This window comes from Cupressus sempervirens, chromosome 10 (genome assembly GCF_028749045.1).
Source record: "Cupressus sempervirens isolate cs-2001-9-10 chromosome 10, ASM2874904v1, whole genome shotgun sequence".
Classification (NCBI taxonomy): domain Eukaryota; kingdom Viridiplantae; phylum Streptophyta; class Pinopsida; order Cupressales; family Cupressaceae; genus Cupressus; species Cupressus sempervirens.
In genome coordinates, this window is record NC_143127.1 from 160,350,970 (window position 1) to 160,423,058 (window position 72,089).

A 72,089-nucleotide genomic window follows, 5' to 3' on the forward strand; every position below is an offset into this window, starting at 1 on the left:
CTAGGTCCACTAAGCCTCAAGTGTGGATATTTAACTATTAAGTTTTAGTTTCCAATGTTGATCAAGATTATGTTGAGATTCCCAGCATCAAGTGACAATACTCGTATGAACTCAACCAACAATTTTGAGAACCAATAGATTGGCAACTTTGCTATAGAGAGTTGCTCATAATTTAGATTGTAAAGTTTCCCAGGAATTTCAGTTTTGTAGACTAGAGAAAGAATTTTTGTGTTCTGGAGGGAAGAACCCAGAAGACCTAGTAAATATTCTTCAAAAAAGAGGTGGTGACTCTACTCATGATTTATGAATATGTGTGTTCATGAATAATTAGTTATTTATAGTTGAGAAGGAGAAATTTAATATACATTTATCTCTAAAATTTATGTGGAGAAGAATGTCATTACATTCTTGAAAAGAATATCTCAAATACACTCCTAACAAGAGGAACAAAAAAGGGAAATCAATATGTTGATATGTCATTCACTAGGTACAAGAAGTTTTCAAACAAATAAAGAGATATATACTTGATGATCAAGTGAATAATGGTGAGCAAGGGGATGAAAATCTATTTCATAATATGGGCTTGTTCCTTAATCAAGAAAAACATGAAGCTCATTAAGTGGACAATGAGACTAATGAGGAAGGATATGATAATGATGATAAGATTAATGAGAACTCACAAAAACTCACAGAAGATCTTCAAATATTATTATGCCCAAGAAAAGCACTAAAATCCTTGAGAAAGGTTCCAAGCAAGTTACTGAAAAGAGAAGGCCTCAAAAAAGGATGAAATCTCTACTTCAAAAAGGTCTAGGGAAAAGGAAAGAAAAGAAAAAGGTGAGTCATCTAATTACACTCACAAAAATAGAAATTCTTCATTTAATACTATACATAAAAATAAATTGTATAATAAAAGTGAAGAAAAGGGTCATGAGAGAAATAATCAAAGTAATGGATCTAATTAAAATAGAAATCAGAAGGATAGGACAAAAGGTGATTGGAGAAATAACCATGCTAATAGTCAAAATAGTATGGGAAATAATCAAAGAAGATAAAAATTTCACCATATATATCAAGGAACAAGGGCCCTAATGATAATAGAAAGGTATAAGCAATTATATTTCATTGGGATAGTTGATTATACAAGCTCTATGTCAAATAAATTGAGAACAACCATACAAAATTTCTTTGGAGAAGAGGATCAATCTGCAAAAATATATGTGATAAAAATCAAAAATATTGTTAAAGAATTTGAAGAACGTAAGATGTATTTATGAAACTACTTGCCTAGTCATTGATTAATGATGTTGTAGAATGGTATAGAGGACTTCCCGATATATCTATATCAAGTTGGCAAGAATTTTTTTATTTATTTCTTGAGCAGTTTGGAAATCATACTAATACATCTTTTTCTTTACACAAATTAACTAGTGTCAAGAAAAATGTCAATGAGTCATTTTTTGATTTCAACAAAAGATTTACTAGAGTTCTAAATAAAATACCACAAGATATTAGACCTATTGATTTCTTCCTTATAGAAATTTACTTGAGTTCTTTTAAAAGTAAGACTCTCTATGAAATAATCTCATAGAATAAACACATTACAAGAAGCCTTTAAAGTTTCTATGATAATTTACAATGACATAAAGAATGTTAGTAAATTGGAAAGAGAGAAGACCCAAGACTATTTGATCCAAAATCCCCAAAGTAGAATAAAGATAAAGATAAAATTGAAAATCTTATGGGTTTGATTAAGGATCCTCATATCAAGTATAATAAGAATGATGGAGTGAGGTCAAATAAGAATGATAAACCTTACTACAAGATAGATAGATAGAGATTGTAAGACATGCCCTATAATACATCTTGGAAAGATTAAAAACCAATAAGGAACAAAAAAAACTCCTAACCCTCTAAAGAAAAGTAACCATTATGTTGAAAAAAAACCCTGGTGGGAATCTTGAAAGACATTTCATATGCCATAGAAATTTTTATTGGAAAGAATCATATTGAAAGAAGAAACTCAGTTAGGAGATGAGCAGCAACAGTGAATATATTATCATATGAACCCTTTTGGGGAGAGGATGACTCTTCTAAAGAAGAATACAATCCTCATATCCATGCAATCAAAATAAAAAAATAGTAATCTCAACCAGTTTCTTCTCATAATGATGAAAATCTTATGGTGATACTATCAACTAATGAAGAAGCAAGTGTTCTTACAATTGCAACAGTTAAATAAGCAAGGAGAAATTACAAATTTAGAAATAGAACCATAAATCTTGACATGAGAAAGATTACAAAAACACCTACCTTGCATAAGAAGGTGACACCTAATGATCAACAATAATTCAAGCCATTAGTAACATATCCTTCAGATAAACAACCAATGGGTAGGAAATTTTTAAGTAGTAGCTCATTAATTTCTAATGCATTATCACAATTGGAAGTTCCAGTACCATTTTTAGAAATTGTTAAAATTCTTGAATATTGAAGAGAGGTTTTAAATATCTCATCTGAAACTAATAAAGAAGGGTATGTTTATAAAGATTAGAATGATGAGGAAACACCAATCATTTACCTTGGAACTAAGTTTAATGAAAGTACCCCACATGTAGATCCTTTCTATCTAACTCTGTTCATTAATAACAAATTGGTCAAAAATTGTATAGTGGATTTAGGGGCAGCTATGAAGATAATGCCTGTAGATGCCATGAAAGAAATAGGATTGAAAGTGGATGTTCCTTATGGAAAGTATTATTCCATGGAGTAGTTCTCATGACTAACATAATAAAAAATGTTTATTTCATATTCCTTGTTTGTCTTGATGTATCATATAAGACAAATATAACTCTAATGGCAATTCCTTCTTGTTATAGCATGCTACTTTCAAGACAATGGTCAAATCTAGTTGGAGGCCATATACAATTGGATTTTTCTCATGAAAATATTTTGATAAATGGATAAAATATCAGAGCTAATAAGTAACCAAGATTCAATTACTTTGTTGAAATCTTTCATCCCAACATTATATCTAATTTATGTCAAATGGATATTGATAATTTCCAAATAAGTAAAAATAAACCCATTCAAATTATAGAGGATACTAATGAAGTTCATATGCAAGAAGAGAATAGTGGTATATAGCACATGTATTTTGATGGATATTATAGTAAAGAAAGTAATCGTGTAGGAGTGATCCTTACATCCTCATCAGATAAGGTGTTGAGGTACACTTTTTTGTTCAACATTGAATGCAAAAATAATATTTTTGAATATGAAGCTCTAATCCTAGGACTAAATATGGCAAGATTCCATAAAATAAAGTTTCTTTCAATATTTGGATATTGTGAATTAGTAATATATCATATTAGAGAAAAATTCATGACAAAAAGTCAAGGTTAAAAAAATACACAAATTATGTTTGGGACTTACATGAGTTTCTTGATTCATTTTCAATTAATTGGATTGATAGAACTGAAATTTTTTTAGCAGATATGATGACTAATTTAGCCATCAAAAAAATTGACATTCCATTACAAGAAGATGTTTAAATTGAGAGCCAATAGTGGCATGTTGTGATGGTTAAGTTGTTGCATTGTTATCCTTGCCATCAAGGTTCAAATCTCATGGGGATGAGATCCCCCGTTTGTGGCCTCACTGGTTCATAGCTCCAGGTCAAAGCATTTACCCCTCTTTAAAATATATATGTTCAAGTTGAGATGAAAAATAGAGCATCTGTACTTGATAATGTGCATAATTGGAAAGTTATTTAAGATGACAAAGATTTCCTACAATTCTTAACATGTGAAGAAGATTATCAAGATATTGGCATTGATTGGAATGATCTTATAGAAAATCAAGATGGTAAGGATGCTATTCTAGGACACAAGATTCTACAACTCAAGTCCAACAAAATACCAAAGGGATTAGTGGCTTTAAAGAAAATATTCAATGAACATGAAATATTCAAGACACCCACCCTTGTTACTATGTAGGAGCAAATTGAGAAGATCAATCTTGGAAATGAGGATTCTCCCAGGGAAGTTTTTATTGGCAGAAATCTATCCAATAAATTACAGTCAGAATTAATTACTTTATTAAGGAGGCATATGAATGTATTTTCCTGATTATATGATGATTTAAAAGAATAATGAGGAGACTTGTTTCAACATAAAATTCTTTTTAAATCATATGCCAAAACTTTTAGGAAGAAGCAGAGACCTATAAACCTAATGTTAGCCCCTAAAATGAAAGAAAAATTTATTAAAATGAAGGATTTTGATATAATCAAGCCTATTAGATATTTTACCTTCCTATTAGAAAAAAGAATGTGGGTATAATATTGAGTGTTGATTTTCAAAAATTTGAATGTATCATAATTAAAAGATAATTAAACTTTCCCAAACATGGAGGTTTTACTACAAAAGGTTAGAGGAAATGAGCATTTGTCTATGATGCATGGTTTTTCTAGTTATAAGAAAGTGAAAGTCAAGGAAATAGAACAACACAAAATAATATTTACTACTCAGTGGGGAACATATGTGTATGTCAAAATGTTTTTTGGATTGAAAAATGATGGAGCAAATTTTCAAAGAGTGATGGATGTTACATTTGAAGGATTTATTGATCGCATCTCGGTAGTCTATCAAGATTATCTTACTACCTATTTAAAGAAAAAAGAGGATCACTGTAATATTTTGGAAAAGATCTTTAGGAGAGCCCTTGAATATGGGATCTCTAAACTGAAAAAACATATCATTTTGGAGTGATAGAAGGGAAATTATAGGGACATATTGTATCTAAAGAGGGTGTAAAAATATATCCTAATAGAGAAGATGTTATTAATAATATAAAAGTTCCTAAAATTCTTAAAATTTATTTAGTCATTTTTTGAGAAGGCTAATGTTGTAAGGATTTTTGTATCTAATTTTTAAGAAATTGTTAAACCTATGTCGAAGATGTTAAAGAAAGGAGAAAATTTGGTTTGGAATGATGAAGTTGTATAGGATTTTGCAAATATAAAGAAAGCAATAAAAGAAGGCCCAATTTTCAAGGCACCTAATGTCCAGAAACCTTTCCAAATCTTCTCCTTTGCATCATATCATGCAATTGTTGTAGTCATGCTCTAAAAAAATAAAGAAGGACATGAAAAATCAATTGCCTTTTTCGTAGAAGTTTGCAAAGCTCAAAGTTAAATCATGATATCAATGAAAAATAAGCTTATGTTTTAGTAAAAGTAGGCCATACTTGGTAGGTGTTGATGTAATAACATATGTACCCAATGTTGCAATCAAAGATATTTTCAAACAAACATGGACTATAAGTAGGAGATGTCGATGGATTAATCAAACCTAGGAATTCAATATCAGCATTCAAATACCAAAATTAGTAAGAGGTAAAGGATTATCCAAAATCATGGTTGATTATAACTTGGAAGAAACACAAATAAATCAAGTAGAAGAAGAGTACTCTGAAGTAAGCATTGAAAAGTGACCTTGGTACACTAATATTGTATATTACTTGAGGTATATGATGAAGGGTAATCCCCTTAATACCACAACAAACAACAAAAAAATAGAATTCAAATAGAGAGAAAAATAATATGGGCTTCTTATTATTTCCACAAGTGTAGAATTACATAATTGCAATATGCAAACCCACATTGGTGCCTTCATTATAAATACCTGCAAGATAGAGATCCTAGATAACCTTCAGGCCTTCCTTATATAGGAACTTTTTAACCACCTGAGAAGGTTATAGAAACTAATCCCTAACCCTTCAGGCTAACCAACCTCATATTATATTATTCCATTGCACTTTGTTAAATATGACTCAAGACAATTCACAAATTATATTTTCAAATGGGTCGACTTCTACAAACCATAACTAGTAAACTATTGACCTGATGGGCTATTATGACCTTATTCTAAAATCCTCACCTATCGATATACATCAGATGATGGCACAATCATTCATTAATTAAGGTTTTTCCTCATTTTAGAGCCATAGGCCTTCATCACTAGACCTAAAGTTTGGATAGCCAAAATTTATACCAAAAATCTATAATAATTGCACCAATACATATGATATGATAATAAAAGTCATCCCATAGGCTGATATGTCAAAGATGAACCTCCATATATGAGACTAGAATAATTTGAGTACATAATACCAACTTTAAAGTTTGGATAGCCAAAATTCATACCAAAAATCTACAATAACTATACCAATACATATGATATGATAATAAGACTCATTTGACAAGTTGATATGTCAAAGATGAACCTCCATATATGAGATTAAAACAATTTAAGCACATAATACCAATTTACTAAAATTAGCAAGCTCCCACAAATAGAAACTTTGTATAGGAATAGCCCTTATTAAAAACACAAAAATGCAAAAACTAGAAATAGAAATATTTTTGGGTGATGAAAGATTTCCCTTGCACCCAAGATGCTCCTACATCAGACATGCGAGGTAATTTGAGAAGTGACCCTATCATCTCTCAAGTAGTTAGAGGAAAACCAAGATGGGTGACCTCTTCACATGCTAGCCATAATGAATCCTCCACTGACCTCCCTTTCCATTTGACCAAATAGTCCTCATATGTTATGTTCCTTCTACTTCTTCCCTCATTACTATCCAACATCTCCTAAATCTCATATGTAGCTAAAGTAGATGCCTCATAAGGATCTCCATAATCATGCTTTTTCACTATCTTGCATGGTCCAAACTTCTTCTTTTTTAGCTTATTTTATTACCCACTGGAAATTTCTCCTTCCTCAAATGAACCATGACTTCAACACCAATCTAAAATTTCTTATACCTCCTTTTCACATATTCCTTGGCCTTATATTATGTATTCATATTTTTAATGTGCTTCCTCACCTCCTCATGGATATTCTTCAAATGTTCAACAAAATATTCTACTTTAGCACTACTTATTTCTCTTTTATCCAACTGCCTTCATAAGCATTTCTAGGACTTCTCCCACATACAATTTGGAATGGTGATTTACCACTACTCCTATTGAAAAAAATATTTTATGAAAATCTTTCCTATGGTAAAATCAAATCCCAACCTTTTGGTTTATCTCTAACTAAGCATCTCAGCAAATTCCCTAAATTTTAGTTCATAACTTCTGTTTGACCATCACTCTTTGGATGATGGTATGAACAAAACTTAAAATCTACCTTCAATTTCTTCCATAATGTATGCAAGAAATAACCAACAAACTTGGTATCTCGATCAGAAACTATACTCTCTGATAGACCATGAGTCTCACCACTTCCATGAAAAACAACCTTTCCACATGAACAACATCACTTGTCTTCTTGAAAGGAATGAAATGTGCCACTTTTGAAAATATTTCAACCACCAAAAATATGGAATCATGCCCTCATTATGTCCTTAATAAACCAATAATAAAATACATGCTAACATCTTCTAATGGATTCTCAGGTACAAGTAATGGCTGATACAACCCCATATTTTTCTTTACCCCTATCTCCATCTTACATACTTTGAAATGTTGCATGAACTTCTTTACATCTTGGTGTAACTATGGCCAATAGTAATTCATAGAAACCAAAGAAATGATTTTATCTCTACCAAAAATTCCAACCAATCCTCTACTATGCCTCTCCTTGATGAGATTGTCATCTCTCATCAAACTTGTGGGAATGCACAACTAATTATGAAATCCATCCACTTTGTCCACTCAAGTGTAATAGGTTCTGTATAAGCTTTCCAAGCCTCACCAAAATTAGGATCCCCCAAATACAAGTTCTTGAGTTCCTTGAACCCAAACACCTCAATCTACATTTCTGTCAGCAAAACTTGTCTTCTACTAAGAAAGAGAATCTGCAACTTTATTAGACATCCCACTCCTATGTTTCAAAACAAATGTATAAATCTACAAAAACTCAACCCACTTCAAATGCCTTTGATTCAATTTTTCTTGACTATTTAAATATTGAAAATCTTGATGATTAGTATACAAAATGAACTCCTTAGGAAGAAGATAGTGTCTTTGCCTCTTCAATGCCTGAACTATAGCATAAAATTCCTTCTCATAAGCATAATACTTTATTTTGGCATCTTTCAATTTCTCACATAAATAAACAATAGGTCTACCTTCTTCACTCAAAAGAACTCCTATTGTAGTACCACTAGCATCACAGTCTAGTTGAAACATCTTATTACAAACCAGAAGTGTTAAAATGGTTTCTCTATAACTTTATATTTCAATAGATTAAAACTCTTATCTACACCTACACTCCACTTAAATTATTTCCTATCTCCCCTCATTGTTTTAGTCAAAGGTCCACAAATACTACCAAAACCTCTATTGTAGCTAGTCCATGAAAATATCTTACCTTTTTTCATACTCCTTGGAGTAGGCCATTCAAGGATAGCCTTTACATTCTCAAGGTCTATTTTCAAACCTTCTGTTGATACTGCAAATCCCATTTACACCAACTCCTTATTCACAAAACTACACTTCTTTAACTTTATCATCAAATTTTCCTTCCTAAACTTGTCAAACACCTTACAGATGTGCATCAAATGCTCCTCCAATGGCTTACTAAATATCAAAATATCATCTAGGTAAATTATGAAAAATTTAGCTAGAAACTCCTTGAGTGTCTCATTCACGAGTCTCACGAAAGTACGCAATGCATTGTTTAGCCCAAAAGATATGACTTGCCACTCATACAATCCTTCTCTTATAGTGCAGTAATTTGTCCACTCATCTCCTTCTCTAATGTGAATCTAATGGTAACCACTCTTTAGATCTATCTCTGTGACATATAAAGCTCCACTCAAATAGTCCATAAAATTAGCCATCCATAGAAGTGGAAATCTATACTTGATCATTATCTTGTTGACAACTTGAGAATCTATATACATCCTCCATTCTCTATTCTTCATAAGTTCCAAAAATGTTGGTACAACACATGGACTCAAACTCTCTTGAATCAACCCCTTCTGCAACAACTCATGCACTTGTCTATTCAACTCTTTTCTTTCTTTTGGCATTCTGTATGCTACCTTATTTGGAAAATTTTCTCCTAGAATCAAGTCCATTTGGTAACTAATCTTTCACAGTGGGGTTAATCCATCAGGTACATTATCTGACATAATATTAGGAAATTCTTCCAATAAATGTACAACTTCTCTAGGTACCTCCTCTACTTTTTCATTATCTTTTGGAATTACAAAAAGACACATATGTTCACACCTCATATCCTTGAGAAACTTTTTTCGATCAAAAAAACATATTTTGGCAGCACTGTATACCTTTTCTTCTTTGTCCTCCAATGGCTTTAGCTTGTGTTTCACTCCATCCTTTGTCAAAGTATAGGTATTTGCATGCTCATCATGTACAACATGCATGTTAAATTTTCATGACCTACCCACCAATATATGATATATGTCCATAGGTATGATATCACACAACACCTCATCTTGGTAGCCCCCAATATTGAACTTCACTAATCATTTTTCATTGACCATAGCCTCATGGTCATCTTGCACCCAAGAAATACAGTATGGACATGGGTGTTGTTGCCTCTTCAAATTTAACTTCATGACCATCTTTTCTCACACTATATTCTTAGTGCTTCCACCATAAATGATCACATCAATACACTTGTCTTCAAATTTTCACCTTGTATAAAAAACATTCCTCGTTTGATCAAGTTCATTCTCACCACTCAGAAAGATTTTTATATTAACTAGGACTTCTCCTTTTCAACATCTTTGGAATGTGATGATTTATCATCTTTATCAACATACTTTGGCCTAGCCTTCAGTTCTCATGTCATTCCTTCATTGGAACTATGAACACTCAAACACTCTATTTCTTTCTCTGCAGTGAAAGAATTTTCCATAGAAACCTCCTCTTCTAGATCCTTTCCCTCTTCCTCTTCATCTTTGATATCTATTATTTTGATCATGGAAATGATTGGAATAATTTCCCCTCTAGTTCTTATTTCTATTTCTAGCCTCATCCTTGTTCTTTTGATCATCATTATGGCCTCCATTAGACCATCTACCAGATCTTCCACTGTGACCTCTTCCACTATTTTTGTTATCAAAATTTTTTCTCAACTTCTCCTCAACTCTTAGGGAAAAATGGTATGCCTCCTCAATACTAGTCATTTGAACTAGACTTAAATCCTCCTAAATTCTTGATCTCAACCCATTAAGATAATAAGAAAATTTATCCTTATCAACTTCTATATGGCCAGTTCTGATGAGAAGTCAGTAGAACTCTTTCGCATACTCTTGAATAAATCTTCCCACTTGCTTCAACCCTTGCATTTTCTTCAACCAATCAAGCTCATAATCCAAAGGAATGAATTGTCACTTTAGTTTTGCTATCATCTGGTTCCATCTTGTAATTTTTTCTTTTCCTCTTCTATTTCACTCCAACTGGATCTCCTACCACCAAATATTTGCATGACTAACCTTTAGTTTATCCTTTACAAATTTGACCCTATCTGGATCTTTAATATATTCATACTAAAAGTGTTCCTCTAGTTAATTGATTCAATCGATCAACTCCTCAGGGTTAATATTTCTAGAAAATATGGGAATCTCAAGCTTAGGTCTTTTTTGATCTTTGAAATGGCCTTAAAAACCCTATCTTCTTCTAGATTTTAAACAATCTCTTCTTCTATATTTCCTAATTCTTCTTCTTCATGCTCACTTTCATCTCTTACAACAAGATTTATTCCTTGGCACATTTGTTTTGCCAATGCTTGCATCTATCTCTATAGGACTCTAAAACCCTTAGGTGTAACACCCATGAGTCTTCCATCATGCTCTCTTTATGAAGAATTTTTGCTCTTTTTCTAAAATCCTAGTGTAAACTACCTCACAATCTGTGATCTTTCCACACACTCAACCCAAACCATAGTCTTGGTGCAAACTACCTCCTAATTAACAATTTGTTTACACACTCAAGAACTCCCACTTTGATATGAGTTGATGAAGGATGATCCCTTTAATACCACAACAAATAACAAAAACATAGAATAACACAAATAGAGAGAGAGAGAGAGAGAGAGAGAGAGAGAGAGAGAGAGAGAGAATGGGATTCTTATCATCACCACAAATTTAGAATTATCGAATTAGAATATGCAAACCCACATGGGCACCTTCCTTACAACAATCTAAAAGACAAAGATGCAACTATCACCTAGAATTGCCCTAGATAACCTTTGGTTCTTTCTAATATAGGCATTTTAACCACCCTGGAAGGTTCTAGCTGATACAAAGCCCTAATCCTTGAGGCCAACCAACCTCGCATTGTATTATTCCATTAAAATTTATTATATATGATCAGCTCAAGAGAATTTACAAATTACATTTTTGGTGGTCCATTTCTAGAGACCATAACTAACAAACTATTGACCCGGTGGGCTATTATAACCCCATTCCAAATTCCTTAGCTAGTGATATGTACAATTGATGGTAGAAGCATTTTTTTTTCAAGATTTCACCTCATTTTGGAGCCATTTAGGCCTTCATCATTGGACTTAAAGTTTGGATAGCCAAAATTCATACCAAAAAATTGTAATAATTGTACCACTACATATGATATGACAACAAAACTCATCCAGCAAGCTAATGTGTCAAAGATGAACCTCCATGTATGAGATTAGAATAATTGAAGCATATAATATCAACTTACTAAAACTATCTATAGCTCCCACTAATAGAAATTTTATACAGGAATAACCCTTATTAAAAACACAAAAACTAGAAAATTGGAAATAGAAATATTTTTGGGTGATGCAAGATTGCCCTTACACCCAAGATGCTCCTACATCAATATATGAATTATCATGAGGGTTTGGATGAGAAACATAAAAGAATTATAAATTTGTATGCAAAAAAATATATCCTCATCTAAGGAGATCTTTATTGGAAAAATAGAGATGGTATATTATACTTTTGCCTAGATATTTATCAAGTAGCTTTAATCTTGAAAGAGTTACATGAAGGGGTCTATGGAGGAAATTTTTCTACCAAGACAACAACTCACAAGATTCCACAAGTAGGATATTAATGGTCATCTCTTTTCAATAATTGTTTTTCTTATATAATAAAATATGAGGCATGCCAAAAAAATTCAAGAAAATTGAAATATAATGGAGCTTTTCCTCTCAAAACCTTGCAAGAAAAAGAGCCATACAGATGTGGGGAGGTTACTTTATAGGGGATATCAATAATAAATCAAGCAGCAGGCATAGTTGGATCCTAGTTGCTACAGATTATTTTACTAAATGGGTAGAAGCTATACCAACTAGACATTACACTAGCATGGTTGTTACAAATTTTTTAATGAACAATGTAATGAGAAAATTTGGAGTTCCTCAAAAAATTATTGTTGATAATGGTATGTGCTTCAAATTAAAGGAGTTTTCAAAATTTTGTAGCAAATATGGTATAATGATATCTTATTCTTCTCCTTATCATCCTCTAAGAAATGGCTAGGCTGAATCCAACAATAAGAGCCTTAGATTCAAAAGGATGTTGGGTAGTAAAAAAAGAGCCTTAGATTCAAAGTTTCATTTTGCATTTTTAGTTGACAGGATTACAAGAAAGAAGGCCATTGGATTCTCACCATTTGAACTTGTCTATGGCAAAAAAGTTGGAGTTCCCAAAAAAATCTATTGCCAATTTACAGGTTCATTAAGAAAGAGCAGCTAAACATTGACTTTATGTATGAAAGGATTAATGCTTTTTTAGAATTGGATGATAACAGGAGGACAACATTAGAGAATGACTTTGAAAAACATAAAAAGATCAAATATCTTCATGACAAAAAATCAATAGACAAGATGTTCAATATTGGTCATTGGGTGCTAAACTAGAATGTAAAAGATCAAGATAAAGGAAAATATGGAGAATTTGATACTTTGTGGCTAGATCCATTTATCATATCTAAGAAAGCAAGAGAACATTTGTTTTTCTTACAGGATACTGATGGAAACATATAGGAATTTCATGTTCATGGCCAATATCTTAAACCTTTTTTCTTTTAATATGGTATTTGATTACTTTCAAATTATTAGAATAGACTAATTCTACTTATTTTTCTTGTTTTTATCCTAGAAATAACTAGATTCTCATTATATTCTTAAGAAAAATGTGTCCCCAAAAAGAGCCATTGATCGTACTCCAAACATTTCCTCATGATTGATCCATTTCACATTTGTGGTGTCCAAGATTGAGCAAATCTATGAAATGATGACATTTTTGTATTTCAAAAACATATCATTAACTTGACATCAAAGATTCAAAACATCATAATATTGAGCAAGTAATGTGAAAATGGTTCTGATTTCATGATTTTGCAATAGGCAAAATCACATCCTCCCAATTTTGCAATTTCATCAAGCATCCAAGAATAGTCGCCCAGTTTTGTGATTTTGTAGTTGATGAATTCATGCAACCCAATTTTGTGATTTCTCTACCAATGAGGTAATGTTACCTCAATTTCATGATTTTGTATATAAGAGGTCATTTCAAAGCCATAATTGCAAAAATCAATGACACGGGCAAAAATGGATGTCATATTTTCAATCACATATAGGGGAAGTGTGTGAAATGGGTAATCTTTTTTATTGGGCTTAAATTCACATTGAATTAGATGTGGCAACAATTTAATGATGACACATGCAAAATAATTGAGAAAGGTTTGAAAGTAATGCATTAAATTTAGCCATTATTAAAAAGACACCATGAAGTTTTCTTTCATGGACATTCTTAAGGAGAAAAATTTATGTTTTGTTTATAGGGTTTAGAGAAACACAACCATGGGGTTACCAGTGCAAGTTTATAATACAAAGGACAATATGAAGCCTTTTATACAACTAGACTTGACTCTAGAGAAAAAGGATCAATTGGATATTAGGAACATTATGTATGTTGTTGCTTGGGAACTATGTACAAGTTACATGAGATTTTCCAATAACTTTCATGAGTTGTAGCTCAAGGAGGATAAAATCATGGTTCAATAGATTCTTGTAGAGTTTCAGGATCTTCAATGAAAATTGGCACTTTGATGAGATTTTAGATGTGTTACGAGAATTATAATTGTCTTGGATTCTTATGTTTTTGTTATTGTAAATTTTGGTGAATGGCTAGAATTAGTTATTAGTTATTTTTTGTATAGGTCTGAAGCTTCTTGCACCCTTTCATTTTCTATAAGAAAGGGTACCAGAACCTTAGGATATATAGAGAAAAAAAGATACAACAAAAAAAATAGATATATAAAAGAAAATAGTAAATGTATTTATGAAGTAGAGGATAGATATTGCAACCAGTAACAACCCAATTGTACTCTTCTTTTGAATAAATAAAGATACTTTGTTTCTTTTCCAAAGTTTGGGAATCAATCATCAATATTGGTATCTAGGGGTTATCCTTTTGGATTATTGTTGTTTTTGATAGATTAAAATTGGGGCAAACCCTCGAATTAGAAAAAATCATATGCTTATGTATGTTTTTTTAATCGATCTTCATCATTTGAAGTTAAATTAAATTAACTAGGTTTTCTAGACTCCAATTTTTTTTTCTAGTTATTGATAGTAGCACACTCATCTCTAGGTAGTTTCATAGTCATAGTTGATATTGGAATTGACTATATTTTCCCAATGGAAAAGGGTGGTTTTCTTTTATTTCTAAGATAAGTACAATTTTGTGGAAGTTGATATTCTATAAAATATTCATCTATATCCATTATATTACATATTTCATTCCTTATACTTTATATTTAACAAATTTCATACACACTCAAAGCATTCAAGCCTTTGATTTCTACTTGAGAAGATGTTTGCCAAGTAGAGAGTATCAATCATAAAGTATGCATTAGCAAGTCTCAACTCATTTCAAGGGTTGAGATAAAGGTAGACCTACCTAAGTCCAAAAATCCTAAAGTGTGGAGATTGAACTACTAAGTTTTGGTTTTCAACATTGACCAGAATTGTGTTGAGATTCCTAGCATCAAGTGGGTAAGACTCATAGGAATTCAACCAACAATTTTGAGAACCAACAAGTTTCATGATTAATCTAAACTTTGTTCAATGTGTACAATATAGCTCCAACCACCTCTCTCTAGTACATTTGAGGTACTCCACCTTCTAACATCATAGTTATTTTTGTGTCATTAATAGTTTTTTTCCTTCTCTCTTTAATTCTATTATTCTAAGGGGTTTGGGGTGCTGACTTTTGTCTCTTTATTCCATACTCATAGTAATCAATAATCTCACCAAAAGTGTATTCTCTACCTCTATCCAATCTTAGACATTTCATCTTCAATCTTGTCTGAATTTCAACTATAACTCTAAAGATTTTGAATTTTCCAAAAGCTTCTAATTTCTCTTTCAAAAATGTAAGCCAAAATATTCTAGAATAGTCCTCAATAAAAAGAATAAAATAGTTATCTCCATAATATTGTTGTGTTGTTTTAGGACCACATAAATTTGTATGCACCCTATCTAAAACTTCATTTGGAAAATGTGCCTTTCTTTTACAAGCATATCTTGTTAGCTTTCCCAACTAGCATTTCTTACATATTGCATTAGTAGGGTTCATCAATCAAGGAAAACCTCTCACAACATTTTTACTACTTAGTTTCAAAATATTATCAAAGTTTACATGACAAAATCTATTATTCCATACCTAATTGTCATCAAACTTAGAAACCAAACATCTATTTTATGCACTATTCAAATGAAAAGTATTACTTCTGATCCAGTTTCCTAATGTAAACTCATTCCTAGTATTATCAGCGATAAAGAATATTAAATGTTCTAATTATTAGTCATAACCTTTATCAAAAAAATTTCCAATACTCAAGAGATTATGCTTTAATCCTTAAATATATAGAATTTCATTAGTGTTATTCTTACCATCAAGTGTAATAGAACCTCTTCATTGGATTAGAAAAGAGGTATTATCACAAAATTTGACAACACCGCCATCATATCTATCCAACTTCATAGATTTATTTTCTATTCCCCATTCATTCCTGTGTTCAACATGTATAATTTGGGATTATTCTTCATTATGACAAATATTTCTCTCATCTATAATAGTAATGAATATAACTTCATATGCACTCTTCTTGAATTCATCATCAATTATGCCTTCACTATAATGGTAATATTCTTTATAATATTAAAGCTAAAAATTTCTACACTTATAATTTGGTGTTCTCTCTAGACATCTAGAAGAAAAATGATCAATCTTACTACATGAAAATAACTTCAAAGGAAATTTACCTTTATACTTACTTGCATATTTAGGTAATCTCTTTGCAATCAAGACTTCAAACTCTTCCAAATTTATTTCATCTCCCTCAATCCCTTCCAAATTCTTAGCATATCTAGATCCATAATTAGAAGAAGAATAACCTTGAATTACTCTCACCATATTACTTTTTTTTATTTTCCTTAGAAAAATTGTCTTTAAATACAATATCTACTTTAGGAAAATTGTCACCAAATCTAGTTTCGAAAGTAGATAAATTAGCAACCAATGAATCTTTGTTGTAGTAACTTTGTTTTCATAAGTAGGTGGAAAGGATCTCAATATATTTTAAACAACTTCATCTTCATCCATGATTCCACCAGAACATAGGTTTTTAAAAATAATCTATGTCATGTTCTTCACATAGGTATTGATATTCTCATGTTCTCTCATCCATAAAGATTAAAGATTTTCTTTCAAAATTTTAAACTTCACTTTGTTCACAAAGGTGTCTCCTTCATCCAATAATTCTAATTCCACCCATATCTCATGTGTAATCTCCAATTACATGGCATTAGTGTACTTGGGATCTGATAGGGAACTCTATAATACTTCAATGGTTTTCATTTTATGTATAAATTTTTTCTTCTGATCCGCACTAGATTTAGATAAAATATTAGGAGGTTTTTAATCTTTCTTTGTGACTTCCCAATATTCCATTCCCATGAATATCAAATGAGTAATCATCATTCTTTTCCACAATACATAGTTAGTTTAATTAAATTTTGGATTTCCTTTCTTAAAAGTTGTCATCACAAATCTCCTCAAGCACTCAAGAATCTAGAAGAGGACCATGACGGGATACAAATGGTTAAGAATAGCAAGGAAGCTATCACAACTATGAGGGTGACTAGAATTAGTTGTGTGATAAATCTTGATCCATTAAACTGGTCACTACCAAAACATTTTAGATCTAAAAGATAATCATTAAGGCACTAAAAATAAAAATATTTAACATAACATCAATTTTTTTTTGGAAACATTATTAGCGACAAAATATTGTGCAGATCAAACCCACTAGATAATGTACTATCACAATTGCCCTATTAAAGGTACAATGGGAATGCACATGCATCTAGGATCACTTCCTAGAGCTCGCTACTCAAAGATGCAAAGTGAAACAACCTTGATATTATAAAAAAGGGAGACAACCCTAGAATGGACAATAATCCACTAATATTATTAACTAATTAATATCATATCAAATATGCCAATATAGCTCCAATAGAGTACATAAAATCTTTGTCTCAATAGATTCCACTTGTAAGGAAACTTGGCAACAAAGAAGATAATCGTTTCCACATAACCCATAATAGATCTGAAATAAACACAGAATTAAAATCCACATGCAAGAGAATAGACAACATACCCACAAAATTGTGACACAAGATATACCCTGGGAAACCCTCATTTAGGGAAAAAACCCAGCCTCCAAAAGCATCCATCACCATGTATTATTCAGCAAAAAATACCATTGCCATACAACCATGGAAGCCTTCATGGTCATAGCCACAACTGAGCAAACTATGTGAACAAGGATGAATCCACACATCCCATGCCATGCTTTCAACCTTCACAAATGCTCCCTTGGCTAACCTGTCAAGCCTTATCCCGCTTAACTCTTTCCTTTTGTCTTCTCCTTGTCACTCTTACTCTCTCTCTACAACAACTACCCTTGTGGCTGCTTATATAGTAGCAAGTCCCACAAAACCACTAAGTGGTATTACATAAACCATGTGCTAAATCCATGTGCTACCTAACCCACTAACCCCACATTTAATATTGGGCATTTAATTATTTTCCCCAATATTAAATAATTACATGAAATATTTTAACAATGTTACAATACAACTCATCAAAAATATTCCATGGGAATCTTTACATGTTGCACGTCCATCTAGGTACAACATTACATAATAAAATAAAATAATAAAATAACAATATTATGCAATGTGTGCAACACCCATTATCTCAACAATCTCCCACTTGTTGTATACATTGCATAGGGTCAATCTATAGCCACATAAATGAACAAGGGAACAATCCCTCCTAGCACATCATGGATCAAAATAAGCCAAGTACTCCATCTTGGTACCCGCAACAAAATCAAAGTATCCAGCATCTCAAACATGAATGATCTCACCTCCTATTATGCCACTCCCACTGGACATACATAGAAGCCATCCAAAGAGAAAGCCACCCAACCTGTCGCATTAGAAGATCATAAAATCCTGTACCAACTAAAATTTCAAGCACAAAAAAAACCTGATCCAAAGGTAATCACATGTATTCGTAGTTGTCAAAATATCCATAGCTGAAATAGCACCCACAGCAAGTGCCAAACCCATCCAACTATCCATACCTCAAAGGTATAACAAGTGAATCTCATATCACCGACATATCCAATCTACAACCTGCAATCACAAGTCTCAAGAGCAATACCTGCCACATATATACCAAGAAGCTCCCACTACAAAAGATAATGTCAAATCTATAACCAATCCACTCAACAACATCTCAAAGAAGTGAATCCATGTAGTATCAAGGACATCCACAATACATAAACTAATATCCTGCAAGAACAACTCTCATAACAAGTCTCCAATGCTCTCTCAAGTTCTCCACAACCAACAGAGGAAAGAGATAAAGAAATAACCATGTCATTTCTCACATGACATACATGAGCACAAACCAGTGATCACAATCTCCAACCAATCTCAAATCCAATGTAAGAAAAAAACTAAACATCCAAGAAGATAACCAAGACCAAAGAAACCATGCAAATCATAACCTGTATCATGTCCTTCTACACACACTTCTAGATGTAAACTGTGCAAGTATGATCTCCTCCATAAAACCCCAACAAGAAGCCTCAACAACACCCAAACCATACCATATAACTAATCATGGATGTAAGCCTCTCACAAGAAGATCAAACTCAATAAACTATTCGTAAACCAAGGAATAACCATTCCTAATCCAAGGAATATGCCCAATATAAAACCATCTCCCAAACTCAACCAGCATAACAGCATATGCACATGGAGATAACCAATGCTAAACCATCTGTCAAATGAACCCTCCAGAACTAACTCATGTACCATAGCTCAAGATCCATATCCATGAAAGACAAGCATAAATATAATGCAACTGAGAGAAACAATAGGCTATACCTCTCAAGTAGCAAACCGCCGAGTAGACCAAGAGTGGGGAATGAGAATGCTCATCAAGATACCCAAGTCTACAACCAAGACTCATCTAAGAACAATCTCCTCTCAAGTCCATATCAGGTGACTGCCCCTCGGACTTCCTGCCGAAACCATCAACCGTCCCAACAAATACTTCTCTAATCCAAGAGAAATCAGCGTCACCACCATCTCTAAGTATCCATGAGCACCTATAACCAATCAATCCATGCCAACTCCAAATGCAACATAGCAATATCATGAAGTATCCAGCTTATGATCAGTGTACTCAATACCAAGAAACTAAACCAAGATCAATGTCACAGTTCCAACCATGGCCTCAGGAACATAAACATGACAACATGATCTTACCATCTCAACTAAAGAGATAACATGCTCAAATAAAAGCATAAACCACACCTTTGCCAAGAACCCTGTGAGTCCTCAAGATGCAACCATCTCCACACACCATGAAGAAAAACCATCTCCATATACCAGGAAGAACCATCTCCACATACCATGAAGATAACCAAGAACTCCATGAGTCCTCAAGATCTAACCATCTTCAAACACCATGAAGATAACAAGTGCACCATGCAAATGTCAAAGACGCTTCTGCAGCAATAGGATCTAAGACAAACCTCCAACATCTGCAAACACTCAATAAATATATCAATGCTAACAAAACTCCCACTCAACCGTGGTACCAAGTCACCTATGGCATCATAAAATCCATCCTCACCAAACCAAGAAGATATAAACCAAACCAGGAACTAATCCTGCACTATCACCCCATCACTGTCACAAGCTCCCACTAAACCATGTATCCAAGCTATCCATGACATCATGATGAAAAACCCATCCTCTAACCATGAGAATCAACCAAGGCATCAAACCATCAAAGAAATCAAAGTGCACATCATGAGCTCCTTAAAAGAAACCAAATAACCAGGATCCTCAACCAAGAAGATATACCACCATGACTAAATATGAAAAATCCAAGCTAATGAACATCAAGGATGTACTTGTATAACCAATCATGTCATGCCAAAATCCATGACACCATGATCAATTCCATGAACCGAGCATCTGGCTCTCAATATGTCCAACCTATCAGCATAAAATAGTCAATCACAATCCTCCACCATGACTGTACCTGGTAACAACATCTCATACCTTCTACATGAAGATAAAATCATGTGACTTAGGGTATAGAGAACCCAAATCCAAGCCACCAATCTGAAAATGCATCAATAATGAAAGATCAATGGGCAAAGACAACCCATAACCAAGCTATAAATGCAACCTGTAAGTATAGACCGCTTACAACACTGCACAACTTGTAGATCCAACAAGTCATCATGCATATCCAAACCAAACACTGATAACCATATCATCATGAGACCAATCTGAAATATGAACTGAGTATACAATGACATCAAATCTTAAATCTTCAATGCCATAAACTCACAATCTTACCATAGTCAAAATATACCTATAAACTGTTCAGATAAATATATCAACAAATAAATCATGCCAAACCTACACCAAATCTGAACTAATTTGTAGAGCTCTCCAAGAGCTTTCCGTTGACTACTCGAAGTTCGAAATCCGACTCCGTATGCCCAAGTTATGCCCTAATCCGTGCTCAAAATAAATAACATCTGACTTTAGGGCTCTAAAAACCTAACAAAATCTCAAAATCACAGAACCAAACCTATGCTATATTGTAGTGCTCTAAATTAGCTTTCCAATGCCTATAAGAACTCTGAAATCCGATATTTTGAGAGAAAGTTATGGCCATTTTACTAAGACAGTCTTTTTACCATTTTCAGTACGATTTTTTATTTTTTATTTTTTCAGTGACGAAAATTCCGATGGGATTAAATTTGACGGCCATCATGGGCTGAAACCAAAAAACTCTTTCATTTCCTCTCAACATGGCCAAACTAGGGCATATTATATATCAAAATTTATGGAATTGTCGACCTGGATCCAATGGTGAGGTATGTTTTTACCCAGGAGGTCATTTCTGCATGCTACCCTCCAAAACCCTCATTTTAAATGAAACATCCAAAAAAAAAATTTGTCCAACAATTTCACATGCCCAAATCTTTTAACATCTCATCATAACAGCAAATCCAAAACTCTCAAATCTGCAATAAATCATTCATATATCTTGTCCTTTCTTTTATCCTCTCATGCATTCCCATGGATTCAATCTAGGGTTACAATAATAAAAACCATAGCTCTGATACCACTTGTAAGGAAACTTGGCAACAAAGAAGATAACCGTTTCCACATAACCCATAATAGATCTGAAATAAACACAGAATTAAAATCCACATGCAAGAGAATAGACAACATACCCACAAAATTGTGACACAAGATATACCCTGGGAAACCCTCATTTAGGAAAAAAACCTAGCCTCCAAAAGCATCCATCACCATGTATTATTCAGCAAAAAATACCATTGCCATACAACCATGGAAGCCTTCATGGCCATAGCCACAACCGAGCAAACTATGTGAACAAGCATGAATCCACACATCCCATGCCATGCTTTCAACCTTCACAAATGCACCCTTGGCTAACCTGTCAAGCCTTGTCCCGCTTGACTCCTGCCTTTTGTCTTCTCCTTGTCACTCTTACTCTCTCTCTACAACAACTACCCTTGTGGCTGCTTATATAGTAGCAAGTCCCACAAAACCACTAAGTGGTATTACATAAACCATGTGCTAAAACCATGTGCTACCTAACCCACTAACCCCATATTTAATATTGGGCATTTAATTCTTTTCCCCAATATTAAATAATTACATGAAATATTTTAACAATGTTACAATACAACTCATCAAGAATATTCCATGGGAATCTTTACATGTTGCACGTCCATCTAGGTACAACATTACATAATAAAATAAAATAATAAAACAACAATATTATGCAATGTGTGCAACATCCATTATCTCAACACCACTCATACCCTTATTTTACTAATCTCTTATATAACATGCTCGCACACCTTCACATCTCATACATTCATCACATTATCAATATCATTCATTTTAAAATAAATTTCTTTATATACACATCATCAACATAAACAAGGTTGGCCTTAACCATGACCTTAATCACAAAAATTAATTAAAATAATTAATTTTATCTAAGATATGTTGATTAAGACATAGCTAGACCCCCAACAAATAATCTCTGGCACATCATGATCCAATAATCATGCTCATGATCCAATGAAACATGCTAACTAACCAAGTCAAATATGAATACATTAACACACATTATAAACTATTTTTTAGTTTGATCACATAGCACAACGTTATCCTCTACCAAGAATATGACATAATTAAGAAACAAAAATATGCATTTTGAAATACTACATTGATAAAATAAAAAAACATCTATGCCTCATAAGCCACCAATAACTTACCATTGTTCATTATGAACATCAAATAGAAATCTCTGATATTAAATAAAATAGTTTGCACATCTCTAAATAATGAACCACTTCAGTTAAGGATACACATTTAGCAATAGTAAATATTGTGTAACTCATCCACATTGATCCAAACTATACAACATTTTCATCACCATAATAAATAGATAAACTAGTTTTTAATCATAAAGAATTTAACTCACTCAAATCATCATATTAAGCTATGTGATCCAACAATGATCATTTTTGTACATCCATGCAACCATCTCAAATTGTGCACCTTATGATTATCAATACAAAAAGCATACCAATCCATTCTCTCTAGTAAATGAACTGTCAAACCTATCACAAAAAGGACTATGCTAACACCAATGAAAAATATGAAGGTTATAACATATAATGTAATCTCCTACAATGATCCCAAAATATAAAATCAACAACCATGTGGGCCAAGAGCCCCTAAGCCAAAATCATGAAACTGGTGACAACCATGTGGATAAAACTAATAATAAAAATTATAAAAAGCCTCTTATCCCAAAAATAGAGTTCCTAGAACATGGTCCTCCAACTCAAAACAAGACCTTCCTCATCCAAAAATGTGTCAAGCTTATCAATGAAATAAATGCAATCTAATGATCAACTCAATATAAAAAAATCAAATCAACAATACTAAATCCACTTAAGTAATTAAACTTATTGAACATAATTTTCCAACTTCTTCACAACACCACTACCAACTCCAACTACCCCATTTGACCAAGATTGAAAATCCATGAAATGTGTTATAATTTTTTTATAAGTAGAGACTTAAAAAAACATAAACCATATAAATTTGAAGAATTATATCCCTATCACTTAAATTTTAAAAAAAAATGAAAATCTCATTTCATCCTCATTTTGAGATATTCAAGTTGCACAAATGCAAAGGAAAGGAAGATCTATAAGAGGATATGAAATAAGTTTTCATAGCATGACAAAATGTAGACATCCTTGAAGGAAAAAACACTAAAATAATACTTCACCTCCCTAAATGGTGAATTATTAGAGTTGCACACTTGTGGATAATTTTGTAAGACACTTTTCTTACAATTTAGAACATGTACTAGTTATATGGATATCTAAAATGCAAAGGAACAAAAAGAGGAAGTGTCCTCATCCTTCTGACAATTATGGTGAAGCCTAGTAAGTAGGTTTCAAAGACCCATCTAAGGAAAATTAGTTCATATATTTGTTACTAATTTTCGTCACTTGTTTTGTTCCTTTGGTGAAGATATTTTATTGATATCAAAATAAGAATAATAGAAACTAAACTATTTTAACAAGAAAAAATCATACTAACTGATGGTATTACAAACTCAATGCATGTCCAAGTTTACAAAACCCTTCAAATGTGAATATCGCATCTCAATATTTAATAAGAGTTGCAAGGAAGCGAAGTCCTTACTACAAACTAGAAATATTGCTTTAATTTTGACTAATTTACTTGAAGAAATTGGTAGTAGAATAATTCTAATATAGATATTAATTAATAAGAAAAATTGATATAAATTCCCAAGATCTCATAAACTTAAAAAATTATCAAACTAAGAAAGTACTTTTAAATATCACTATCCTAAAACCAACTATATATTTTTCAAGGTGAATATTATTCTATTTTTATTTTTTAAAATCTTTAAGACCAACTAAATTTGAACAAACATCCATCTTCTTCTTTTCCACCACCTTTGTAAACATATCCACTTGATTTTCATATGTATATATTTTTTCTAGCATTAATTTTCCATAATCCAAAACTACTAATGTATATAGACTGTTATATGAAATATTATTCTGATTATTTTCTACAAATAAGAATTTGATCTATGTTCTTTCAATATCATAATGTCACTATATTATGATCAGGACTTATAATAATAATAACCACGAACTACAAAAATATATATACATAATACAATAGAGGTATATATATAACATCATCATTGATAAGAAAGTGAAGACTGGAGTAATTGTATATGTGAAATATGGGCCTCAGATACTCACACACTTCAACATGGTCATTACCTAAGAGATCATCCCATAATGAATATGAGATTATTCATCCAAGTAATCCAATAGTTTGACATGTTGCCTTTTAACTAGAAGTATTTTGCCTTTGCTCTCAGAATGAGAAGGGGCAACCAGACCTCTAGTACGAAGGATTTTATAAAAGCTATATGAGAATGCAATTAATCTACATGAAATGCATTTTAATCTAAGAACAAAGAAAGAAAGTTACACTATATGAATGCATTTTAAGCTAATATGATATTACAATGTAAGAAATTAAGCTATAGATGTATGAAAATGAGTAACTATTCCAGCATGAATTTGATGCAAAAACCATTCAACCTCCTTTTGAAATGAGGAATTGAGAGCTTCTTAAATAGAATCTAAGAATTGATCAATGGTCAAGATCAATTTGGATGGATGGTCGAGATTAGAAATGAGATTCAGTTAGAATGGAAAGTTTCCTTATCAAAAGGAAGTTAATTGATTTATGTTGAGTGGAATAAAGAGTTAACTAATTTAATTCCTTTTCTAATTTCAATGAACTAAGAGTTTCCATTTTTGAACTGAAGAGAGAATATTGGAGAAGATATTTGATTTAAGGAAATTAAATATGACCTCATAATTGAGTATTCTAAATTGAATAATTAAATTCAACAATTAGAATGAAAATAATTGTAAATGCATTTCCACAATCCATAGTACTAATCATGTGCTTCTAGATTTTGATTGTGTGAGTCTTTTTTGAGCCAACATTTCAGGTCACACTCAGTGAACCATCATTAGGGTAGTAGAGTAGTAAGGAGTTGAGAAGTGTGACTTGAAACGTTGGCTCAAAAAAGACTCACACAATCAAAATCTAGAAGCACAGGATTAGAATGAGAATATTTAATTAAATCAAATATATTTAATTTGTCATGTATATTAGCTAAAAGGGGTGAATTTAATTTAATTAAAGTATTAGGACTTATAATTAAATTAATTCAACTAAAAGGTTAATTTAGCCAATTCAATGAATATTCAAGAATTAATTAAAGTAAGTGATTAATATAGATTAATGATTTTTTGCATTTGACACTTAGGTCAAGTAGAGATTATCAGAATTAGAATTGCCTAGTAAAATAGGGCTTAGGATTGATTGAATAGACTAGAGTTGGTTTAGCATAGCAATGTGCCAATTTTGGAGTATTACATTTTTCCCTCTTTGAATGAATGTGCAAGTAGTACATTTGATTCAAAGAAATTAGAAGTATGAAGCATAGATCAAGAAATGAGATTGGTCCTAAGATTGATGACATGGAGACCAATTGATAAGCTTTTTAAGGTTACCTCTAGAATGAAGCTTAACCTTGGGGGATCTAGATAGAACACCTAGATACTAATATGTGATGAGATTGTTTCTAAGATTGATGACACAAAAACCAATTGATAAGCTTTTTAAGGTTATCTCTAGAATGAAGCTTAACCTTAGGGGATCTAGATAGAAGACCTAGATATCGAGATTGATAGAACAAAGATTATCAAACTTCACAAAATTATTCCCAAAATGAGACTTGATTCTCAAGAGTTGGGGTTAGAATGTCCCCATACCTTTCCATTAGAAGATGACAAGATTAATCATAATTCATAGAATTATCCCCAGAATGAGGCTTAATCCTCAGAAGTTAGGGTTAGACTATCCCAATACATGTCCATTGAATAGTGATTGAAAGAAAGAGCTTAGAATTATCCCTTGAATGAAGCTTAATTCTTAGCAAAATTTAGGACTATCTCCAAAACAGATCTTAACCCTAAGCAAGAATTTGGAATTATCTCCAGAATAAATCTTAATCTTTGAGAGTCTAGATAGAACATCTAAATTCTAGTCCATAAAAGATAACAATACTTTTCATGTGTCATAGAAACATCCCCAGAATGAGGCTTGATCCTCAGGAGTTGGGGTTAGACTGTCTCGATACTTGTCCATCGAATTCTAATTAGGACTACTATAAGATGTGATCAAGTGATCAAAAGATGAGATAGATGACATATGATGTTAGATAGTAGGGGGGGAAATGCCTCGAGTGATGAGGACATAAGATTTAGATTGAGTTGAATCCAGTTTTGAAAGATTCAATGATGTAATCATTCTACCCCCTCCAAAGTGAAATTGAAAGATGACACACCAGAGTAGTGATGAAAACCAATAGTTTGGGAGATACTAAAGAAATTAGAGATCATGAAGAATATAGAAGAGATCTAAAGGATCTAATGAAAATTTGAAGTTGATTCGAAGTAATTTTGAGGTCCAAAAGACCAAGTTTGACCAAAGTTGACCAAATTTGATCAGAGTTGAGCTTTTCCAAAAGTTGTTGGAAAATTTGAAGAAAGGGTGATTTGAAAATATTCCAAGATTCACAAAGTATCAAAAAAATGGACTGCACAAGCATTCGATCACATCAGTCCCAAAATTTTAAAATGTGATTTTGAGTTGTTTAAGTGTGTCAAATTTTGAATTTGATCCTAAAAATGGTTTTAAAGCAACGAAATTATCCAAGAGGGTGATTAATTGATCATTTGTGTAGTCATGTAGAAACATGATACTTTGAAGAAGCTGACAACTCCTCATCACAAAGTCTGCAATTAAATCAATGATCAAAATATATCCTTATGCAATGTAGCCCTACACTAAATGCAACCCTAGGTCTAGTCACCAAGCTTTAAAAATTATCATCACTGAGCATATAGAGAAACTATAGATGTTGTACAATTCCCACTAACATTGCAATCATGGAAATATGAATAGGACATTTGTTCTAGTTTTTTTGGGATTAAATGTAAGCATTCAAGGCACAAGAAGCCAGAATGACCAAAACATTTCTCCCTTTTAATATAGCAAGTTAACATAAGCATTAGAGCATTAATTCTAGGATGACTAGTATGTTTCTTGCAGGAAGTCACACCAAAGACACAAGAGATCCTTCTTATTCAAAGTAATCAGTAAGTATTATGTCCACAACAACCCTTGCATTCATAACCTAAGAAAAAAGTGTGCTAGATATACTTGCAGTGACCCATATGCTCAGTTAGCGAGTATTTGTATTTACTGTAGCATGAAGAGTTCACTCCAACAAGAAAGGAGAAGAAAAAAACTCACTAATTTACCCATATAAAAGGAGTCAAGGAACACATGACCATCCAATACAAGATGGAGGCTCTTATAGTGGACACCCCTTTAATATGGGTGTTTCAAATTATGTGGAACTAAACCACAAATAGAAAGCAAAGAAAAGATCATTCCCCCAATCCTCACTTCTCTAGTCGAAAGTGACATCATTGAGTTTCTCAAAGATGATGATAAAGAAAAAGCAAAGCAAACAAAGAAAAGCTCAGCATATCAAATTCATCATTTTGAAGAAATTTTTTTTTATATATTATAGGATTGATGTCAAGTGTCAATGTTCAAAACATATGTGAAAGAAATATCTTTAGTAGGGTGACAACAGTAGATAGAGATAGTTAGGAAAACTACTAACTAAAGTCAAAGATGAATCTTCAGTAAGAAAAACCTTAGTAGGAAACTAGGTGATAGTAGATAGACATAGTTAGGACAACTAGTGACTAACACGAGAGAGATCTTCCATGAGAGGAATCTCAAAAGTGACATGAGTGATAGTAGGTAGATGCAATTAGAACAATGGGTGATTGTCATGAAAGAGATCTTCCATGAGAGGAATCTCAAAGTGACACTAGCGACCGTAGGCAAATGCAGTTACAACAACTGGTGACTGTCATGAAAGAGATCTTTTGTGAGAGGAATCTCAAAGTGACACTAGAGATAGTAGGAAGATGCAGTTAGAACAACTGGTGACTGAAGTCAAAGAGGAATCTTTAGTAAGAAGAACCATAGTAGAAAACTAAGTGATAGTAGATAGATGTAGTTAGGACAACTAGTGACTGATGTGAGAAGAGGAATCTCAAAAGTAACACTAGTGACAATAAGTAGATATAGTTAGAACAATTGGTGATTGACGTGAGAGATCTTCTGTGAGAGGAATCTCAAGCGATAGTAGGAAGACATAGTTAGAATAGCTAGTGACTGAAGCTTACGAGATCTTCTACAAGAGGAATGACACTTATTCCTATTTTTCAATTTTTTGTATTTTTGAATTTTTCCATTTTTTTGGAATTTTTCAATTTTTCAAAAAAATTGGTCTTACCAAGGTGCCTATTTATAGGTTTTGACCAGGATAATGGATTTTTTTTAGTAATTTTTAGAACATTTTTGGAAATTACAAACTCTCAAGCAGGATCATATCATTTTGTTCCAATGTCTAGAAAGGTGTAGGACAAGATGTAGTAGCAAGCTAGTGGATAAGAAAAGATGGATAGGCAAGGAGTATGAAGTGATGAAAAGGTGATCCTTAAGAACTGGCTCTCCAAGACTACCCAACCTAGGGACAATGTAAGATAGCCATATGAACTAGATTTTGGATAATCAATGAAAGTCAATGAGTGAAATAGCATGATGTCATGGAAGAAAGTAATCCAAAAGAGTGGATATGTCAAGAGGCTTCTATGAGCCATAATATTTTTTCCTTTTGATCAAGACCAAGGGATTAAATGGATAGGATAGTCATGAGAAATCATAGTAAGTTAAAAAAACTCATTATGGAGGCTATGAGTTAGTGACTTGGGATAACAAGGATCATGATAGGAATCTTGGTGGATAAGATAATCAATGCTCACAAATAACTCAATAGTGTCAAGATCAAAAAGGAAAGATGGAATAGATGGATTATAAAAGAATTATGCATGGCACTTGTTTGTTAGGTTTTTATCATGGTACTTGTCTAAGGTGCCACAAGAAGTTCTTTTCAGCATATATTTATTTATCTTTACTTTTTCTACCAAGGTGCCTATTTCCAAGTTTTCACCAAGGCACATTTTTTTCTTTTTTTGGATTTTTTTGGATTTTTAGAGTTTTTGGAAAGAATTCAAGAATTTTTCAATTTGAATAGTGCTCCTATTGGAAGGAGGAATTATGATAAGCCAATACCATAGAACGGTATGCTCAAAGATGTTGATAAGGTAATGGAAAGGAGATAGTAGAAAAGATATATGGAGGATAAGGTTTTAGGCTATGGATGAGATAAATGGGATGGAAGGATAAAAGGTGGGAGGATAGAAGGTGGAGTAGATAAGGTATTGAAATGGATGCACAAGGGTAGAAGAAAAATTGGGCAAGATCAACATTGAAACATACCTTGATGGGTAGTGGAATGATGGAGGAAATATGGATGAAATAGTTTGAGGTTTAGATGTATGAGGTGGTAGAATAATTTTGGAGGAAGATGGAGTGGAAGGCTTTAGAATCTTTTGAGGAAGATGTTTGGAAGAAGATGAAGTGAAAGCCTTCGAAAGCTGGAATGCCAAGTTGATTTTTTTTCCAATATTCAAGTCTTTCAAGAGAGACTTGGGAATCCATATGGATTCAAATTTTTCTTCACTTTTGGATGCTTTAGAGAATATTTCTTCAATGATGGATTTAGGAACCCATATTTTCTTTAATTTTGTTCTTTTGCTAATGAGCCTTTGTGGTCTCTCGAATAGTTCTATTTTTGGATTCACATGTCAATTATAGGAGACATCATGATCATTTGTAAATGGATTCTCATGTTTATTTTTAAGTTGATCATCCAAATTGCTTCCAAAAAGCTTCGAACTTTTGGATGAAGAAGGTTGATATGGAAGGTTTAGATGGAAATCTTTATGTGAAGGACTCAAGGATTTTTTCCTTTGTTGATCTTGAGGTAGGGTAGGAGAAGTAGGTAATGAGTTAATGGTGGAATTAGGAGATGGAGGAACATAAGGTCCCAAAATAGATGGAAGGTTTGAAGTCTTTATCTAAGATGGATAAGGACCAAGAATAGATTTAGAAGATACCAATGGATAGTGGATAAGGATATAAACATCCTTAGAGTGAGCAACATGACCTAGGCCATTAATAGACTCATGAATAAATTTAATAAGAGAAACACCTTTGATAGGATAAATTAAATGTTGAGTATAATTTTGAAGTGGATGTGGAGAAGTAGAACAAGATGTGATACTTTGATCTTGACAAGGATTTTTGATAGCATATGAAAAGTATTTTTCTCATGGTCTTCAATAATCTCATTAGGGATGGTGGAAGGAATATCATGATCTTTCTGGTAGAGAGGCATGATATGGGAGATGGAGGACTATGTGGCTCTTGAGATGGAGGGATGACATCTTGAGGGATATGCGAGGATTTTTTATCTTGATCTTTAGATGTTTTTAAATCCTCTTGACATGGATCCACTTTTAAGGACAAGGTAGAATGTGGAGTTTTCATAGTAGGCTCTTGAAGAGATATTGAAGGGATAGTTGAAGTGGGAATAATAGGAGTAGTAGCACATGAAGGTTTTGGATCTTTAGTTTGACTAGTATGGGAGAGGTTTGCAACTAAGTCAAGATTAGCTTAGGTTTCTTTTAGAGGTAGCCCTTAAAGGTACACAGTCAATGGAAAAATAATTAGGTACTTTGTTGGGTGGAGGTATGTTGGAAAGTACAGAAGGTGATCACATGTTGGAAGAAGTAGAAGTTGCTTTTGAATGATTACTATGCATGGTTTCATGAGGTTGATCAAGCTTGAGAGTAGCATTTTTTGATAGACAAGTTCTTAACTTTTTGAATTATGTCAACATCAAATAGATCTTGGATTTTATTTTCAAACTCCATGCAATGTGAAGTTTTATGTAGATTATGTCTATGATAGGCACAATAATTACTCATAAAGAAGACTCCAGCCAAAGTGACTTTAGGTAAAAAATGAATTTCCTTTGAAGAAGTTCTTCCAAAGTTTATTCATAAGATCTTCCCAAAGGGGTGGAATCACACTTTGGTTTAGGTTCCCAAGGTTTTTCTTCAAAGATATTTCCAAATTTCTTGAATTTTTTGGATTGTTTTGAGATGGCTTGGACTCAACGTTATATGAAATTGACCATTTTTTGTCATCAAAGAAAGGTAAATAATCTCACAAGGAGAATTTGTTCAATGATGTGTCATCTCCCTCCTTTAGTCTTTGAAGTTGAGCACTCATTGATTGGATTTGTTTCTTCATGTTTGCAATAAGTATCTTTTCTTCCTTAGTAGGAATATTGCATTTAGTACATTTTTTGTTAGCCATTGTGATGTCCTAGGTTTGTGTGAACAACTAGACTTAAAAGGTTTGATAGTTTTAGACTAAGACCACACTTAAAACATCATCTCAAAGTAGGTGTAAGTGATAGCAAAGGTGATTTTTTCCAAGGTACAAATAGTCAAAAAAATAATGGCTAGAACAACCAAATATTTGACTATCATGACAAAAATGGATAACAAAAGACTATTTCAGATGTGGGTCACAAGTGTTCAATCGAGATAGTTTAGTTTTTCAAATATTTTCAAATAGAATTGTGTATGGAGCTTTCTTAACATATACTAGTAAAGATTCATGAAGATAGTAGAGTTATCATTTTCAAGCAATTTGTCATCAGATGTTTAACTCACCATTTGAAGAGTTTTGACTTGTTTGATGTTTATGTAGATTTTAGACTTTGAATAATCAGGCATGCCAAACACATCAACAATCCTATCAAGGCTTTCAACTAGGATATACAAAGATCAACTATAGGGTGTCCTCAATATACACAAGATACATGAGGCCCGAATCTGTAGATGAAAGAAAATAATGCCACACAGCTAGGAGGAGATGGTAACCCAAATCTCCACCTTCACTTCTCAAAGGTATAAAGTTCTTTGGGGATTAGCCAAGAGTGACAATATTATACTTCCAAGAAAGGTGTCTTTTGATTCACCTCCCAATTTTTATACTCTGCCAGAAAATGGGAGTTGAGGTCATCCCAAGGGATGATGAAATCCCCAAGTAGGTCTCCTAAAAATAAAACAAGTCCACTTATTTCTTGTGCACTCAAGATCACCCAAAGGTGCAAGAGGAGTGAATACGTAAGTGGCCTTGAGGTTTAAAAGACACTCATTCTTTCCCAATGAATCTTTGAATTTTGTATTCTACTCTTGAAGACACTCGTGTTTAGCATGCAAGGTTCTTTCCAACTTATAGCATCATCAACATAATAAATTGAGAGTTCATCAACAAAAGTAAACCAAGCGTTGTCAACATAAGAAAATTGATAGGGAAAAGAGCCAATTCCTTTATGCATTCAAGATTGAATGTATTCATTTTAAGCATCAAAATCTAAATATTTCATCGCAATGGTTCTTTGATCCTTAAGTATTCAAGAGTGTGTTGACTAACATGCATTCCAATGAAAATTTGTTCTCTTTAAGGCACTCAAGATTGTGTTTTAGCATTCATTCTAATGAAAAACATGTAGATTTTAATCCATGACATTCAAGATTGAGTTTTAGTGCATTCATTCAAATGAAAGATTTATCAATTTATTAAGACACTCAAGATTGAATTTGATTGTTTTAGATTTCAAGGCATTCAAGAGTGTGTTTGAATTTTAAATTTAATTGCAACATGCATTCAAAGACAAATGATTAATCATTCAAGTTCATTATTTTCTAATTTAAAATCCTCCCACGTGCTTCCTTATTACTTTCCATAGACCTGCAATAAAAAAATTTAAAATAAAATAAAATAAAATATTAAAACTCAAAGATTTGCATCATGAAATATTTTTATCAAAAAACATAAAAAATAATTTTAAAATAATTCTTTAATCAAAAAAATCTTAAATTTTTATTGGGAGCTCTTGAAATTGTCCCAAATCTACAATAAAAATTTTAGATCCAAATTCTATGATTTGTCTCATTAATTATTTTTTTTATGGAAAACCATAAAAAAAAATTTATTAAAAATATTTTTCAAATTAGAAAGATCTAAACATTTTATTGGGATCTCCTAACATCTTCTTAAACTTTTAGTAAATTTTTTATATTTTCATTCAATGAATTGGGTAATAAATTATTTTTTTTATGGAAAATTCATTAAAACATGATTAAAAATCCCATTTTGATCTGAAAAATCTACAAAAAAAATTTGTGAGATCAAGCATCCCAAACATGCAATAAAAAATTCAAATTCAAATTCTGTAATTTGGGACACACAATAATATTTTTATGAAAAATATTTAAAATATTATTAAAAAATGGACTTTGATCAAAAATCTATTTTTTTTTTTGTTTTCTACAAGTTAGATATATCAATGCTATCTTACCATAAAATTTTCATGAACATTAATTATTTTTTTAATTAAAAAAAACCCGCACAAGAATTATTAGGAAGAAAAAAAGAGAAAAGAAGAAAAAGAAGAAGAAGAAGATTCAATTTATAGTAGTTGCAAAGTGTCTTCAAAATGTTTTTCTTATTGTTGAGTCTCTTTCCAAAGTGTTTTCAAACCTCCAATTGATCACACCTACAAAACAAGATATAAACAAAAACTAAAATGCAAAACAAGAAGAATGTTGTACAGATGATAGCGACAGAATACTAAAAGAAGAAGAAAAATAGAAATGAGGCTAGAAATTTGATTTCTCAACCCCATGGTTGGCACTAGAAATGTATATGTGAAATGTGGGCCTCAGATACTCACACACACTTCAACACAGTCATTACATAAGAGATCATCCCAGAATGAATATGAGATTATTCATCTAAGTAATCCAATGGTTCAACCCGTTGCCTTCTAACTAGAAGAATTTTGCCTTTGCTCTTAGAATAAGAAGCGAGCAACTAGAACTCTACTACAAAGTATTTTATAAAAGTTATATGAGAATGCAATTAATCTACATGAAATGCATTTTAATCTAAGAAAAAAGAAAGCAAGTTACACTATATGAATGCATTAAAAGCTAATATGAGATTACAACGTAAGAAATTAAGCTATGGATGTATGAAAATGAGTAAGTATTCCAACATGAATTTGATGCAAAAACCATTCAACCTCCTTTAGATGAGGAATTGAGAGCTTTTTAAATAGAATTCAAGAATTGATCAATGGTCAAGATCAATTTGGGTGGACGGTCAAGATTAGAAATGAGATTCAGTTAGAATGGAAAGTTTCCTTATCAAAAGGAAGTTAACTAATTTCTTTGAGTGGAATAAGGAGTTAACTGATTTAATTCCTTTTCTAATTTCAATCAACTAAGAGTTTCCATTTCTAAACTGAAGAGAGAATATTGGAGAATATATTTGATTTAAGGAAATTAAATATGACCTCATAATTGAATATTCTAAATTGAATAATTAAATTCAACAATTAGAATGAGAATATTTAAATAAATCAAATATATTTAATTCCTCATGTATATTAGCTAAAAGGGGTGAATTTAATTTAATTAAAGTATTAGGACTTATAATTAAATTATTTCAATTAAAAGGTTAATTTAGCCAATTCAATGAATATTCAAGAATTAATTAAAGTAAGTGATTGTTATAGATTAATGATTTTTTGCATTTGACACTTAGGTCAAGTAGAGATTATCAGAATCAGAATTGCCTAGTAAAATAGGACTTAGGATTGATTCAATAGACCAAAATTGGTTTAGCATGGCAATGTGCCAATTTTGGGGAATTACAATAATATTATGTGTTTGATGTGTCTTCTAATCAAAAGTAGTAGTAACATATATAGGTGCCAATATGGTGACTATGAGTCACAATTGATAGGCACAACTCATACTTGAGTCACATCTATCATGCATGACTCAGTAGTCACCACCATATGATTATTGATCTATAGGTATAACCTTTAACTAATTTGATATAGGCAGATGATTATAATAATGTTTCACTTGTATTGATTCATATATTATATCTACATTTATACACATAAGCACACACGTATGTGTTTATATATATATACTATATATATAATATATGAAATGAAACAATCAACATAAATATGAACACAAAGTAATAATAAAATATAACTTCAATATTTATGTTCAACTAATGATGGAGACATAACCAAAGACCAAAATGAACACACAGGAAAAGGGAAATATTATTATCAATTAAAAATGCCCTATGGGCTTACAATAGTATGTTTTTGGAGAAAGAAATCCTCCACATAGTACCTTCTCTCTAACTCCACTAAGAACTACCTTTACAATGCCAAAAATGTTCTTAAATAGACCCCAATTCATTTAGGGTTAGGAATACATTATAGAATATGCCAGTTGGCATCCACCACCAAAACAAAAGGTTCTAGAAGTCATGTTAGAAGTTGGTGTAAAATTAGAAGAATCCAAAAACGGTAGTCCAACTTTCGAGAGGCATAACTTTTGAACTGGGACTCCGATTGACGAACCGTTTACATTTCCAAAAAATTCTCAAAGTGCTCTACAACCCCATGGACAACTTTTCTTGTCCCCCATTTTTTGGCCCCATATGAGGCCATTTAGTGCCCCATTTCTAACTTTGAAGCACTCTTAGGAGGTCTCCGAGAAAATTAAAACTATAATAACTTTCTAACCATAAAGCCTTTTGACTTTAATCTTTTTTTTTGGAGTGTTTGAAATTACAAGTATAATCATCCCTCCAAATTATACCCTCTAACTCATCATAATTTTGGCTCTATTACAAAATAACCCATTTTCTTCATTTACACGTATCCCAAGGTGCTTAAAAACTCTAACCCAAAAAAACTAATAGTGGAACTGTGAGAGTTGGAACCTTTATTTTACCCAAATGGGTATCCAGAAATAAAAACACATTAAATAGACACTATCTCTAAGCATATTTTTGGGTGATACAGGATTTCCCTTACACCACTGGATGCTCCTACATCAACTAATCTATACTTTAACACTCCCTCTTGGATTAGTAGGAGAAACAAAAAAAATTGTATTTATTTATGTTTAACATAGAAGAAGTCTTTGATCATAAGACTGCTTTCTATAATATCATATAAGTGTTGGTTTATCAGTATATCAATGATAAGATATTCACCAACTTATATTTGACATTATGTGACATGACTATTGGCCTATTAGAATATCAATCAAATGATATTCACCAAATAATCTTGAATAATGGCCTATCAGAACATCAACTAAATGATGTTCACCAAGTACTCAGTGTGGTATTGGCTTATTAGAACATTAGGGCAAGATATTAACTAAGTACCAAAAATATATCTATAGAAATAACTTGTAGATAATTAATTTAATGATATCTAACACCTAGTTTTTAATTTATAAGATAAATCATTTTCATGAAACAATTACATAAATGAATCATGCTACAATTTATTGTAAGGTCATCACTGTACAATAACTTTTCCAAATACAAGTGAAATCATTTTAAATTCATCACTTCTTAATGATAAACACAAGTTTCATAAAATCATATAATATATATAATGTACAATAATCAATATTTTTGAGACATTTCCTTAGATTTTACAATCATACCAAGTTCTTTACGAAAGTGCTCCACCTTTCTTTTAGCAAGTGGTTTGGTAAGAGTGTCAACAATTTGATTCTTTGAACTAATAAATTTCAACTCAATTACATCCTTCTCAACCATATCTCAAACATGGTGATATGGTATCTCAATGTGTTTTTATCTGTTATGAAACATTGGATTAAGTGATAGTTTAATGCAGCTTTGGTTATCACAATAGATAGTAGTAGTTGGTAGAGGGTTTCAAAATAATCCAAATAAAAGATTTCTCAACCATATAGCTTCTCTTATCGATCCCATGGATGCAGATATGTACTCAACTTCTATAGAACTCTAAGCTACTGAAGACTACTTTCTACTAAACCAAGATATCATGGCTGACCCCAAAGTCAAAAAAACATCCTAAAGTGCTCTTACGATTCTCAAAATTTTCTGCCCACTCAAAGTCTGTGTATCTTCTTAGATTTAGTTTAGTTTTAGTGTATTTTAGACCATATCCAATTGTACCACTAAGATACCTGAGAATGTATTTTTCTGCTACTAAATGTGTTTGTTTGGGTTCACACATGAACTGACTAAGAGAATTTACAACATAACTAATGTCAGATCTTGTATTTACCAAATACATTAGGGAACCAATCATATGTTGATATACAATAGGATCAAAATTTGTAGAATCTTATATTGCTTCTTTTAATTTCTTGAGATTTGTTTCCATAAGAGTCTTCATTGCCTTGTTATCCAACATGCCAAATTTTTTCAGTATGTCTAGAGTATACTTTCCTTGATTTTAGAAGATTCCATTTGAATTTTTCCATACTTCTAGTCCCAAGAAATAGTGCAGTATTCCTAAGTCCTTCCTAATGAATTTGAATGTAAGATCTTGTTTACATTTTTCAATAAGATGATCTTCTCCTATAATCAAAAGATCATCAATATATAAAACCATAATCAACATATCCCCCTGTATCACCTTGTAATATATATTAGGATCTATAATGGTTTTAGAGAAACCAAGTTTAGTTAAGTGATGATCTATCCATTCATACCAAGCTCAAGGAGCTTGTTTCAATCCATATATTTCCCTTTTTAGTTTCCATACATGAGATTTTTTATTGTTTACTACAAATCCTTCAGGTTGTTCAAGATAAACTTCCTCTTCTATAACACCATTAAAAAATGCAGTCTTTACATCCATTTGATGAATTTTCCATCCCTTGGATGTGGTAATGGTTATAACAATTCTTACAAAGGTATATCTGGCTACTAGAGAAAAGGTTTCCTCATAGTCTATTCCTTCCTTTTGATAAAATCCTCTTGCTACAAACCTCGCTTTGTACTTGTTGATACTTCCATCGGTATCATGTTTATTATTAAATAACCATTTTGAAGAGACAACCAATTTTTTGGGGTCCAAGAAAAATATCCCAAACATCATTCTTAAGTATGGAAAACTATATTCTTCTATCATGGCATCTTTTTAGTTTTGATGTTCCATTGATTCTTTTACATTAGATGGGTTAGATTTGGATATTTCACTCATTAATGCAATATAACTAGAAAATATGTTAGGACATTTTCTTTCCCTATTGAAATCTAAGGGAATGGAATTATTTTCTTCAATTATCTTTTTGTCCCATAGTGGTCTTTTCATTTCCTTAGAAGTGTGAGTAATGCCCATAGGTTCAATAGAGTTATTTTCCTCCATAAGAAACTCCCTCTCATTGTTAGGGATTGGTTCTTCTGAGTTTCTTTTCAATTTGATTCAGTTTCATCCTTAAATGTTTTGAAGGTTCAATCTTCATCAAATATTACATCGCAACTTAGTTCAATATTTCCTTTTCTATGGATATAGATATGATACAATTTAAAATTTTCATTTTTTCCTACAAAGATTCCCTTCTTTCTTGAGGAATCTAATTTTATTCTCTTCTCCTTAGGAATGTGCACATAGACAGGGCAACTAAATATTCTTAAGTATTTAAGATAAGGTCTCTTCCCAGAAAATACTTATTTAGGGGGTCTTGAATTCAAGATGAGAGTGTGGATGTCTATTTTGAAAGAAAACAACAGTGTTGGAGGCTTCTCCCCAAAGAAAAGTTTTAAGATTTTGATCATGAAGCATTGCTTTGGTAGGTTCAACTATGGTTCTATTCTTTCTCTTAGATATTTTGTTTTGTTAAGGATTATAGGGAATAGAACACACCCTCTTGATTTGTCAATTTTACAATAATTTATAAATATCTCTAAGATGTACTCTTTACCATTATCAGTTCTCAAAACTTTTATTTTCTTCCTAGATAGATTTTCTACAAGGGCTTTAAATTCTTTAAAATTTGTCAATATTTATTCAAACCCTTTACTCTTTAAAAAATAGATCCAAGTTTTTCTAGAGAAATCATCCATGAATATGATGTAGTATAGAAGACCCCCAAGTGAAGAAACTGACATTGGACTGCATAAATTTGAGTGAATAAGTTCTAGAACTTTTTTGAATTTTCTTTCACTATTGAGAAATGTGGTTTTAATGTTCTTCCCTACAGCACAACCTTTGTAGGTTCCTTCATGGTAAGGATAAATTTTTGGCAGACCAATTACCATTTTTTCTAGAGACGTAATCCTTGAAAATAAAGATGACCTAGTCTCCTATGCCAAATTTTAGTTTCTTTGAAGAATCATGAAGGAGAGTTGAATGAATGTAAGAGTTTAATTGGTAAAGGCATCCATGTCTGGTGCCAATTTTGTAAGCATTTTTTATGTTAGAATTCTTAGGCCAAGCTAAGACCTTTCCCTCCATAAATGTGACTTTGTACCCTTCATCTGCAAGGATAGAGATGGAGACCAAGTGTCTTTTTATACCAGGTACATATAGTACCTTAGTGAGTTCAATTGATTTTCTTGATTTCATCTCTATTCCCTTTACTAGATAGCTAGTATCATCCCAATAGTTACTTAATCAACATAATCTTCTTTGGTTAAATCCAACTATTCTTTAAAACTTGTAATACGTTGAGAGTTTTTGCTATTAATTACCCAAGTACTAGATTTGGTTGATGCTTCACTAGAGAGGGTTGAATAGAATGCATTATTTCTAGAATTTCCATTTGCATTTTGGGTAGTTGCAAATGATTCTTTTTTCTTAATTCTATCAAGACATTTAGATGTTGAATACCAAATTTTATCACATCTAAAACATTGCATTTTGGAGAAGTTTGGTTGCTATCTCTTTCCTTTGAACTTTTGTTTTCTCTTCTTCTTATTTAATTTTGTAGAGAGAACTTATCAGTCTTCTTTTGAAGAGGAGACATTTTGGCCTTAGGCTACTTGCATACACTCTTCTTTTATACAATCAGCTTTAAATCTTTCAAATTTAGGAAATTTAGAGCAAGATAAAACCGTTGTCTAAAAGTATCCCATGATGATGAAAGGCCTTTTAGGGCCATTATTGTTAACTCCTTTCCATCAGAGACGTGTCCTATTGTAGAGAGTTGATTTCGTAGTTTAGTTATTCTCATAAAGTATGAAGAAATTGTCTCTCCCTTATTCATTTTAATATTTGAGATTTTGTCCCTTAATGTGATAATTTGAACATCATTATTTATCTCAATCATATTCTGAAGAGAATTGTACATCTCATGTGCAGTGTGTAGTTTTGAGATGATAGGAAGTAGATGAGTTTTTACACCATCCACAATGAGATTCATTGCTTTGTTGTTATCATTTTCCCACTTTTCTAGTTCATCATTTCCTTTGGGTGGAGGGTTAGAATTTTTGGTGAATTTATTTAGGCCATGTTCTTTCAATGTGAGTTTCATTTGTAGTTTCCATCCCACAAAGTCTAAATCACCTTCTAACATGTCTTCTAGTCTCATGTCGTTGACCATTTTGAATAGTATTTGAATAATATATGATTTTAGATCACTTCTTAAGCCTACTCTAATACTGTGTTAATATATACAAACTATTATATTAAATACTATTCTGATTTCTTTCTACAAATAAGAATCTGATCTATGTTCTTTCAATATAACAATGTCACTATATTATGATCGAGACTTATAATAATAATAACCATGAACTATATATATATATATATATAATATAGTAGAGGTATATATAACACCATCTCTTATAAGAATGTGAATACTAGAGGAATAATATGTGTTCATTGTGTCTTATAATCAACGACAATAGTAACATATATAGGTTCCAATAAGGTGACTATGAGTCATGACTAATAGGCATGACTCATACTTGAGTTGTGTCTATCAAACATGACTCAATAGTCACCATTTTATGATTATCAATCTGTAGTTATAACCTTTAACTAATATGATATAGGTAGATAATTATAATAATGTTTCACTTGTATCAATTCATATATATATATATATATATATATATATATATATATATATATATATATATATATATATATATATCTGCATTTACACACACATATACATATCTAAACTATATGAAATGAAACAATCAACATAAATATGAACACAAAGTAATATTAAATACAAATTCAATCCACACACACGCACACACATATACATATCTAAAATATATGAAATGAAACAATCAACATAAATATGAACACAAAGTAATATTGAAATACAAATTCAATATTTATGTTCAACTAATCTATACTTTAACAAAACCTAATTGAATGAAGTGATACCTTAACTATCCATGTGTTTGGTCTTTGAATGTAAGGCACAATTATTTACAAGATGAATGGAACTTTGGTCATCTAAAAAAAAAAATTCAATCTATGAATTTCCCAACTCTTCCATGAAAAATTTCAATCATAGCATCAAACATTCAACCTCCATTATTGAATCACCTCATCCTTTCCAAGCACTATTTACTATCACTTGAAGACATATCCCTCATTGGATAAATCATTTATACTTGGAGTCATTGAAGAAGTGATATTTTCATCATTTATTTGGTTATTTGGTTCTTCTTTTAGGTCTTATCTCATATGTATATTTTTTATTATTTTTTTCATGTTTGGTCTAGCTTGGTATTCCTTTTCCACACTTAAAACATAGCTTACAAACATAACCTTTAAATTAATATAAGAGCCCAAAAATTATAAACATTTTATCGATGTACCTCATGAATATCTGAGAATCTATTTTATTACATTCTAATCATGTTCAATTCTAGGATGACTCATACACCTACTAACGACTCCTTTAACCAATGAAATATTTGATTTAGTGCATACCATGGTATACATCAAACAACCTATAGCTGAAGCATATGGTACTTTGGACATTTTGTCTTCCTAGTCTTGTGTCTTTGGACAAATCTCCCTGTTCAATTTCAAATGACTAGGAAAATGTGTGCTAATAGTTTTTGCATCCTCCATATAGAATCTCTATAACTCCTTTTCAACATAATCAGCCTAAGATAGAACCAATTTTTTGTTCCTTCTATCTTTACAAAAATTTATACCAAGGATTTCTTTTATTGCCCACAAACCTAGAATATCAAAAGAATACACTAACTATTATTTTAATTCCTTAATGTGTTTCATGTCAGACCTTGATACAAGCATATGATCAACAAATAAACATAAATAATGTAGTTATCATCACCCAATATATTAAAATAAACATAATGGTATGAATTGACTATAGTCTTGTTCAATCACAAATCTATAAAATTAAATACACCATTAGCGAGATGCTTGGTAAAATCCATCTAAAATTTTATTCAATTGGCACACTTATTTCTTGTTTCATTTAACCTCAATTCCTTGTGGTTGTTCCTTATATGTTTCTTCTTCTGGATTACCATGGAGAAAAAAAAATTAACATCAATTTGTTCCAAATACAATCTTTAGTAACCAAAATACTTAAAACAATGTGAATAGAAGTCATTTTGACAGTGAGAGAAAAAGTCTCATTAAAAAATGCCCTTTTCTGTACAAATCCCTTTACAATTAACCTGAATTTAAATTTTTTTTTACATTAATTCTCCTCTTTTATTCCTTAAACCTATTTGTTTGATAAGTTATTTTTCCCTACAAGCAACTTGCATAATTCCTAAGTTTGATTTGTCAACAAGGAACCTACTTATTTTGTCATTTTATGCTTCCACTAAACCTTGATTTCTAGTTATGTACCTTTAACATAACATTTTGGGTCACCAAAAAAATAAAACACAAAGAGGGAGAATATATTTCAGTAGATCTATTTATCCTTGAATATTGCCTAACATTCAATTGAGCTTGCGATATCTTTTTTTTTGTTGCAAAGCATGAAGAACTGCTAGAACATTATATGTTAGAGAATAATCCAGTACTACATTATCATTTTCTTTCTTCTCATGTTGTTGCAACTGGTCTTTGTACATAACACTCTCATTGAATATGGCATCATTGTTTCTTACAATTTTATGATTTTCAAAATCTCAAAGTCTATAGCCAGAATCATCAATGGTATATCCAATAATTATACATTTCTTTGACCTACTTTATAGCTTGGTTCTATTTTCAAGATTTATATGTGTGAATGCTTCACAACTAAAGGTTATACAAAAAGAATAACTTTCCTTCTTACTTTTCCATGATTCCTTTTGAATATCACAACCCAAAGGAGTACAAAGACCTATTTTGATTAATTAAATAGCATTATTTACAATATCTACCCACATGTTAAAGGGAAAACCATTAGGAAATCATACACCTTGCAAGTTCTATTACTCACTTATTCAAATGTTTAACCCCTCCCTTTTCTTGTGAACTCCTTGGAACTATTTTATTTATACAAACACCATTATAGAAACAATAATCTTTAAACTCTTTTCTATAATACTCACCACCATTGTTAGATCTGATACATTTTACTCTTTTACCAATCTCATTTTCAACTAAGATTTACCATTTTTATAAGAAAAGTAATATTTCCTTGGATGTATTATATAAATGGATATCCTAAGGATCTCTACAACTTCTTTTTCCTTTTGTGAAATTGTTGGGACATGTTGTAATTTGTAATTCCTTAAAAAATGAAATTAGCGTTAGGATTAATCTCAGACAAAAATAACGATTACATGCAAATATAAACAATATCAGAAAATAATAGATCACACAAAAGAGAACACATAACACCAATATTTAATGTGGTTTACCCAAACCCTGGGCTACATCCACCAAATAGTAAGTCCAATATTATTACGATTTAGTGATTATAACCTTATTACAATCCATAATCCCTTACAACTCAATACCAGCTTAAGAAGTAATTTTTGCATCACACATTATGAAAATCCCTAGTTATAATTAATAATTACATGTCAGCCCAAAATCCTAATAAAATAGGGACCAAAGAATTATGAATTATGTACAGTACTTCCCTAATTAGTCACCACAAATTAACAATCTTCCACTTGGGGATTGATCAAACTCCACACTAGACAACAATCTCCCACTTGGAGACTAATCCTGTAGCAATATCACTACCACATGAGGCTCCCACTGGATCAAACCATCCTCGACTCTATTGTTCTATTATTTTTGTTTAGTTTAGAAGACCAAACGAAGCTAAAGAGGAGTTTAGCTTCTCCCTTAATACTAACTTTGTAAACATATATGTTGGATTGTCATCTGTATATATCTTGTCCAGCTTTAATTGTCCATCATCCAAAACTAACCAAATGAAATGGTACCGTAACTGTTTGTGTTTTGTCTTTGAATGCAGAGTAGAATTCTTCACAATATGAATGGCACTCTGGCTATCTATAAACAAATAATTATCCCTCTAAGGGTCTCCAAATTCTTCTAAGAAGAACTAAAGCCATATCATTTCCTTGGATGCCTCTGTCGTAGCAACATACTCTTCCTCTGTAGTGGATAAAGCATTAACCTTTTACAATCAAGAAACCTAGCTTATGGCTGCCCCACCAATAGTAAATACATAACATGTAGTACTCTTCCTAGTCTTAATATCCCCTCCCAAATCTAAGTCAACATAGCCCTGTAAATCAGTAGTAGAGACCCCAAAGTGTAAACACTTATCAAATGTTCCTCTCAGATATTTGAAAATCCATTTAACTGCATTTCAATGCTCAATTCTTGGATCACTTATATACCTACTAACAACTCACACTGCATGTGCATTATCTGGCCTAGTACATACCATAGCATACATCAAGCTTCCTATAGCTAAAGCATAACATACCTTAGAAATCTTATCCTCCTCTTCTTGTGTCTTGGGACACATCTCCTTAGTCAACTTCAACTAAGAAGGTAAAGGTGGGCTGATAGCTTTGGCATTCTCCATAGAGAAACATTGCAACACTTTTGCAATAGAATCAGCCTAAGATAACATTAATTTCCTATTCTTTCTATCTCTGCAAATTTCATACCAAGGATTTGTGTTGTTTCCCCAAAATTCTTCATAACAAATGTATAAGCTAGCTAGTGTTTCAGTCCCTTTATGTGATCCACATTAGACCTAGTTACAAGAATATCATCAACATATAAACATAAAATAATGTAGGTTTCATCATCCAACCTTTTAAATTAAACACAATTATCTGAATGGCACCTGATGTATCCATGCTTATGCATAAAACTGTCAAATAATTTTAGATATCATTGTCAAGGTGCTTGCTTAAAGCCATATAAACTTTTCTTCAATCTACACACTAAGTTATCCTTAACTTTTCCCTCAAATCCCTATGGCTGAGCCCTATATATCTCTTCATCCAAATCACCATGAAAAAATGTTATTTTAACATCAAGCTACTCCAAATGAAAATCTTCAGTAGCCACAATACTCAAAACAATGTGAATAGAAGTCATCTTAACAACAAGAGAGAATATCTCATCAAAATCAATTCCTTTTTTCTATGCAAATCCTTTTACAACTAACCTAACTTTAAATATTTTCTTACCTCCGTCCTTTTTTTTCAACCTATAAACCTATTTATTTTGTAAATCTCTTTTACCTATAGGAAACTTTCATAAATCGCAAGTCTTAGTTTTTAGCAAAGAGTTCATTTCATCTTCCATTGTAGACTCCCACTGAATCTTAGTATCCACCTACATAGCTTCATCATAACATTTAGGGTCACAAGCATCTATTAGTAAATAGAGTAAAAAGAAGGAGAAAATCTTTTTGGGGGTCTACTTAACCTTGTTAACTATCTAACATTCACTAGTGTGTGTGGTATTTGTTATTGTGGTTGTTTCACATCATGAGGAATTGCTAGAACATCATCTTTTGGAGTATCATCTAGCACTACATAATCATCTTCTTTCTTCTCATGTTGCTGCAATAGATCTTTGTACAACACTTTCTCATTGAGTATGACATCCTTGCTTCTTACAATTTTATGATTTTCAAAATCCCAAAGCCTATAACCAAATTCATCAATGCCATATCCAACAAGTACAAATTTCTTTGACTTAGCTTCCAGCTTGGTGAGAAATGAATAACTCACCTTCTTACCAATCCATGCTTCCTCTTGAATACCATAGCCCAAAGTATTAGAGGAACCACTATTAATCAAATATACAATAGTATTGACAGCCTCCACCCACATTTTTAAGGGAAACCCCCAACATGTAATTGCATGCTCCTTGTATGCTCCATTATTGTCTTGTTCATGCATTTAGCCACTCCATTTTCTTATGGAGTCTTGGGAACAATTTTTTGTCTATGAATACCATTAGTAGAGAAATAATATTCAAATTCATGACCACAATATTCACCACCATTATCATATGTAAAACATTTTAATTTCTTACCATTATCTTTTTCAACCAAGCATTTCCATTTCTTAAAAATTTGAATTACATCAATTTTTTGTCTAAGGAAGTAAACCCATACTTTTCTAGTTGCATCATCAATAAATATAACATAATAATGAGAGCTACTAAAGGAAGATACATGAGCCAATCCCCATACATTTGTATGCACAAGCTCTAATCTCTCACTTTTCTTTTCCTTCCCACTCTTCATAAAACTCACTCTCTTTTGTTTTCCATACACACAACTTTCATAGAAATCCATATTGACACATTTTAGACCTGGTAAAAGTTTTTTTGAATGAAGTACTTTCATACATTTCTCACTCATGTGTTCAAGTCTATTGTGCCACAAATCTGTATCAGAATCTATAGGAGCTATTTGATCTCCCTACTCAACTATAGTAATTGTCCCTGAACATTAATTTTTCTTTGAAGTAATCAGAGTGGAAAGAACAGTATGACCTATACAAAGATATAAGGTGTCTACTTTAACACCTTTTGCTACTACAAGGAAACCTTTTGAAACCTTCCAATTTTTATCATTAAAAGTAACTACACAACCCTCATCACTGATTTTCCTTGCTGAAATTAAATTCCTAATCAGCCTTGGAACATGACTTACCTCATGTAGTAGTCAATGATTCCCATTCTACAATTTAATCTTAACTTTTCCCTTCCAACAATCTGACAAGGTTTATTATCCCTCAAATAAACAAGCTCAAAATCCCCTTGGACATAATCAATAAAATAACCTCTATGAGGTGTAGCATGAAAAGAAGCACCAGAATCTAAAACTCATGAATCATCAATACTTTTTAAAGACAGAAGCATAGCATCCTCTTTAGATTTTTTCCTTACCACATTTTCCTCCTTGTTCCCTTCTAGTTTATCCCCTTCATTGTTCTTTCAAGTCTAGCAATCTTTCTTCTTATGCCCTAGTTTCCTATATTACTAGCAATCTCTCAGTCTTCTGGATTAAGACCTCTTCCCCTTTGACTTTCCTCTTGATTTTCCATGATTTCTATAATTATTTTCTCTCTCAGTTGTTCCTCGTTTACTTTATGCATTCAAATAACTTCCTGATGTAGATCCACCTAAGGTTTTCCTACAAGTTTCCTCACTCAAAATAGCACTAATCACATCATCATATTTTAGGGTATTATATCTAGAAATAGAATTACTTACAGCCATTACCAAGCCACTCCAACTTTCAGGCAAAGAACACGAAATCAATAGAGCCCTAATTTCTTCATCAAAATTAATACCCATAGAAGATAACTAACTAGTAATAGTATTAAACACATTTAAATTATCTACAATAGATCTACCTTCTTCCATCTTCATATTAAATAAATGCTTCATGAGAAATACCTTATTTGAAGTGCAGGACTTTTCATATAAATCAACTCTTCCATTGTCTTTATTTTTGTAATGTTAAATGTCACTGATGGTGCCGAGCATAACCAAATACTTACAAGTGTCTTTCTATCTAAAATATCTTAGTCCTCATTTGTCATAGTTCCCTAGTTCTTATATTTTTCTTCCAATGGCTTTCATAAATCCTTCTTATAAAGATAGTCCTCCATTTGCATCTTCCATAACTGAAAGTTCTACCCATTAAACTTGTCAACCCTCATCTGTCATCACTCCCATTCAATTGTGAGACTTTTCTATAAAGGATAACTAAAAAAAAACCTCACTCAAATACCACTTGTTAGGATTAATCTCAGACAAAAATAAAAATTACATGCAAATATAAACAATATCATAAAATAATAAGTTGCATAGAAGAGAACACAAGACACCAATATTTGACAAAGTTTACTCAAACCCTGGGCTATGTCCATCAAACAACTCCAATATTATTATGATCCAGTGATTACAACCTGATTACAATCTATAATCCCTTATAACTCAATACCATCACAAAAATAAATTTTTACAATACACATTATAAAAATGATGCAGGAGCATCCTGGGTTGCATTGCTATCCTGCATGTTTTCAGTTTTTATTTGTAGTGTCTGCCCCTAGTTCGCATTTTGTTATCATTGTTGAACTCTTTTAGAGCTAGTTTTATGTTGTTGGTTAGCAGCATTCTTCTGAGATTATCAGATATTGTGCTATGGATTCAATTTATTATGTGATGTGATTACTTAGACTCTACATTTCATGTATGTATGATGATTATTTTTAGTGTTCACAATTATTGATGATGATTATTACATTACTTTCAGTTATTAATGATGATTAGTAAGATGATTTATTATCATATGTGTTTTCTTATGGATACTTACCCCATACTTGCATGTGTATGGTGTGTGTGTTTGTTTTTGTATGGCGTGTCTGATGTGGTTAAGGAAGGGAGTCATAGTCACTTGCTAGTCGGGATCTACATGATGCACCACTTCCTGCCATTGCCTGTTTAGTTTAGTATTTATTGTGCTTGTACATGCATAGTTTTTATGCAGGTTGCAGGTACCGGGTATCGATTTCCCTGAATTTTCCAGGATGAGCGTACCCTATCACACTATCTCAATGATAAGAGAGGGGAGATAAATTCTTGAGTCCAAATCTCAACCCTTTAAGCCATTTGTTCTAATTGGAAAATTAGGACAAGTGTCTAAGTTGAGTACCCTCTAAATGCGTCAAATGACATAATTCATGATTTAAACCCTTGGTTTGATTTTTTATGTATTTTGGCTATGATGGGTTTTCATATTTTTACCTTGTGAGTCTTTGATATATTTTCTATTAATTAAGCCTAATTAAAAGATTTAATTAATGATTTAATTAAATGAAAAATTAATATGGTATTTTAATATTTATTTTATTTAATTAATTGAAAAATTAATTAAATTTGAAAATAAAAGTTTAAAGTTTAAGTTTGGAATGTGACAATATTTATTTTAATAATAATATATTTGGAGTTCATTTTTAAATAAATGACTAAATAATATTATTATTAAAGCTAATAAATATTTTAGCAATTAAATTTTGGAAAATGAAATTTAAAAGTGGAAAATTATTTTAAACTATTAAAAGATTCTAAATCTCATGTGATTAAAATATAAATATATTAAGATTGAAAAGTGGAATTATTAAAAGTTAGTGCATGAGATTTAATAAATAAATTAATTAAATTAGAAAGAATAAAGTAAATATTATAATAATGATTTTGCATTATTTTAATATTTAGGAGTTTGCAAATTCTCGAGAGTTGTCATGTAGACAACACTGGAGTTTGCACTCTAAGAATGCACTAGTTGTCTACACTTAGGAGTTAGCATTTTTATTTGAGCACATGGTGTCTACAACATTAGGACTCATCTAGAAAGTTGGAGAAGACCCATGCTTGGTTGTCATGCTTATATTCTAGTTGTTTCTAGAGACACTCTAGATGCATCTTAGAGGCCTTTAAATAGAGGCTCTCCTAGTGTGTTTGGACAAGCTTAAATGAAAGCTTAATGGAAGCTACAAGCTTAATGAAAGCTACAAGCTACAAGCTAAAATGGAAGCTTCAAAATTCACATGCATTGGAGAAGTTCATATGCTCATATGTTTTTACATGCTTCTAGGCTTCTTCTAGCACTTCTAGTCACTTGGAAGTTTTCAATTGGCTTGGATCTTGGAGGAATTGCAAATGATGGATAAGGAAAGGATTTTCTATGGACTTCTGAGGCATGACGGATTAGCATCAATATTCAGGTGCACTCGTGATATTCGCATATTCTCTTTGCGCTATTTCTCTTCCTGTCTTTATCATGTTTGTCTAAATACTCTTGTGTTTGAATCTACAATTAAATTTGAATCTAGATATGTAGGGTTGCAAAGAAAACAATAGAAAAACCCTAGATCCAATTAAGGAAGAAATTAGATCTAAACGGGTTTGGGTTCGAATTAGAATCAAATTGAAATAGCTTTAAAAATGGTTTCAAGATTATGACCAAATCCATTAGTGAAATTATTGGATAAATTTAGAGAACAATTACCTTTTAAGAGGAAATTCTTAATTCATCACAAATTGTCCTGTCGCTACCCCTTGGATAGACCCGAACTCAGTTATTCATAACTTTTTATCGAGATCAAATTTATTCGATCGCTCTAATCAAAATTGGCGCAACTTGGCTCTCTCCAACATATTTCAATTTCAGCCTGATCCAACGGTTCATTAGGGAGATATGATCATCGTACTGGGACTATTTTATTCAAGGACAGATATTTCTCCATTTCTTATAACCAAGAGTTCATTATGCTTAAACTTCACAAAAATAATATATCAAAGCATGAAATGAATTTAAGATATTATTATAATCTTTCCTTATTAGAATCTTATTAATATAGTTTTATATGGTTTATTATCTAATCTAATTAAATCAAATTTAATTAAGATTAGTTAATAGTAAAAGAAGTGTAATTAATTATTAGTCAATCTAAGTAAATGAATTTTTAAATGGGAGAAAATTAAAAGAAAAGAGATATTAATATAGTTTATATAGCGGACTTTTAATATTATTTAATGTATATTAAATACTATTTAATATATATTAGATAATTAATGGATGGTAAAGATATTTAATGATGATTATTATGATGATTTTAATTAAGAGACTTCAACGATATTGGTTAAGATCTATTGACCAGGGGTCATGGTTACATTATAACATTGTTATAACATTACTATGATTTGAGTTATTATGTTATTATAATACATTATGTATTATTAAATAAATTATTGATATATCTTAATAGTGTTAAGAGTTAGTTAAATATTAACTAATGAAGTTTATGGAGGGATTCTCTAGATCGATTATTTATAGTTTGATGAGATTATTATTTATTAATGTTTGTTGGGTCTAATGGACTATTAATAAATAATAGTATAAATAGTTTAAATAGTTATTAATTAACTGGATTAAAGTTAATGATTGAAGCTCTGTAAATGATATTAATCAATTTGAATTGGTTAATAAGTTAGAGGAGTATTAATTAATTGAATTTTTAGATCAACATACATAGGGAAAAACTATTTGAGGATATTAATATTGGAGATTTATTATAACTTGTTATTATTAAAATATAAATGAGAACATTGTTGCAGAGTGACGAATGTGGTCATTATAGATTTATTAATAAGACTTTCAATATAGCTTGTTATTAAATATTAACAAGTTATTATTATTGAATCATTAATATGATCATTTGAGTACTGAATTATAGTTGTCTTTTATCTTACAGAATTCTAGTTAGTTATGGTCAACTAATATTCATTGGGTTGATGGTTTGGTTGTGAAATTATTAATTAAATCAATTAACTAGAGTTAATAGGATTTAATTAATAATTAAGTTATGTACTGGAGATTTAATTGATATAATCTTTTTAACAAGATTGTAGATTATCTATATCGAAGTTGATAGGTCTTATTCTTATGACTTGAATAATGACTTTAGATATTTTTATGGTGAAGACTTAGTAATATATAATTGAGAATTATTAGAATGATAAAAGGTCAAGGATTGTGAACCGATGTTAATTGATCATTCTAATAAAGTTATAATCTCTTATTCAAAGAATGATAATTGGTCCTCTTATAACAAATAATGATCTTTAAAAAGTTGAAAGGTTAATCAATTAGAATATGGATCATGGTTAAATATAGAGAACAATTTAATTAAAGGTCAATGATGATCAGTTTAGTGAATATTTATCCTTAAGTTATTCTTAGAATGTAATTCTTAATAATGGAAGGATAATGTTATCGAGGAACAATTGGGTTGACTTGTAGGTCAAATGATGAAACTTAAGACACTTGAAAGTATACTTGCAAACAGAAAACTGGAAACCCCTACACATTATTCAACTATGTGAATTTAGTAAACCAAAACATGTGTTTGCATTGTGTATTCTATATGCTTCTTATTTTGGGTTTTTTGGGTTGACTAGTGTTGACCAATCCTAGGTTGTTACTAGAGGCTCAGGGGTTATGATATGTGATGGTATGTTGATTTTATTTGGTCTCGATCTTTATAAGCCCAACCATGGTTATGTGATCGTATGCTCTATGAAATGTTTGTATTTACTGATTGTTATTGTTCATCAGTCTTCATGTGTGAAGCTGAGATGTATGTGTATGAGACACTTGAGCTAATCATTTTTGAGTCATCGATCAGTTATCCTTGGATTATTTTCTAGTCGCCATGATGGGACTAAAGTGTTGATTTATTTTTTGATGATTTCATGTTGTGACATGTTTGACTCAACCATTTTGGAGTCTTCGATCAGTATGATTTTGAGATATATTTTGGTTATTGAGAACCAATGGATACTTATGATTATCAGTGATGCCTTCAGTTGCGAATAGAGAATTGTTGTGGTCATGATTTTCTATGGATTCTTTTTCAGATGCTCATGGAGATTTGATTCTTATCTTGGTGATTTGATGATTCTTCTTATGAATATTTGATGCTCTTATCATGGATATTTGATGATTCTTTTTATGGATTATCTTTTGGATTTTCTTTACAGTCGCTTGTACAGGACTGTGGTGATTTTATGATTCCATGAGCTTAGGGTAGGTAATCTACTTATAGTGTTGAGAAGTGGCTTGCAATGGGGGTCGGGGCCCTAAGTGGCTGCCAGGGTAACTCATTGTAAGTTTGGTTAATAAGTGATAACATTTACACACTAAATGGGGATTAAATGAACCTAAAAAGATAATTGTTTTGGTTCGTGCCCATGCCTTGAGTGCTTGTACAAGCTAGGATGGGAGTAGTGAGAATACATGGTTGCGACCGTGCATTCTGTAGTATGCCTCATCAGTATGAGAGGATACTAGTGGCCGCATGAGATCAGTATGGACCCGTGGAGTTTAGCTAACTACTAGGGTAACTTGTACGTGATAAATGCGATGACACTTTCCCGCTTGCATAGTAGGTTTCGTACATGTCATTGTGTGCCTCTGTGAATTAGATGTCGATTTTTGTGTGATGGAACCTTTGAGTTAGTATACTTTTAGGATTCCTGGACTATTAGAGATTTATGCTATGTGATTTTGATAGCCTATTTGGGACTTGAGATTATATCCTCCGCATGGTGGGAGTGGACCACTTAGGTTCCACGTGGTCGGGTGGTAGTGTTTTAGCACTCTTATCATTTGAGATCCGTTCGAGACACTGTGGCTGGAGTATTCTTGGTTGGTAATTATCTTCATTCTGTTCCTGGATCATTATGATAGATGATATACCTTATGATGGATGTATTTACTAGTATGTTTCTTATATTGATGATTTGCATATGTTAGATGATGGTATCCTATGCTTTACTTTACATGTTAGTAGGATGTTTTAGGAGTGACATTCTTACTATGTTAATATCAATGATCTCTTCGGTGCTTTGGGATGTTTCGCACGGAGGGATGACTAGGATCCACGATGGTTTAATGATGCTATTAACGGTTGGGAGGAACTGTGCACTTAGTTATTTATGTTTGTGATATATGGTTATCTCTTATAATGGATGTTTATAACTTTATGATGATGATGTATCATGCATTGTTTATGGTTTCATTTACTTTAATTGCATCATGGATTAATATTGGATGATGATGTACTTTATTTGCATGGATGTTTATTCCCTTAAGCTTTTCATATTCTGTGACATGTAAAGAGGATGATTGAATAATATAAAATGTAATTACTAAAAGGACACTTGTATATTGTTTAAGTGCATTGGATGTTAGATGAATGGTTGATTTAGATGTAATTCAACGTTAAGGGATCTTTAAAGAATGTAACTTGTTATGTATGTTATGTTTACTTTCAATTGTATTGTTATTGCTTCCACTATTGTGTGAATGATGTAGATGGTTTTACTTTCATTTTAAAAAAAAAAAAAAATTCTTGGCAAACTTAGTGAAATTCTTTGGATCCCTTGGCGGGGCATTACATTATCTTACTGCTGAAATTGGGTTCTGCTGAAACTACGTCTTCCAATTTTTGGGTGCCTATTGTAGACCATGTAACTAATTATCCTTAATAAATGAAGATCTATGCACTGCAAGGATTGAAGAGGGCCTATAATAATATCTATGTTCTAGAGTGCATGTCCTAACTCCTTATTGGTTAAGAGATATGGCAATTCTCCTAGAACATCAATTTTTGGCAATTCTGTAGTATAGTTTTTTGTACCTGACTTTCAAAGTGAATGTGCACTTTTTCTTGATGAATCATACCTTGCACACAAAAGGGTTTGTGAGGACTTGGATATCTTCCTACAATTTAAAGTGCAAGTTCTAATTCAATTTGAGCTAGGAGATATTGTGATTTTTCTCAGAGATCAATTTTAGGACAGTTAATTATTGATGCAGGCCAACTTGTGTATTTAATTTAGGTTTGTTTTCATTTCATATTTGCTGAAAGCCAAATTGTGGCTTCTCTATGTTTTAGAATGATTTGTAAGCCATTTTGGCTAGTATAAATAGAGTTTTTAGGCTAGGATCTAGGGAAGTGAAGAGTTTAGTTAAGAAGTGAAAAGACAATTTTTGAAGAGGATTGCAAAGCAGAATTGGAAAGTGAGAATTTTTTGCTAATCTTTGTGTATGAATATATTTTCTATCTAGCCATAACCTAGAAGGCTTTATAGCTGGGAATATATGTTGAATATTTAAAGAATGAATGAAATCATTTTAGTCTTCTTCCTCCTTTGGTTTTTCTTCTCTATATTTTCTTCTATTATGTTAACTCTTGCAGGGTGGTTCAGAGAGCTGGGTGTGCCCTTGGCTCTAATTTTCCTTGTCGATCCTTGTGTCAGGTGGTATTAGAGCTTTTGGTTTGTCCTTGTGGTGATTGGATCATGTAGAACCCTAATTTGGATTTGGTTGTAGGGTGGCAGATCTACAAATTTGACCTATAACTTGCAGAGGGTTACAATCTTGCATGAACCTGATTTGTAAAGATGGTTCGTAGTAGAGAAAATGTTGATAATGTTATATTAGATCAATTGATACAAATTGTAGCCAAATTAAATGTTGTGGAGATAGCCTAAAGGAGAGGAGTGCAGCTTGAGGATGTGAGTAATGATGAAGTAGCAGCACCAAACCATAATCCAGAACCTAAAGAAGATCAAGATAAGGAAAGATTGTTGAGTGCGTTGTCTAGGGAAAATTTGAAGCCTGTTGTAGAAGTTGTTCCTTATGATGGAAAATTGGATACCAATGTTGTCTTGAATTGGATCTCAGATATGGAGAAGTTCTTTGAGTATGAAAACACTCCTGATAATAGAAAGGTGAAGATTATAGTTACAAGGTTGAAAGGTCATTCCTCACTGTGGTCGGAGCATTTACAAACTAATAGACAAAGGAGAGGAAAGGAGAAGATCATAACTTGGCTAAAGATGGTGAACAAGGTAAAGAAAAAATTCCTTCCTGTTGATTACCAAGTTAGCTTACTGAGAAAGATGCAAAATTTGAAGCAAAAAGACATGATTGTGAAAGAGTATACTGAAGAATTCTATAGATTAGACATCAGATCTAGACATGTAGATGATGATGTTGAGAAAATTGCAAGGTACATAAATGGATTCAGATCTAGAACTCAAGATGAAATAAGTTTTGTGAAGTTGGAAATTGTGGAAGAAGCATACCAATATGCCTTGAAAGTTGAGGAGATCTTGACAAAGAAGCATGAACAAAGACAAAGAGGTAAAGGTGGTAGATTCTAGAGAGGCAGAGGTAGATCTTATGGAGGAGGTGGCAGATCTGAAAGTTTTGTGCAAGATAAAGGCAAATCTGAATGGAAGAATGATGACAAAGACAAGACCAAGTGGAAAGGTCGTAGCTCATAAAAAGAAGGTACTAGATCTTATCAAGGAAGAGGTCATTCTTATCACAGAGGTTGTTTTTGTGGTAATTGTTTCAGATGTGGTAAAGAAAGGCATAGATCTTTTGAATGTAGATCGTCTAAAAGTGGGCAAAATAATAGAATTTTTTTGATACAAGAAGAAATTGAGAGCTCGCCAAGTGGACCTGAGGCTAGAGAAAATCTAATGGTATGAAAAAAAATTTATGTAACAAGGGAAGTGATGATGAACCTGTCCTTAGAAGAACTCTTTTCAAGACCAGATGTAAGATGGCTAGAAAATGTTGTAAGGTAATCATTGATAGTGGGAGTTCAAAAAGTTTGGTATTAGAAGAGTTGGTTACAAAGTTGCAATTGCAAAGGCTAAAACATCCCAAACCTTGTCATGTTTCATGGATCAGAGATGAGCATAACATATTGGTAAGTGAGCAATGCCTTGTGAAGTTCAAAATTGGACATTACTTTGTTGAAGTTTTATGTGATATTAATAGATTGTTGTCATATTTTTTTGGGTAGACCTTGGAAATATGATAGATATGTTGTACATGACGGGAGACTGAATCAATATACTCTTTGGGTGAATGGGAAGAAACAAATATTGTTGCTTTTGATTGAAAGTCCAGATGAGGTCAGTTGTACTACAATAAAAGTTTGCATGATTAGTGAAAAGCAATTTGAAAAGGAAGTAAAGAATAATCAAGTCTATTTTGCTATAATTCTTAGAGGACTAAGTTTTTTTAGTAATGACTAAGCAGAAAAAGCTGGTAATCACAAAGTGATAGAAGAAATTATAGAATTGTTGAATAAATATAAAGATATTGTTGCTAATGATATTTTTGATGGTTTACCACCAATAAGAAGTATAAGTCATTGTATGGATCTGATTCCTAAAGCTAGTTTTCCAAACAAAGCACCATATAGATTAACACCTATAGAGAATGAAGAACTTAATAGACAAATGCATGAATTGCTGCAAAAGGGATTAATCAGAGAAGGTTTGAGTCCTTATGTTGTACCTGCTATATTAGCACCTTAAAAGAATGGAGAATGGAGAATGTGTACTTATTCCAAAGCTATTAACAAGATCACATTGAAATATAGGTTTCGTATGCTAAGGATGGATGACGTAATGGATTGTTTGACTGGAGCAAAGTATTTTACCAAGATTGATTTGAAGAGTGGCTATCATCAAATCAGATTCAGAGAAGGTGATGAATGGAAGACTACTTTCAAGACAAAAGATGGTTTGTATGAATGGTTGGTTATGCCTTTTGGTTTGACTAATGCACCTAGTACTTTCATGAGGTTGATGAATGAAGTTCTGAAAAGATTCTTGGGTAATTTTGTGATTTTTTATTTGGATGATACAATGATAGTCAGCAAGACTAAGGAAGAACATCTTGAGCAGATTAGACAAGTATTACAGAGGTTGAAAAAGGAAAAGTTATTGATTAATTTGAAAAAGTGTTATTTATTCAAGACGAGAATGTGTATTTGGGATTTGTTATTTCAGCTGATGGTTTAAAGATGGACCCTGAGAAGGTTAAAGCAATTTTGGAATGGCTTACACCTAAGAATGTGGGTGAGGTAAGATCATTTCATGGTTTGGCTAGTTTCTAGAGAAAGTTCATAAGAAATTTCAATGTTGTTTGTAATGTTATGACTGAGACAGTGAGGGGAGATAAAAAGGAATTCAAGTGGACGCATGGAGCTAATAAGAGTTTTGAGACTTTGAAACAAAAGGTTGTTGAATTACTTGTATTGGCTTTACCTAATTTCAATATAGTATTTCAAGTTGAATGTGATGTAAGTGGTAATGCAATAGGAGCTGTATCAAGTCAAGAAAGTAAACCTATTGCTTTCTTTAGTGATAATTTGAATGATGTTAAGAGGAAGTATTCTATGTATGATCAAGAATTTTATGCTATTGTCCAAGCACTGAAGAAGTGGAGACATATTTGATTCCTAAGGAGTTTGTGTTGTATACTAATCATAAAGCTTTACAATACTTGGGAAACCAACATAAATTGAATTAGAGACATATAAAATGGGTTGATTATTTGTAGAGTTTCACATTTGTGATTAAGCATAAGAGTGGAGTTACTAACAGAGTTGTTGATGCATTGAGTAGAAGATGTTCTCTATTGACTGAAATGAAGGTTGAAGTTCTTGATTTTGATGAAATGAAAGAGTTGTATGATGTTGATCTTGATTTTTCTGAGGCATGGAGAGTGCAGAGTGCAAAATCTAACATATCACATAAGTATGATGAGTATTTCATTCAAGAAGTTATGTTATTCAAAGGTATTCAATTGTGTATTCCTAGAAGTTCTATAAGGTTGAAGCTAATTAAGGAAAAGCATAGCGGTGGATTGGCTAGACATTTTGGAATTGATAAGACATTGAGTTTGTTGAAAAAGAAGTATTATTGGCCACAAATGTATAAGGATGTTCATAAATTCATAAAAAGTTGTAGAGTTTTTCAAGTTGCAAAAGAGGTTAGTCAAAAAATTGGTTTGTATACACCTATTATTATTCCTGAGAAACTTTGGAGTGACATCAGTATGGATTTTGTTCTTGGATTACCTAAGATAGTGAAGGGATATGATTCCATATTTTTTGTGGTGGACAAATTTTTTAAGATGGCTCATTTCATACCATATAAGAAGACATCAGATGTTGAGCATGTTGTTGAACTTTTCTTTAAAGAGATTATGAGATTGCATGGATTACCAAGAAGTATTATTTCTGACAGAGATAGTAAGTTTGTTGGTTATTTTTGGAAGACTTTGTGGAAGAAGATGGGTACTAAATTGAATTTTAGTTCTAAATTTCATCCAAGAATAGATGGACAAACAAAGGTTGTGAATAGAAGCTGAATTGGGACAAGCTGATTTTGCATACAATAATTCTCTAAATAGAAGTACAGGAAAGACACCTTTTGAGATTGTTACTAGAATGAAGCCTAGAGGATTATTAGATTTGAGAGATATTGTTGGTGAATAAAAGAGAAGTGTTGCAAGAGAAGAATTTGTTGATTTTATGGAGTCCTTGAATAAGGAAGTGAAGTTGAGGTTAAAACAAAGTAATCAGAAGTATAAGGATTTTCAAGTTGGTGATGAGGTGATGGTTCATATGAAGAAAGGAAGATTTCTAGTTGGTAAATACAATAAGTTGAAGATGAAGAAGTTTGGACCTTGTAAAATCTTGAAGAAATTTGACAGTGATAATGCTTATGAAGTTGAGTTACCTGATGACATGGACATATCTCCTATATTCAATGTTATTGATTTATACCAGTATCATGAGCTAGATGATAAAGTTTTTGTGTCAAAAGACTATCCTAAGAATTATATTTAAGAAGTTGAATAGATATTTGATCAGAGAATTGATAAGAGCAAAAAGAGAAAAAATATTATTATGAATATTTGGTGAAGTGGAAGAACATTCCTATGGAAGATGCTTCATGGATTTCTCAATCTGAGTTGGATTCACCTCAAGTTGTGACATCTCAATGATTCAATAGAATCGTTTCTCCAAACTCTTGTTTTTTGATGTAGGAGCGTCTTGGGTTGCACTGCATCCTACATGTTTTCAATTTTTATCTTGCTACTGAAACTGCATTTTCTAGTTTTTGGGTCCCTATTATAGACCATGTAACTAATTATCCTTAATGAATGAAGATCTGTGCACTTAGAAAATTTAAGAGAGCATAGATTACTATCTATATTCTAGAGAAAAAGTCATAACTCCTTATGGGTTATGAGATATGGAAATTCTCCCAGAACATCAATTTCTAGCAGTTCTGTGCGATAGTTTTCTGTACTTGACTTTTAGAGTGGATGCACACATGTTCTTGATGAATTAGACCTTGTGCACAAAAGAGTTTTTAGAAGATCTAGATATATTCCTATAGTTAAAAGCGTGAGTTCTAATTCAATCAGAGCTAGGAGATATCGTGATTTTTCTTGGACATTGATTTTAGGACAGTTAATTGTTGATGCAAGCTGACTTGTGTATTTAATTTAGGTTTGTTTTCATTTAATATTTTCTGAAAGCTGACTTGTGGCTTCTCTATGTTCTAGAATGATCTATAAGCCATTTTAGCTAGTATAAATAAAGTGTTTAGGCTAGGAGCTAGGGCAATGAAGAGTTTAGTTAAGAGGTGAAATCATATTTTTTGAAGAAGATTGCAGAGCAGAACTGGAAAGTGTGAATTTTCTATTGATCTTTATGTATGAATGTATTTTGTATCTGGCCATAACCCAGAAGGCCTTACAGCTGGGTATGTATGTTGAATATTTGAGGAATCAATGAAAGCATTTTAGTCTTCTTCCTCCTTTGGTTGTTGTTCTTTGTGTTTTCTTCTGTTATGTTAACTCTTGCAGGGCAGTTCAGAGAGTTGGGTGTGCCCTTGGCCCTAGTTTTCCCTATCCTTCCTTGCATCATAAAATCCCTAAACCCTAAGCTCTTTTATACAAGTATTTTTACTGCTTTAGGGTTATAATTAATAATTACATGTCGGCCCAAAATCCTAATAAAATAGGGCCCAAAATTTTTTTCCCCCAAAGAATTATGAAGTATGTATAGTACTTCCTTGTTCAATCACCACAAACTAACAATTATTTTATCCATGTTGGCACTTTACATGCACTTGCAATGAATTGTAGCATTTATAGAATTGCAAGTTACACGTGCAACTCCTCTCCTCATCTCTATAACTTAAGAGATACGTCTCCCCCTTATTCTTCAACACACCACAATGGATGTTATTGTAAATGAGTTTCATTCTCCTTCTCTCCTTCTCTCTCTCTCTTTCTTAGGCTTTGCCTCATTCATATAATGTCACAAGGAATTTTCCTTTTCTTTTCTACTTTCAAAATATCTTGTCTTCTCTTGTTAGATTTTGTGTGCTTGCTCCTATTTTATGGTTTTCTCATGGTAAAAATTATTCTTCATCTATCCCTCTTAGATGTATTTTTCATTGCTCATTTTATTATTCCTTTCATGGCATCAAAGCAAGTTACTAATCCTTTTTCTGAGAAAAATGTGTTGAAGGTTGCCATTATGTGGAGCTTACTTGTTTGGGAGACATTCTTGATGAGAGAGATAGAATCTCTTACCTTAACTCATTGTGTGTTGTTATTATTTTTTTTTATTGTTGCCAAAGAGATATTGTATCCCTCTTTTTACTAGTTTCATTGTATATTTTTTGGTTCTAGTCATTTGCAAGTTTAATTCTTTGTTTAAAAAAATTATTTTATTTAATTAGAGATATCTATTTTTATACTAATCTTCTTGAAAAGATACATTTTTTGGTTTGGATAGATTACCACCAGACTTATTTAGTTTAACTTGTTTTGAGTGCATGCTACTAAAGTAGATTAACACTCCATTTTTTTAGTTTGATTTTATTTAAATCTAAGAGTTATAATTTATATTAATATATTCAAACATTACCTTAATCACTTCAATTAAAATATTTTCTTCTTCTAAGTTACTTTGAGCTAATCCTACATTTCAGCTTCAAAATATTCACTTTTCTCTCTCTTGAAATTTTATAACCATCTTTCTCATACATTAAGCCTCAAAACTATTAGATGACTAAGAGGCAAGGGTAGGGGTGGGGGTGAGGAGTGAATTAATTATCCTTAGGCCCTCAAATCACTTTTCAATAACTTAATAATCTTGACTTTCGATAAACAAGGTCACTAACCGATCCAAACTTCATAATAATATCTTATTCAATCTTGACCAAAAAATTGTTAGCTTATATATTGAGTATCAGAGCTTTATAACTTTCATCTACTTCATATACTAAGCTAAAATAATAAATAGTAAACATCAAATAAATATGAAACACAATCATCATCCACACATTTTGATAAAAACATTTTTAACATGGAAACCTTATAAAGGGAAAAAATGCATGGGAACTAGGAACCCAATATTTTTCACTAACCTGGATAATCTAGACCTTATCACTCCTCAATTGAGTGGTCTATACTAAAGGACTTGCAAGCTTTCAAAGAAATTTCACCTTAAAAGTGATTTGTAAATAAGATTGTTAAGTCCACTCAGCTAGGATATTTTATGCTACAATTGTTAGAAAGTAACAATGAAATGAACTAATAAGTAATGCAACTACCTTGTTTTTTCATATCTCCATTTCACTCATTCTTTATCCTTTGTTCTTTCTCTTTCTTCCTTTTGGCTGATACACTCAGGTACACAAAAACTTTTCACTTCTTCTGTTGGATTAGACAATGCTACTATGCTTAGTTTCACCTTCTATCTTTACCTTCATTAATGATTTTGATAAATAAAAAAACTATGAACATCTTGTTCATCCCTTAAATATATAGGTTATATATGCTTCATTATCTTCTTCAATGTTTTTCCACTTAATCACAACCTTTTGATCATCTTCTAGCTTGGATACATTGAATCTAAACACTTGGGTATCATGTTTTGACCTTGAACTTTGAACTCTACTTTCTAATCATTAAATCGAGTTTGATGGCCACTAGTCCTTCATTTAATGACCTCACCATCTAGCTTGATGTAACTTGTTGTTTCTTTGTCTTTCCACTTCATAATTGATTTCCTTCTTTGTCAACCAACATGACTTGCTTATACATGATCTCAACGCTTAATCAAATCATGTAAAACAATCAAATCAACATTATATAGTTAAACTCTAACTCATTAAGTGCCCATTTAATTCCTTATACTAATCGATACTTTCTTTCAATCTATTATTGACTATAGAAGTTAATGAAAGCCAACTTCACAATGCACCAAAATCATCTGCATGCAAATAGCTTGTTGAAGAGAAACTAAAGAAGAAAGGAGCAAAAGCTTGAAGCAATTCAACAAAGTGAGAAAAGATATTTCACAATAAGAAAATGAAATTGCTATGTGAATGACATGAATTTACAATGAGAGAGACCAAATATAAAGGCCTCAAGGAAGTTTCTAGATCAAGCTAGAAAGTGTTAGGAGATAAGTGTGACAACTAAGCATACATCCACAAAAGGTGGGATATCCTCGATCAAGGTGAGAGGATAAGTATGGCTAGATAGGAACAAACTCCCATGTTGTCAACAACTCCTAGATGACAAATAAATTCTAAATGCATTTAACCTAAGTAAACTTGAGTAAAAGAATAAATAATTAATAAATAATTATTTACTCTAACACCCCCCCTTAAGTGCAACTTAGGGGAATGCCTTAAGCTCACAAAAACTAAGATGAAATTCATAATGGGTCCTGGCAACAAGGCCATGTTAGGTACCCATGTACAATGCCAAGAAATGCAACCTCTGAAAATGGAGAAAGTGGGAAAACCTCATGTGAAAAACCCTACCCCAAAAAGAGGTAAGTACGATATGTTGAAAAAATGAAGGAAGAAAGGAAGGCCTCAACAAGACCCCCCAAGGACAACTTCTACCAAAAATGTTTCAAGAGACTCTCTCAAAACCATAAGTACAACTAGGCCCCCCATGAGAGATAGAAAAGATGCCAAAGCCCCCCCAGAATAATGGAGCCCCTAGAGAAAGAATTGAAATAATGAAACTCCAATACGAAGTAAATAAGGGAAAAGAACAAGGGAACCCTTGAATGAGAGGGAAAATTGGAAGACCTAGCTAATGCTCAAAGGAGAAAATATGAGGATCTTGAAAGGGAATCCCCAAGGCAGGTGTGATGATACTGTCATGAATGTCCACTGTAGAATCTGCAACAGGTGCACCTGGAGGCTCAATGAATGGAGCTAGAGGATCAAGCAGAGCAAAAGAAGAGTCTTGATAAAGAGAAAATACCTCAACTAGATGTAGTGTGCTAGTCAAAATAGGGATCTTAGGAAAAATACAAAGGTTCAAGTATCCTAACTGCACTACATAATGCTCCTACAAAAGAGAAGTAGTGTGCTCTAAAAATAGAGATAGTGGACCAAAGTGTGAGAAGGTGTAGAGATGAGTAGAAGGATCAACTACCCCTATAGCAATAATACCTCTTTTTGCATGATCCCAAATGAAGACTGAATCAGTAATGAACTCAATTGTCTTCCCTAATCCACTGCGTGTAATCTAAGAAATTGAGAGAAGGTTTGTAGATAGAGATGGAACATAAAATACATCATTGAATATACCATCCTAGATGTGAACTAAACCTTTCCCACATACTAGTAGGGCAGTGTTATTCCCCATGAGAATATGACGAATGGGAGAAGCCTTAGTAGTGGAGAAGACACCTTGAGAAGACGTCATATGGTGAGAAGCATCTAAATCTAGTATCCAAGGGACCTATGAAGGGGATGCAATAGAAGCCCGTAATGCATGACCCTTTCCAACATCCAGTGTAGATGTCAAAGAGGTGGAAGAATCCTAAAAGGAAGACCCTTGTGAGGTAGAAGAGGATGGAGAGGAAACAATGCTCTTCTAAAGGAGACCTTGCAAATTGGCAATCTATTTCTCATAGCCGTCAAATCTCTTCTAAAAATAACGTGACTCATCATGAGATCCTTTCTAACAATAGGAATAGGTAGGAGTCTCAGTCTTCTTTTTCTCCTTCTTATAAGAAGAGGATGTACTAGTAGTGTGCTAAGAGGAGGAATTGGATATCTTCTTCAGCTTCTAATCTTCTATATCCTTGGTAAGAAATGCTTGTGACTATGAACCTAGAAGTGAATCCATCTAAGTAATCTTAGACTATTCCCATGTCAACTGATCACAAAATGTCTCAAAAAAGGGCATCTAATGTCTATTACCCAAGGAATCCATAGTGGAGTAAAAAGTGGAAGAAAATATCTGATATTGTCCTTGCAACTTTGAGAGTATCAAAAAGATACACTCATCATCTGTTTTGTTTTTTCCACATCCCTGCAAAACTGCACATAGAGATTTGAACTTCATCAAGAAGTCTTCAATGGTGGGAAAGCTCTCAGGTGTCAAAGAGGTCAACTTTGCATCAAGCTAAAGTGCCTAGAACTCATTCATTGTGCAAAACAAGGATTGGAATTTCATCCAAATAGCTTGCGATGGGTCAAACCATCCAAGTGAAAGGAAAGACTATCTGAGATGTTCAGTGCAATCAATCCCATGGTCTCATCCATTTTATTCCTATGATGAAGAACCTCAAAAGGGTGCATGAGAATAGGTTGATTCTCATCCAGACATGACCATAAGCCTCTTGACATGAGAAGCCTAGTCATTTGTGCCTTCTAGGTTTGATAGTTGTGTGCCATGAGCCGAGTCATAGATGGATCTGACATTGAGACAGAAAGATGGAAGTTGTGAGGCCTCATCCGACCCATCATTTCATAGTTGATACTTGTGACTCGATATGTCAAGACATTGTTGAATACATTGAACATTATTATGTTATCTTATGTTGTGTGATGTTTTACCTTCAGATGTTTAATTATGTTATGTAATGTTTTATGAACATGTATATTAATGAAGTAGTGTAGAAATTGAATGCAGAATTAACACTTTGATTATGCAACTTTAATGGTTAAGAATATGAGTAGAAACGAGATAAACAACTAGTTATTTGAAAGATGGATGTTTTAATTTATGTGATTTCCTTGATAAGTTTTATATTTGTGTGTGTGTGTGTGTGTGTGTGTGTGTGTGTGTGTGTGTGTGTGTGTGTGTGTGTGTGTGTGTGTGTGTGTGTGTGTGATTTTCTTGAGCTGCTAATATGTGCAATGAGTTTGCAAGATAGTTTAGCCAGGAAATCTAATGGAGAATTAGAATTGAACTCTACGTATCATTTGTAAAAACCAAGGTTGAGTCTAAAAAAAGTTGCAAACCCCATTGTTCATATTTTATTTGTATTGTGAGTTGAATGAATGTATCATTTTGTAATCAATAAGTGTTAATGTTTTGTAATAGTGATTTTATAGTGTCACTTGACATTCATGAGTTGTATATACATTTCAACATGATAGTTAGGATTAACCGAGTAACCTAAAGATTTAAGTTGGACTAGGTTAGTGACCTTTTTACTAATCAGTTAGTAATCAAGATTAATTATCCTAATCAAGATTAGTGAGTTATCTACTTTTTTGAAGGTTGTTAGTAAGTCCAAAAAATTTCAAGCTTTTTGTTGGGTCTCTTATTAGTCCTAGAAGCCACAAATTATGAAAACTAAGTACCTAAGGGGCCTGGGTATGGGTTGGGGGCATTTTCCACCCCCTAGCCCCTTTTGTTGACTTTTATGGTCCCCCAAATATCCCATTTTTGTTTTATTGTAAAAATTGAATATTTTCACCATGATTTGGATAAGTTTGACTCCACCTTGAGGTTAGCTTTATGATAAGTTGAGTTAGAAGTCTCTAGAACCTTAGGCAAGTGGGGGAGTTATTTCTTTTTTAAGGTGTTTGAGTTAGCATCTTATTTAGAGGCAAGTTTGAGAGAGAATGAGTGTTCACCCAACCTCTAGTTTTAGAGAGAAATTTAGGATTGAAAGAGAAGGAGAAGGAAGGGAAGCTCATCTCAAATTTTTCAATTGCCATAACCTTATTGTGAAGTTTATGTCTTGTTTTTGCCCCATATTTTGGTATCAGAGCTCGTGTTTCAACACTAGGAACCTAAAACCATTTCGCTTCAACTTAATCTAAACTTTAATTTTTTGTAGGATGTCTTACGTTACACAAAGCAATTGACGAGATAGAGGTTGTAGGGCAAGAGGTGATAGAGCAAAACAAGAGGATGGACCACCACCACCACTACCAAATCCAAATCAAGATATTTTGGATGCCCTTCAGACATTGATTGATGTAGTTGAGTAGAGGCTACCACCTATAGTACATCCAAGGCAGTAGATTCCTAAAGAGGAAGCACAAAGACCCAGAGGAGGCGGGCCCAGTGGCATAGAGAGAAGTAAGAGTCCCCCACCAAGGTAGGTAGAGGGACAGGGCGAGCATTAGGGTGAGTTAATACATCAAAGAGGACTACCACTCAATAGACCTCCTAGACATGTAGGAGATGATATAAAGGAATTGATGCGACTCCAACCACAATACTATATTGGTTCTATTGATGGAATAGTAGCAGAGGCCTAGTTATAGAGTCTACAGTAGTGTTTTGGATTATATCCTTATGGGAGTAATCTAAAGGCATGTTTAGTAGTCCATTAGCTAAGGAGAGATGCCTCCAATTGGTGGTATTAGGAGGAGTTTATAGGAGGAGTGAGGATGGATACCCTCACATGGGAGTCATTCTTGGTTAGATTCCAAGAGAGGTAATTGTTTGAGCACTTCAAATAGAAGCAAATAGAGGAATTTCATTCTCTACAATAGAGGGGCCTCACAGTAGCTCAGTATGAGAGAAATTTTTTTGAGCTCCTTCCTTATGTTGAATACATGAAGGATGAGAAACTACGAGTACATCACTTCATCATGGGCCTAAATTTCTCACTCTAGGGCACAATACATTTGGCTTTTCCTACCACCTTCAGATAGGTAGTTGAGATAGCATTAGTTGCTAGGGATACTTGGGGTAGAGAGGAATCATGGGATTGATTTCATAACTGAAACTCTACCCAGCAGAAACCCCTTTGGAAAGGAAATCAAAACTATATAGCAGGGTCCTCTAAGGGCCAATAGTCTCAGTAGCAAAAACCCTCACAGGGTTATCAGGGCTCCAAGCTCAAGTAGTGATATTCATAGAGTCCCAAATAGGATTAGAAGGTATAAGTCCTATAGTCACAGTCAACAAAGACTTAGTAGTCTTCCAGGAGTGGTTACAGTGGATCTAGCAGGATAAGAGGCCCACAGCAGTCCAGATCATAGAGTGTATAGTCTTATACTCGAGGACTATGCTACACTTGTGGTGGAATGGGTCATATAGCTAGAGAGTGTCCCTAGGGACAATCATCTAGTGGTTAGAGAGGGGCTATTTCAAAGCTAGCAGTTGGTGATATGGGCAGATCCCACAGAGTGTTTACAGCAATTAACAATTGCCAAGCTGAGCATCAAGCCATAGTTATCAAGGCTATAGGTATAATATAAGTTAGCATGGTTGCTATTTTATTTGATTCTAGAGCTCTAACTCTTTTATATCTTCATATGTAGTGGAGCATTGTGGGCTAGTGGTAGTTAAATAGGATGTCAGTTGGGAAGTAGAATTAGCCTCAGGAGCCAGAGTGTTAGTTAGTTCCATGGTGCATAATTGCCAGATTTAGATTGGAGACATGTCCATGATGTATGATCTATGCATTACCCCTCTAGGTTATTATGATGTTGTCCTTAGCATGGATTAGCTTTATGCCATAATGCCAACATGGATTGTTGACAAAAGAGGGTGGAATGTGTGGTTGATTTTCGCTATGCAGCTTAGATGATGCATGCGAAAGGGATGTCAATTGTTTGCTATCACCATTAGTGATAGAGGGGAAGATTCAAAGGGAGATCCATCCCTCAATGATTTTCCAATCCTACAGGACCATGCAGATGTGTTTCCTTTAGAGCTCCCTAGTATACCTCCACCTAGAGCAATGGACTTTCATATAGATCTTGTGCCAAAAGTCGAGCCAATATTGAGAGTACCGTACAAGATGACTACTCATGAGCTCAATGAACTAAAGACTTAGTTGGAAAAACTATTAGAGAAAGGGAATATTCAACCTAGTGTGTCACCTTGGGGTGCACCAGTGATCTTCATAAAGAAGAAGGACGAATCACTTAGGTTGTGTATTGATTATCAACAATTGAAAAAAGTAACCATCAAGAACTGATACTTGCTTCCCAGAATTGATGATCTCTTCAATTAGTTATAGGGTGCTTGAGTATTTTCAAAGATTGATTTGAATTCAGGTTATCATTAGTTGAGGATTGTGGATAGTGATATCCCCAAGTCTACATTTCGTATGAGGTATGATCACTACGAGTTCACATAGTACCATTTGGCCTCACAAATACTCTAGCTGTATTCATGAGCCTCGTGAATGGAGTATTTTGTACCTTTTTGGATAATTTTTTTTTCATTTTCCTTGATGACATTCTGATATATTCTTGTAATGAGAAGGAGCATGAAGAGCACTTGAGACTAGTATTGCAAAAGTTGAGAGAGAATCAATTGTATGGTAGCTTATTGAAGTGTTCATTCTATAGACCTAAGATACATTATTTGGGTCATGTCATATTAGGTGATAGTGTCTTAGTAGACCTATCAAATATTAGGGCCATCATGGATTGGCCAGCACCCACCAGTGTCACTAAAGTGAGGAGCTTTATGGGACTAGCAGGATATTAACAATGCATTATTGCAAGATTCTCTAGATTAGCACACCCAATCACATCTCTTTAGAAAAGGGAAAGAAGTATGACTGGATAGAGAAGTGTGATAGAGATTTTCAAGAGCTCAAAAGAGCCCTCATGAGTGCACCAATTCTTGCAATACTAGATCCATCTGAGGATTTTTTGGTGTGCACAGATGCATCTTTGGATGGTATAGGGGCAATCCTTATGCAAGAGGGATGACCTATTTCCTTCGAGTCAAGGAAGTTGAAGACTCATGAACTCAATTACCCTACTCAAGACTAAGAACTTGCAGTAGTGGTTCATGCTTTAGTGAGGTGGTAACAATTCCTTCTAGGTCATGGATTCAAACTTGATTTTGACCACTAGAGCTTGCAGTACATATTCACTTAGTCAAACCTTAATGCTAGGAAAAGAAGGTGGATGGAGTTCCTTTGTGAGTATGATTTTTATGTTCATTACATCAAGGGAAAGGGGAATGTGGTTGTAGATGCCTTGAGTAGAAGAAGCCATTAGCTTTCATCTGTGACTACTTGTACTGACTTGAGAGAGTGGATCCTATAGCACTTGCCAGTAGATGAGCTTTATGCAGAAGTTAGTTAGATAGTGCATTCTTAGAGATACCTAGAAGAGAAGTATTCAGAGTATTCTTTGGAGTCCAGTGCACTCTTGCATCATAGAGTACATATGTATGTACCTTAAATTGGGATTTTGCATGAGCTCATTGTACTTCAGGCTCATAGAGCACCTTATGCAACACACCCTAGTGTTAAGAAGTTACATGCAGATTTGAGATAGTTCTTTCACTGGTTAGGCATGAGAGTGCAAATTGCTAGCATTGTTGCGAGATGCCTCAAGTGTTAAAGGGTGAAGGCAGAGCACTGTCATCCTAGTGGGCTTCTTTAGCCTCATGAGATTGCAGAGTTGAAGTGGGATGCTATATCTATGGATTTTATTGTTGGTCTCCCCATGTCATCTCGTCGTCATGGTGCCATTTTGGTGATAGTTGACACATTGACCAAGGTTTCCCATTTCTCACCTATGCATACTACATACAAAGCATGAGACATAGCTCAGTTGTTTTTATGGGACATTGTTAGACTTCATGGTGTTCTCTATAAGATCATCTTTGATAGAGACTCACTATTCACTTCATCCTTTTGGAGAGAGTTGTAGGCAGCATTGGGAACTAGGATCAATTTTAGTATAGTGTACCATCCTTAGACCAATGGTCAGATCGAGCGAGTGAATTAGGTTTTGGAGGACATGTTATGTATGTATGTGATGGACCATCAAGTCAAATGGGAGGAATAGTTACACCTTGTTGAGTTTTCCTATAACAATGGGCACCATTCCTCCATATGTATGCTGCCTTATGAAGCCTTGTATGGAAGACCTTGCAGAATGCCCTTCAGTTGGGATAGGATCAAGGATTGAGTATCTATTAGGCCTCAATCAGTCAAGGAGATGGAACAATAAGTGACCCTGATTAGACAGCACCTGAGAGAGGCACAGGATAGGCAGAAGAAGTATGCTAATATGAAGAGGATAGATCAAGAGTATCAGGTTGGATATAGAGTCTTCTTGAGGGTGTGATCGTACAAGAGTCTGATTTGATTTTGAAAGGGCTCTAATTTGGCACCTTGGTTCATTAGATCATTCAAGATCCTAGAGAGGATAGCACCAATTGCATACCATCTAGCTTTTTCACCTAACTCGTCATGCAT